The sequence below is a fragment of the Euleptes europaea genome, chromosome 5, assembly GCF_029931775.1.
Source record: "Euleptes europaea isolate rEulEur1 chromosome 5, rEulEur1.hap1, whole genome shotgun sequence".
NCBI lineage: Eukaryota > Metazoa > Chordata > Lepidosauria > Squamata > Sphaerodactylidae > Euleptes > Euleptes europaea.
The window spans coordinates 6,539,090-6,610,241 of record NC_079316.1 but is presented as its reverse complement, the minus strand read 5'-3'; the positions used below and the strand labels follow the sequence as shown (position 1 = coordinate 6,610,241).

The window sequence follows — 71,152 nt, the reverse complement described above, 5'->3', positions numbered from 1 at the left end:
GAGAAATGGTCTTTGGTGTCAGGATGCAGACTGTGAATCTATGGGAGCCAGAAATGACTTTTAAGGCATGGCCCCGAGAAAATGGAGAGCTATCTCCCATCGGAGGTGGCCCAAGCAGGAAAGGGAGAATTCATAACATATTAAGCCTCTGGAGATGTCAGTGAAAAATGGAGAAAGCAACGATGTGGTCATTCTTTCAGGACGCGGAGCGTGCCAAGTCGAACAAGGGAAAAAATGTTGTTTCATCTGCGGGCTAAAAGAAAGGTTGTGTTATGAAGTCACAGGATTGAAAGCCTCATTAGAACACAGGCTCAACAGTCTCCATCCATCTTGGGGTAACAAGACAGCCGCTAGTTCAGGCCTGATTCTTAGGCGGGCTGAGACAAGAAACCTCCCTTGGAGGACTTTGTAGTCATGCGGCATCTTGGCAACCTGGGTTGCCAGCTCCCGGTTGGAAAATGCCTGGATATTTTGCGGTTGGAGTCTGAGGAGAGCGGAGTTTAGGTAGAACAAGGCATAATGTGCTAGAGTTCACCCTCCAAAGCAACCGTTTTCTCCAGGGGAACGGATCTGAAGATCAGTTGTGGTTCCAGATCTCCAGGCCCCACCCGGAGGTTGGCATCCCTAGGCATCGGTGAAGATTTGCTATTTCCTCCTCACCATACAATGGTCTTCCTTGCATTCATCTAATACATAGCCCCCAGAAGGAAGTGCTTTTATTTTAGAGAGAGCCAGCGTGGTGTAGTGGTTAAGAGCGGTGGTTTGGAGCGGTGGACTCTAATCTGGAGAACCAGGTTTGATTCCCCACTCCTCCACAGGAGCAGCAGACGCTAATCTGGTGAACCAGGTTGGTTTCCCCACTCCTCCACATGAAACAAGCTGGGTGACCTTGAGCTAGTCACAGCTCTATTAGAGCTCTCTCAGTCCCGCCCCCACCTACCTCACAAGGTGTCTGTTGTGGGGAAGGGGAAATGATTGTAAGCCGGTTTGATTCTTCCTTAAGCGGTAGAGTAAATTGGCATATAAAAACCAACTCTTCTTTAATTCTTTAAGTACATTAGGAGTAGGAAACCAGTTAGGGAAGCAGATGGATTATTGGATGACAATGGGAGTAAAGGAACAACAAGGGAGGATAAAGCGATTGCTGAGAAACTAAATGCATTATTTTCATCTGTCTTTATTGTTGAAGATATAGGGCAGATCCCTTCTCCTGAACAGAGGTTTTGGGGCGGGGAGAGTGAGGAACTGGGTCAAATAGTGGTAACAAGGCAGGAAATCCTAGAACATCTCTAGACAAACTGCAAACTAACAAGTCACAGGGACTGATAAAAGGAAGTATTTATTCACACAACACAATTGTGGAACTCCCTGCCCCAGGATGTGGTGACGGCTGCCAACTTGAAGGCTTTAAGAGGGGAGTGGACATGTTCATGGAGGAGAGGGCTATTCATGGCTACTAGTTAAAATGGATACTAGTCATGCTGCATACCTATTCTCTCTAGTATCAGAGGAGCATGCCTGTTATATTAGGTGCTGGGGAACACAGGCAGGATGGTGCTGCTGCAGCCGTCTTACTTGTGGGCTTCCTAGAGGCACCTGGTTGGCCACTGTGTGAACAGCCTGCTGGACCTGCTGGACCTTGGTCTGATCCAGCATGGCTTTTCTTATGCTCTTATGTTCTTTGGCCTCAGCCAGCCTACCTCTGAACATAGGGTCACTAACCAGCAGGTGGCGCCTGGAGATCTCCATGAATTACAACTGATCTCCAGGCTACAGAGATCAATTATCTTTGAGAGAATGCACTGTGTAGCAATACATCTCCGCTGAGGTCCCTCCCTTCCTCAAACTCCACCTTCCCCAGGCGCCACCCCCAAACCTCCAGGGATTTTCCCACCTGGAAAAGGGATCTGAACAGGTAGAGTTGCCAACCTCCAGGTGGTGACTGGAGATCTCCTGCCATTGCAACTGATCTTCAGGCGACAGGGATCAGTTCCCCTGGAGGAAACGGCTGCTTTGGCAATTGGACTCAGTGGCATTGAAGTCCCTCCCCTCCCCAAACCCCGCCCTCCTCAGGCACCCCCCCCAAATCTCCAGGTATTTCCCAACCTGGAGCTGGCAACCCTATGAACAGGCATTCTACACTTTTGAAAAGGAAGAACCCAATTAACAGCAATCAGGATGGAGAGATACATGGACCGAACAATGGTAGTTATACCTTCAAGTCCAGCTGTCAGGAACCTGGGACAGAGGGGGGCTTTCTACCTTGCTTGGAAGTGTGCCGAAACATCTGACTAGCCTTTATTAGAAATGTGGTGCCTGAACTAAGAGACGCATTTGATCAGATCCACCAAGGTGTTCTTAACATATGACAGAGTGATCGTATCTTGTTCATATACAGATGACCCCAAATTTCATCATAAAAAGCCTATTTCTAGCTCCTCTTGCAGACAACGTGCCAGAGGATCTGAAATAATTCTCAGTCATTAGAAGAAAACACTCATTTCCCCCTCCCTTTTTATTTAGGTTTTTATTTATATGCTTTTAAAAATGACAACCAGAAAATGCCCAAATAATTACCTGACATTTGTACGAAACGTATACCAGCATTAATCTAATTTGGAGAAGACCAAAGTTACATGGTACCATATATAGGTGGCTGTTCATTGTGTCTGTAATGAGAACCATAAACGGATTCAAACCTGATGGAGATAACAATAATATCTTCTAGAAAGATTTTTTGGCAGATCCTTATAATAAATCAACGTTAATGTCCATGACCATTTAGATGCATACATTATAGTAATGCTTTCACTAATTAACTCCTCTTCTGCTTGTAAATTGCTCATCTCAGTCTAATTTTTTTCAATGGTACTCCATTCCTGAGGATAATAGACCTTTTTCTATCTAGAGTTCATGGGGGGGGGGGCAGTCCTGCAAGTTTGAACCAATAACCCGCTGTGCTTAGTTCTGATCGGCTGGCCTCTTCTGAAGTCACCAGGACCCTCCCCCAAACCCCAGATTCATTTTGCATTTTCAGGTATTTATTTTTGAAGGGGAGCCAGTGTGAACATAAGAAAGGCCCTGCTGGATCAGACTAAGGTCCATCGAGTCCAGCAGTCTGTTCCACACGGTGGCCAACCAGGTGCCTCCAGGAAGCCACAAACAAGACAACTGCAGCAGCACCTAATAGAATAGGCATGCTCCTCTGATCCTGGAGAGAGGTGGTGTGGTGGTTAGGAACAGCAGATTCTAATCTGGGAGAACCAGGTTCAATTCCCTGCCTCCACATGCCCCTCTGGGTGACCTTGGGCCCGTCACAGTTCTCTCCGAACTCTCTCAACCCAGGCGGAGGCAGGCAATGGCACACCACTTCCCATCGTCTCTTGCCCTGAAAACCCTATGGGGCTGCCCTAAACCAGCTGTGACTTGACATCACTTTACACGCACACATTTTCGGAGGGGGGGGGAATCATCTTGCGCTGTCAGTTAGACATTGCTGCATATCTTAGTTATCATAAAAATATAGCAGCAAATCATAAAACAGAATCGAATAGCCAGAAATTAAGATAACAGAAATAAAAACAAGCAGAAGAAAAGCTGATGACTAATTGAAATGTCAGAAATAAAGCTGGCATTGAAGGCTAGGTCTTTCACTTAAAAATATCCTTGGCAATCACAGGAGTAAAGAGATGTTAAAACAGGTAGTCACTAAAATACTCATGATACTAAAATACTTAGGGCTGTACAGATAAAATATTAAAGCCAAGTAAACAAATGCATATAATCAAAAATATTAGTAAAAATTTATTTCTTACTTGGCATCAAATACTTGAGGGACTCAATATCAGGCTAATGGATATTACAACTGATCTCCAGGTGATAGAGATCAGTTCCCCTGGAGAAAATGGCCCCTTTGGCAACTGGACTCATTGACATTGAAGTCCCTCCCCTCTCCAAACCTCGCCCTCCTCAGGTCTCACCCCCAAATTCTTCAGGTATTTCCAAACCCAGAGCTGGCAACCCTACTAATAGATGTGGGCTGGGAATTCCAGGACTGTGGAGACGGGATGGAAAAGGCTCCACGTGGTATGATCACCCATCTCTCCAAAACTATTTCCTGGGACTTCCTTGGTGGCCTCCCATTGTGAGAAACAATTCAGTAACTTAGGTCACACAGACACAATATAGTTGGGAAGAATTTCTTTGAAGGTTCACCTGGAGAAAATGGCCACTTGGGCAGTTGGGCTCTATGGCACTGAAGTCCCTCCCCTCCCCAAACCCCGCCCTCCTCAGGCTCTGCCCCAAAAACCTCCTGCCAGTGGCAAAGAGGGACCTGGCAACCCTAAGCCCTTGAGAAGACAAGAGTCACTTGAAAAGGCAATCATGCTAGGAAAAGTTGAAGGCAGCAGGAAAAGAGGAAGACCCAACAAGAGATGGATTGACTCTATAAAGCACTGGTTCCCAACCAGGGGTCCATGGACCCCCCAGGGGTCCGCGAGAACTAAATTAAGGTCCGCGAAACAAAGTTATAAACCCATAATAAATTAATATTTTCAATTAAAAGTTCTCTATTATAAAAATATATGTTCAAATATTATTCTAAGCTTAATGTTTAACTAACAGTTATTTTCAAATTCTCGGAATTTTTATTTTGAACCTTGGGGTCCCTGCACTGAACAAAAAAGTCCTATTGGTCCCTGGTCAAAAAAAGGTTGGGAACCACTGCTATAAAGGAAGCCACAGCCCTCAGTTTGCAAGACCTTAGCAAGGCTGTTAAAGATAGGACGTTTTGGAGGACATTGATTCATAGGGTCGCCATGAGTCGGAAGCGACTTGATGGCACTTAACACACACTCATAGGAAACCCATTCCTGCAGAAATTACCTTCCTGCCAGCCGGACGAGGGGGCATAAAACAATACATGACATTTGCCGGTATTGGGCATCATCTGTGAGGATGACACAGAGCCTGAACATGAGTCTGGCCCACCTTAATGAAAAACAATTTGTCATTCCCGACTCCTCGGGTTGTGAAGATGCCCAGCCGTCCTGGCTGGCTGTCATCTGGACGGACTGTCATACAGAGCTAATGAGGAAGGCCCAATTAGGGAGAGAAAAGGGTTAGCGGGTGATATATGGCCTTAATAAGGCAGGGTATTTATGAAAATGGGAGCCCCTGCCAGTATAGTTTAATAATATATACACTCGGGGCTTTACACTCATTCAGAATCTCCTACCTAAACCAACTGTGTTTTATGTCAAGACACTATAGCGCAAATTACGTTTCCCCCCCCCCCCCGCATCATGGTAAAACTATCTATAAAATACAACCTATTCATATTCATTGACTCGGAAACCATTTAGTATTCATTTCTGGCGCTGGAGGAAATGTTTAGATGGGGGCGTTTTATTGTTCTGAGTCTCGCTGTCACATTATGCAAGCCGTCTCTGCCTCCAGGCCTTATTATGGACGGGATATTGACAGAGGAAGATGAGGTTCGTCTAGCGTTAGACTCCTTTGCCAGGACTGGGACTCATCGGTCAGAGAGGGAGGGTGTCAGAAGACAGCATATTCAAGGACAGCTGAATAACAGGAGTTAGGGATTTGACGGGTAGCTGAGCAGACTTCTGGGGAAGAAGACAGATGAAATCGCTTTCGCGTTTGGTATGGATAGAGCGTTGGACTAAGATCTGGGAGACCCCGGTTCGAATCCCCACTCTTCCGTGGAAGCTTGCTGGGTGACCAGACACACTCTCAGCCTAACCTACTTCACAGGTAGGGTTGACAGCCTCCAGGTGGTAGCTGGATAGGGTTGCCAGGTCCCTCTTCGCCACCGGCAGGAGGTTTTTGGGACGCAGCCTGAGGTGGTCTGGGTTTGGGGAGGGGAGGGACTTCAAAACTATAGAGTCCAATTGCCAAAGCGGCCATTTTCTCCTGGTGAACTGATCTCTATTGGCTGGAGATCAGTTGTAATAGCAGGAGACCTCCAGCTAGTACCTGGAGGTTGGCAACCCTATAGCTGGAGATCTCCCACTATTACAACTGATCTCCAGGTGACAGAGATCAGTTCACCTGGAGAAAATGGCCGCTTTGGAAGGTGGACTCTATGGCATCCCTCATTGAAGTCCCTCCCCTCTCCAAACCTCACCCTCCTCAGGCTCCTCCCCAAAATCTCCAGGAATTTCCCAAACCAGAGCTGGCAACCCTACATAGAGTCCATCCTCCAAAGCTGTCATTTCCTCCAGGGGAACTTACTGGTGATCAGTTGTAATTTCAGGATATCTCCACACCCCAACTGGAGGTTGGCAACCGTATAGCAGGGGCTGTAGTTTCTCTGCTGCTGTCCTATTTTTATTCTTCAACATGTATGCAAATGAATATTTTTGTGAAACTCCTTCAGGCGGCACCCTGTGGGCAGGTGGCATACAAATAGGGTTGCCAACCTCCAGGTAGTAGTTTGAGATCTCCTGCTATTACAACTGATCTCCAGGCGATAGGGATCGGTTCCCCTGGAGAAAATGGCCGCTTTGGCAATCGGACTCTATGGCATTGAAGTCCCTCTCCAAACCCCACCCTCCTCAAGCTCCACCCCAAAAACCTCCCGCCGGTGGCAAAGAGGGACCTGGCAACCCTACATACAAAACTCTTAATAAATATTGTCAAAGGCTTTTTAATAAATGTTAAAAAATAAATGTAGCAAAAGATCTAAGCTATACTAGGCTCTTTGAGAAATAAAAGCAACAAGTCCCTGCCTGCCGGCTTCCCAATCAAAACTCGTGAGATCAAATGAACATGAGGAAAGTTGGCCCTACTTAATAAAATAGCCCGAGGCAAGTTTAGTAAGAAGATTAGTGTTCGGTGAACAGAGGCCGGGAGAAGAACATAAAGAGAAAACAACAAAGACATCCATAGCAAGACCTTGAAAGATACCTGAAGGTTAGAAGAAGAAGCTTAAACTTAATACGAAACAATAAAGGAAGCCAGCAAAGAGACATGCAAAAGAGGTATAAGTTGACTGAACTGCAAGGAGAGAGAAATTCAGCACAGACCAGTGATAACGGGATAGACAAAAAGACTGATAAGCAACAAAAATTACAATAGCCAGCTCAAGAGTCTGAATAGTTTTAATAGAGCCAGATATTAAAAAGATGAATTTAAGAAACGTTATTAACAGAAAAAATGACAGGCCTTAACTAAAGCAATAACGTGAGTTCAGAAAGAAATAGTAGGATCAAAGACAAACGCCCATGCTCATAATTTTTCTGAGAAAGCTGCCGTAGCCAGCTGAGAAAGTTAAAGGTTTGGAGGCAGCAGAATGAATTCTGTCTGTTGCTCATGGCGTTTGAGATAATGATTTGACATTCGGGTCGCCAACCTCCAGGTGGCGGCTGGAGAGCGTCTGGAATTGCAACTGATCTCCAGGTGACAGAGATCATTTCATCCGGAGCAAATGGCTGCTTTGGAAGCTGGACTCTAGGGCATTATGCCCTGCTGAGGTCCCTCCGTTTCCCACCCACCCCTCCACAGGCTTCACCCCCAAAACCTCCAAGTATTTTCCATCCCAGAACTGGTAACCCTATTTGACATCAATGCAGAAATATCGGCAAGAGGTCCAGAGGAGGGCAACAAAGATGGCGAGGGGGTCTGGAGGCCAAGTCCTATGAGGAAAGGTTGAAGGAGCTGGGGATGTTTAGCCTGGAGAGGAGAAGGCTGAGAGGGGATATGAGAACCATCTTCAAGTACTTGAAGGGCTGTCATATATTACAGAGGAGGGTGCCAAGTTGTTTTCTGTTGCCCCAGAAGGTCGGACCAGAACCAACGGGTTGAAATTAAATCAAAAGAGTTAATGTCTAGACATTAGAAAGAATTTTCTGACAGAGCGGTTGCTCAGTGGAACAGGCTTCCTTGGGAGATGGTGAGCTCTCCTTCCTGGTTTTTAAGCAGAGGCTAGATGGCCATCTGTCAGTAATGCTAATTCTATGACTTTAGGCAGATCATAAGACGGAGGGCATTTTGGCCATCTTCTGGGCATGGAGTAAGAGTCACTGGGGTGGGGCTGGGGAGGTAGTTGTGAATGTCCTGCATTGTGCAGAGGGTTGGACTAGAGGACCCTGGTGGTCCCTTGCAACTCTATGATTCTATTATTCTAGTTGTGAAAAATAGTTAGAACAGAGGGAGAGAAAAAAGGGAGAGAGAGGCACAACTGGGTATCAACATAGTGTTGCCAAACTCCAGGTGGTAGCTGGAGATCTCCCGCTATTACAACTAATCTCCACTTGTAATTGTGGGAGATCTCCAGCTAGTACCTGGAGGTTGGCAACCCTAAGTTGGCAACCTAACTAAACTGGTGTGCCTTAAGCTAACCCTCCCTTCGCCACCTAAGTGTTTTAACCATACAGAAAAAGTTCACAAGAACTTTATGGTGGAGGTAGGAAGTACACTAGTAAAAGACATCTCACTCTCTTTTAAAACCAAAAAATGGATTTAATTTCGCACATTCCTGTTTAATAATACTCTAGTGTCACAGTTGTGGTGTGGTCACAGGCCTTCATTACATTTGCAGTGTGCTTTTGATGGAGTTTCTTGGAGAAAACCAGCAACTTTGGGGGAGCGTAATTCAAGTGTGACTTTTTACAAGGGGCAGCCTGATGGTTTTCTTTTGAGAGACAAGCCCAGAGTTGTGATGTGCGTGGAAAGAGACTCGCTCGATGCTTTGACGGCTTCTCCCAACATCTGGATTTTTTCAGTCTTCCCAGACAGCTTAGTAAAGACACCCCCGAGCCAAGATTCAGTCCCACTGTGGTCTGTTAACTCTCAAGGCTACATTAGAAGCCAAATGGCCCAAACTCATCTTGGGGGGGGGGGGTGTTCAGTAAATCTTCACTCTTTAAGGTGGCTTTTGTAGTGCCCAAATGTATAAGGGCTAGTATAAAACTATACTATATGCACACATATATACACATAGATATGTTTGGGCATCCACAACTATAAGATGCCAACAGCTTACACTTGCTTCCCTGGTACAGCCTCTCACACTAATAAGAGTGACGTGCTTGATTTAGAGCAGGGGTGGGGAACCTTTTTTCCGCCAAGGGCCATTTGGATATTTATAACATCATTCGCGGGCCATACAAAATTATCAACTTAAAAATTAGCCGGCCAAGCCCCAAGCAGGCAGCTGCCCCAGATGCCCCCCCCCGGGTTTGGGCAAGCAGGCAGGCATCCAACCGGTGGTGCACTTGCCCACCTGGTGGCACAGGATGGTTTGTTGCACCAGCTGGGTGTAGACGTCCAGCTGCACGCCGGAGTTGCTCCTGCTCTGCATGTTCGGGGCCGGATCAGCTGGCTCCTGCTACTTCTGCCTGCAGGGATGAAATGAGGACACACTGGCTAAGAACTTGCCCCCCCCCCCCGCATGCATTCTGGCCCTGCCTCCTTTAACCCCTCCATTGTCGCCACTTCTGCCCCCAGCCCTCTTGTAGTCCATGGCCCAGGTGGGAAAGGGTTAACACAGTTTCTTGGGTGGTCCTAGCAGCTCCATAGTTAAGGACTCTTATGCAAGGGGGTGGGGGAAAGGTTCCCTTTCTCAGCAAAACAAACTCACATCTGCCTTGAATAGAGGCTATTCCTGTCAGCGGGAGGGGGCGGATCACCAGTCTTAGATCCTTCTGAGCTAGAGATCTGCCAGGACCCACGAAGGGCCAGACCAAATTATTTTGCGGGCCTTAAACGGCCCCCGGGCCTGATGTTCCCCACCCCTGATTTAGAGCACCTGCAGGATCCATTATCTATCCTTAGGGATTTAGTTTCGGTTCCTGCTTAGAGATCAGGCACTTTCCTCGTTACGCCTTCGGGCTACACTAATAGGCTATGCTAATTAACGACTAGTAGAGACCTAATGTGTATTGGTTCTTTTGTAATACGAAATGTTTCCTTGTAAGGCAATGTACCTTCCCCCGATCCTAAGGTATAAAGCAGGGATGGGGAACCTCAGGCCCGGGGGCCGTATGCGGCCCCCGAGGACATTTTTTGTGGCCCTCGGGAGCTCTGGGGCCCTGCTGCAGAGGCAGGGTGCAGGGCGGCCCTCCCTGAGGGTGTTCCTGGGTCCACGGCTTACAGGGGCGCTGCGGCGCCCTTTAGACCTCCTCTCGTCCACTGTCGGCTCTTGGTCGGCGAGAGGAGAGGGGAGGGACGTGCAGGAATGCTGCAGCACATTGTAAGCCCCTCTCGCTGCCTGTCAGCTGTTGAGCAGCGAGACGAAGGGGGGAAAGAGGCCAGCAGCTCCCGGCGGCAGAGCATGCATGTGGGAGCTGATTGGGCTTTGGGGGGGGGGACTTTTGTGGACTCTGTGGGGGGGGGAGGGCATGGAGACTGGGGCCTGATCGCACGGGGCTCTGTGCGCCGCCGGGTGTGTGTGTGTGGGCAGGGTAGGTGGGGAGACTGGGGCCCAGTGGTGCAGGGATGGCGTGTGCGGGTGTGTGTATGTGGGGGGGGGAGGCTTTTCTCTCTTTTCTTCCTCTTTTTCTGTCACTCTTTCTCCTTTCTCTCCCTCTCTTTCTCCCTCTTTCTTTGTCTCCCTCTGTTTTTTTCTTTCTTTCCCTCCATCCTTTTCTATCTTTCTCTCTCTTTCTCCCTCCCTCTTTTTTCCTTCCTCCCTTGCCAATTGACTGTGGGCTGCGCCCCCCTGGCGCCTCGTTTGATCGGGCCCACCGCTGGCTGCCCTCCCACCTGGAGGGGGGGAGCGGGGGCGCCCTGCAGGCCTTCTCTGTGTGGCCTCCCCTGGGGTTGCCAACCTCCAGGTGGTGGCTGGAAACCTGGCAACCCTAGCCTCTCTCCCCCCCCACCGGGAGATTTACACCTGGTATGGCCCCTGAATGATGTTATAAATGGGCAAATGGCCCTTGGCAGGAAAAAGGTTCCCCACCCCTGGTATAAAGGATCAATCCTTTGCTTTGTTCTCTTGTGGGTTACCCTGCGTTTTGACTTGTGGTCAGCCCACCCAGCTCTGCTTATTTAGCTAAATAAAAGATCTGTTACTCTTAACTTAACCTCCTCCTTGTTATCTTTTATTGAACGCTATAAGATAACGGGGTACTTCACTTTAAAAGATGAGTGAGAGGACCTTGCGATACCTGAGATTTACATATACCGGTGTCCCAAACCTGGCGCCCATGGGCACCCCTCAAAACCTTTCATGGTGCTCACCAAGTGATCTTAGAAAGTGGGTGGGGCCATGTGGGGCTCTTGCCCCACATGGTTTCTGATGGGCTCTGCAGATTAAATTAACATATTGATTCAGCTGCAGCTGCCACCACAGCGTTGGTTTTATTCTCTTTCACTCCTCTTTCCCACTGTATATATTTTTTTAAATTACCCTCTTCTCTCCTGCACTTGAGCTTTCTATGTGTGGTTGGCTCCCCTCCTCTGACGGCCATATTGTAGTTGTGCCTACCACTCTGAAAGTCAGCGTGGTGTAGTGGTTAAGAGCGGTGGTTTGGAGCGGTGGACTCTAATCTGGAGAACCGGGTTTGATTCTCCATTCTTCCACGTGAGCGGTGAACGCTAATCTGGTGAACTGGATTTGTTTCCCCACTCCTCCACATGAAGCCACCTGGGTGACCTTGGGCTAGTCACAGTTCTCTTAGAGCTCTCTCAGCCCCACCTACCTCACAGGGAGTCTGTTGTGGGGAGGGGAAGGGAAGGTGATTGTAAGCCAGTTGGATTCTTCCTTAAGTGGTAGAGAAAGTCGGCATATAAAAACCAACTCTTCTTCTTCTGTGTCAGAATTCCAGTGGTGTCCACAGGCTCAAAAAGGTTGAGGACCCCTGACGTATACCTTTGCATTGTTGGTGGATGTGGAGTCACCCTGATCCAGCAAGGAGGATCCATGCATGGAAGGGGCCTTCCGTACTTACCCATTCAGATATGCATGTGGAACCCCCGAGAACTAACCAGATATCTATTTGACTTTGTGTGTGTCCCAACCAGGGCCACCAGCTTTAAAAACATGAAAAGTTCTGGTCAACTATCTGTTACCCTTTTATCTCACCCTTTCTCCAAGTAGGGTTTTTTTTCGTGTGTGTGTGTGGGGGTGAGGGTTACATGGTACTCCCCTCACAGCAACCCTGTGAGGAAGGTCAGACGGGGAGACAATGGCTGTCACCCAGTTTGAATCATGGCTGAACAGGGATTTGAATCCAGGTGCCTCCAGTCCGATTCTGGCTCTGTAATGGACTATATTGTAAATGCCAATGAAGGTTGTGTTTTCTGGACTATATCTTGATGGTGGAAAGTGCTGCCAAGTCACAGCAACACTGTAGGGTTTTCAAGGCAAGATATGTTCCAAGGTGGTTTGGCATTACCTGCCTCTGTACCCTGGATTCCCTTGGTGGTCTCCCATCCAAGTACCATGAGGCTGACCCTGCTTAGCTTCTGAGATCTGATGAGATCAGGCTAGCCTGGGCAATGTAGACCACTGTCAAGTCACAGCCAACGTATGGCAACCCTGTAGGGTTTTCAAGGAAGAGACATTCAGGGGTGAGCTTGTCTTTGCCTGCCTCTGCACAGAGACCCTGAAGTTCATTGATGGTCTGCGACCCAAGTACCAACCAGGGCCAACCCTACTTAGCTTCCAAGATCTGACAAGATCAGGCTACTCTGGCCGTCAGCCTCTGAATCCCAGTGCCAGGAGGCAACATCAGGGGAAGGCCTTGGCTTCTATGCCCGCTTGCTGTACCTCCAGAGGAACTGGTTCGCCACTGGGTGAGACAGGAAGGTGGACTAGATGGACCGACCACTGGTCTGATCCAGCAGGGCCCTTTCTGACGTTCTTATGAAGGCCTCGGCCTCTATGCCCTGTTGATGGACCGCAAGAGGAACTGTTTGGCTGCTGTGTAAGATGGGATGCTGGACGAGGTGGACCACTGGTCTGATCCAGCAGAACTCGTCTTACGTCGGTTCTTGTAGGTTATCCGGGCTGTGTAACAGTGATCTTGGTATTTTCTTTCCTGACATTTCGCCAGCAGCTGTGGCAGTCATCTTTAGAGGAGTAACACTGAAGGTCAGTGTCTCTCAGTGTCAAGTGTGTAGGAAGAGTAATATATAGTCAGAAAGGGGTTGGGTTGAGCTGAATCATTGTCCTGCAAAAATTGATTCAGCTCAACCCAACCCCTTTCTGACTATATATTACTCTTCCTACACACTGGACACTGACACTGTCCTTCAGTGTTACTCCTCTGAAGATGCCTGCCACAGCTGCTGGCGAAACGTCAGGAAAGAAAATACCAACACCACGGTCACACAGCCCGGATAACCTACAAGAACCAATGAACTCTGACCGTGAAAGCCTTCGACAATATCTTCTTACGTCCTTATGAATTCCATCAGGTCCCCAACAGCCTTAAATTTTCATCATGCCCTCATAAATATTTAGCCCATCATTTCACCGGCCAGGCAACAACAACAAAAAAGAGCTGTGGCCGAGAGATCCCCAACCTGAATAATGTATCTTCTTTTTGTTTTAATGGCTTGGAATGCGATGCCTGTGTGAGGATCTCCTCAGAGAGCGACCAAATGCGTTTCATGTTATTATACAGCAAAGCCAGCAGCAATATCGTTCATTAAGGAGCAAACGGGATTTTTTTTTGGTCTTCTGCCATTAAGAATTATGAAAAGTGTGTTGTTCTCAAAGGAATATAGTTTGTTCTGTCAGAATACAAGAGGGGAGGGGAGGGAATCTTTGGACCAGATGCGCAAGCAGAGCAGATTTCAGAAAAGCCGGATCAGAAATGGCTGAGTGACAGACGCCGGACACTTCTGGGGAAAGGCGGGTCTTTTATCCCAAGCCAAGGTTTTGTCACTGGAAATATATCTGAAAGTTGCCATTCTGGTGGGTGAAATGATTTCAAAAATTCAAGTACATTGCTGAGGTGTCCCTTTCGTGGTCTGGACAAAATTCATTATACACCTTTGGAAGGAGGTTTAGATTTTTTACTTTTTAGTTGATTTGTGGCAGATGGGCACATTGCGTAATTATTTCTTATTTATGCACTTACGTACTTCATTCACTTCCTTTCTCCTCTCGTCCATTTTATTCACACAACAACCCTGTGAGGTAGGCTAGGCTGAGAGCATGTCACCCAGCAAGGTTCATTGGCAGAGGGGGATTTGGAACTTGAGTCTCCTAGTCAAACAACTAAGCCAGGTCATCAATAGCCAGTGAGGGCTGAACAGGGAAGGTTTACCTTAGGAGCCTGCAGTGTGGTGTAGGGGTTAGAGTGTCAGAGTCGGATCTGGGAGACCCGGATTCGAATCCAAGAACTGACAAGTGCACACACCACTTTTGAAAATGATGCTCCTGTGCCATTTTGGGTCACAATGTATGGTGGCCACAATGGCTAAGCAGCCACGGCCCCTGTGGCAGAAGAGTTTCAGCATTGTCCCAAACTTGAGGAAGAAGACATTTGTTGGCCAAAGACCAAGAGCGACCACGGGTGGGCATAATAACAACCAGCCTCGGGACACCTTGAATTTATTGCGGCATAAGTATTTTAAACCAGCGCCCACGTTGTCCGAGTTACATTCAGTTGGCCGAGAGATTTATACCCGAAACTGCAAACAGTGGAAAGATGAGGAAGGGGACATTATTAGAATGAGAAATAAGTCCCCTGCCCCACAGGATTAGGCGTGTTACCTCAATGTGTCATTGGAGAGCACAGATGCAAACAAGATAAAGTTGGCAGCCTGCCCTGTCTCCTTGAATAGGAGAAGGTGTGATGATTGTTTCCAGGAAGCAGGAAAAGGGCATTTGTCATGCGAATTAGCATTCTGGCCGGTGGGGGGGGGGGCTACATTTGCATGGTAAAGCAGTTCAGGCAAGAACAACAATCTTTGCAAGTTCTTACCTGCCTAGGATTAGTAGATGTTCCCCCTGCACTGCTGTGAGAGAGGTGTACCATCAATTGACTGTTCGTGCACTCCTCGCCAGAACCGCCAGTTATCTCAAATGTTCTCATTTTAACAATGGAGACGGAATGAAAACACCAGACCGCCTGCTGTTTTAGACACACTTCTGATTCCATTTGAGCCTCTCTTCCTTGGGAAGCAGAGGGCAGGTGGAAGCAAAAAACAAACCCCTCCAAATTGTATTTGCTTAAAGTTTACAAGGATTGGGTAAGGTTAATTTGGCGATTAGGGAAGGTCAGGGTTTCAAAATGATCGCCAGTCTCGCATAGTTAGATAGTGGAACTCCCTGCCCCAGGACGTGGTGATGGCTGCCAACTTGGAAGAGAGGAGTGGACATGTTCATGGAGGAGAGGGCTATCCATGGCTACTAGTCCAAATGGATACTGGTCATGATGCATACCTATTCTCTCCAGGTTCAGAGGAGCATGCCTACTATATTAGGTGCACTGGAACACAGGCAGGATAATGCTGCTGCAGTCGTCTTGTTTGTGGGCTACTAGAGTCACCTGGTTGGCCACTGTGTGAACAGACTGCTTGACTTGTGGACCTTGGTCTGATCCTGCATGGCTTTCCTTATGTTCTTATGGAGGATGGGGCTGCCAACTTGGAAGGCTTTAAGAGGGGAGTGGACATGTTCATGGAGGAGAGGGCTATCCATGGCTACTAGTCAAAATGGCTACTAGTCATGATGCAGACCTATTCTCTCCAGGATCAGATGAGGATGCCTATAATATTAGGAGCTGTGGAACACAGACAGGACAATGTCGCTGCAGTTGTTTTGGGGGCTTCCTAGAGGCACCTGGTTGGTTGCTGTGTGAACAGACTGCTGGACTTGATGGGCCTGGGTCTGATCCAGCAGGGCCTTTCTTATGTTTGGCCCCTAGTCAGACCAGGCTTAGAAAGTGCCTCCATAGCCAGCTCGCTGGCTCCCCCTACTGTATGGTCCCTTTGGTTCCAGCTAGTCCTACTAAGGTTATCATTTGTCCGGTTCCTAAATTGTATAGAAAACATCAACTTCTGGAAAAATACCCAGGACTGACTCCAGACATTTTGTTGCCCTGAGCAAAGAATTTATTTACTAACTGAATTTATCCCCTGCCTTTCTCCTCCAAAGGGATCCAAAGCAGCTTCCGACATTCGCCTCCCCTCCATTTTATCCTCACCACATCCCTGCAAAGTAGGTTGGGCTGAAAGGGAGAGACTGGCTCAAGGTCACCCAGCAACATTCCACTGGGGATTTGAACCTGGGTCTCTTTTATCCTCATAACAACCCTGTGAGGGATGTTAGGCTGAATGTGTGACTAGCCCAAGCTCACCCAGTGAGTTCCCATGGCAGAGCGTGCATTCGAACCCAGGACTCTTGGATCCTAGTTTGGCATTCTAACTACTTCACCACACTGGTGGCTCCTGAGATAAACCCTTACTAATGGCTGGGAGAGAGCTGAGCCCTTGCAGCGTCCTCCTCAAGCAGTTGTTGGGGTTGCTTCGCTGGAAAACCAGCCCCGCCCAGATCCGGAAGGAGGATTTGCTGGTCACAGAATGCCCAAGGAAGAATATGCAAAGTTCGAACATCTGGTTCATCCATCATTTCAAGGTGGTTCTCAGGCAGGCAGGCAGGCATTATTATTATTATTATCATAGACTAATTTTAGAAGAAGAAGAAAAAAAGTTGGTTTTTATATGCCAACTTTCTCTATCACTTAAGGAAGAATCAAACCGGCTTACAATCACCTTCCCTTCCCCACAACAGACACCCTGTGAGGTAGGTGGGGCTGAGAGAGCTGTGACTAGCCCAAGGTCACCCAGCTGGCTTCATGTGGAGGAGCGGGGAAACAAATCCAGTTCACCAGATTAGCCTCCGCCGCTCATGTGGAGGAGTGGGGAATCAAACCTGGTTCTCCAGATTAGAGTCGACCGCTCCAAACCACCGCTCTTAACCACTACACCAAGCTGGTTCATGTTCTAGTGACCTCAAGAACACATGAAACTGCCTTATACTGACTCAGACTATTAGTCTATCAAGGGCAGTATTGTCTGTAGCCAACCAAGGTCCCCAAACGTTTGGGGACTTTTCACACCACCCGCTGACAGATTTTTTAACTAGAGATGCCGAGGATTGAATCTGGGACCTTCTGCGTCCAAAGCAGGTGCCCTGCCCCTGGACCACGGCCCCTCCCCAAACTTGTTTTGTGGGCCACCTGTTGTTCTCACTCTGCGAATAAGCCAACTGTGTTGGTAACAGTTTGTGAACCAAACTGGGCAGAAACTCACTATAGGTTCTGTGACTTTTATATTGGCACAGATCTTAAGGAAGATGCATCTCAGCTGTGGCTTCAGATCCATGTGGTTCGCTTTAGCAGGGCTCAGCAGAACATCAAAGAATAAATCCACGCTTTGAAGAGAATGAAAACAGACAACTAAGGCAGCGAGTGGGATAAGAGGCTTGCAAAATTATCAATGAAATGACAGCTATTTTCCCCCCTTCTTCTCATAATGCTGGGTCACCCCAGAACAAGCTTCAGCAGAGGTGAAGGTCGCTGGAAGTTGAGAACAGGCAAAAGGAAGAACTTTCACAAAACACAGCTTGTGGAACTCACTGCCACAGCATGCAGCAATAACTGGCTGGCTGACATGTTTCTTTTTTAAAGGATTTGATTCATTCATGAAGGAAGGATCTATCCAGTGTGTTGTAGTGGTTAAGAGTGGTGGTTTGGAGTTGTGGACTCTGATCTGGAGAACCGGGTTTGATTCCCCACTCCTCCACATGAGCAGGGGACGCTAATCTGGTGAACCAGGTTGGTTTCTCTGCTCCTCCACATGAAGCCAGCTGGGTGACCTTGGGCTAGTCACACTCTCCAAGCCCCACCTACCTCTCAGGGTGTCTGTTGTGGGGAGGGGAAGGGAAGGTGATTGTGAGCTGGCTTGATTCTCGTGGTTGAGAAAGTCAGCATATAAAAACAAACTCTTCTTCTTCTAAGGCTGATATCCCAGACAGAGGCAGTCCATGTTCCTCCATGAACCTCCATGTTCAGAGGCAGTCTACCTCTAAGTAGCAGGTGTCTAAGAATTGTACCCCAGTCCCTTGCTAGCATTTTGGTTCAACCTGGATTTAACATCACAGTGCTACTCTGCGACAACTGGAATGTATTCCTTTGATTTGCAGGGCTGAGAAAGTCTAATCTTTGGGAGATAAGCCAGCTGTCGCCAGTTGATGGCTATACTCCCTAATAACACAGAAAAAAAGAAGAAGTTGGAGAAACCACTGATAGAAGACAGGGGGAAAATTGTGCAAAGCACCAGAGGTTACAAGGCGTTTATCTAATAACTTGTAGCTACTCCAAAATTTTACAAAATTATCCTTAAGGATAATTACTTCATTTCTGATGATAGCTATGGTTACAGCCCGAAGAAGGATATCGAAACGGGATACTAGCCGGCAGACCTGTCGCTGTTCTGGGTCTGTGTTATATTATTAACACTTTTGCTTTTTGCATTTGTTCAGTATTTGCATACTGTAATACATGTTTTGCAATTTATTTGAACCGTTGTTGTTACTACTATTTTGTAAAATTTTGGAGTAGCTACAAGTTATTAAACGCCTTATAACCTTGGGAGTTTTGCATATTTTTTTCCTGTATACTCCCTAATATCCAAGGCTATTCTCCCAATTAACTGCATACCACATCAATTAGTGCCTTTTTCAGTATCACCTGCGGACTGGCATGAATCATGGAACTGCAGCCAGAAATTCACACTAGCCCGTTACCCTGTGACCTTTTGGGTCAGATAGCAGGAATCAATTACATCAATACTTTAATGTTTATCTCTGAAATTCGATTGAATTAAGAACTCATTACACTCTGAATTTCATAGATAGAAATGGTTTGCCTAAGCAAACTGTGGTGTCCTGACCTGCATACCAGCAGTATGTCCCATCACATTGGTTCCCTGATTGTTCCATAGGGCGTCATGCTGGGACTCTGAAACTTTGAGACTCTGATACTATGCTGGAAAGAAGTTCATCTTTGGAGAAACCGTTTGGAAACTGGTAACCTAATTGGAGCTGTGGACTCTGGTCTAGAGAACGGGGTTTGATTCCCCACTCCTCCACATGAGCAGCGGAGGCTAATCTGGTGAACTGGATTTGTTTCCCCATTCCACATGAAGCCAGCTGGGTGACCTTGGGCTAGTCACAGCTCTCTCAGCCCCACCTACCTCACAGGGTGTCTGTTGTGGGGAGGGGAAAGGAAGGTGATTGTAAACGGGTTTGATTCTGCCTTTAATGGCAGAGAAAGTTGGCATATAAAAAAACCAACAAAAAAACCAACTAATTGCCTTGCATTGTGATTTTGCTTTGCCTGCATTTTGCTTAAATTTGAACCAATGCCTTAACTGTGCAGTTAGAGTTTGTATTATAGCTTTGTTATTTTCTTTGTTTCGCTGCTCTTGTATTTTGTCTTATAAACCTGTACGACTTTTAAATAAACGTCCTTAACTTTTGCTTTTGTGGCTTATTTGACTCTTGGAAGGCTTCATTCTAAACTTATTTTTGCTATAACTACATTGTGGGTCCTACTCTGCAAGTTTGGTGTTGTTAATTAAACCTTACAAAGGGCTGGAGGCTTGCTCTTTGGCTTCTAACAGACTTTGGGTCCTGAAAAGAGCTGGTGGCAGTCTACCCTCCTGGGTTGTGAGGTTTTCAGAAGAATAAGAGGAGGAGGAGGAGGTTGGTTTTTATATGCTGACTTTCTCTACCACTTAATGAAGAATCAAATCAGCTTACAATCATCTTCCCTTCCCCTCCTCACAACAGACACCCTGTGAGGTAGGTGGGGCTGAGAGAGCTCAATGCACGCTGTGACTAGCCCAAGGTCACCCAGCTGGCTTCATGTGTAGGAGTGGGAAAACCAACCCGGTTCACCAGATTAGCCTCAGCCACTCATGTGGAGGAATGGGGAAACAAACCCAGTTCTCCAGATTGGAGTCCACCGCTCTTAACCACTACACCACGCTGGCCACCCAGACTTGTGAATTGTGTGAACACTACTGCCCTAACATGACAACTCACAGAGCGACTTCCTCTGCAGCTTCTCCGCAGCAGGTGCCTCATGACCTGCTTGTGGCCACTTGGGAAACAGAATAGATTTTTTTCCTTGTTATTTTCTAATGGTGTTCTCAAGAATGAGAGCTGCATCTCCTTGCAAATGCAAGTCTTTCTTCTTTCAAGCATCCCTTTAACAGTATCCAATCTTTGCCGCATCTTTTGTTGCAAAAAACAAACCCACCTACCCGATAAAACTTTTCGCTGCAGACATACCTATCCCCAGATGAAAAAACAAGCCCTTCAAATGACAGGTATAAATGCTTCATTTGAAGGTGATGAGAACAGATGGGAATGCTTCATCAGAAGCTAACCGGATCCTTCTCCAACGGATGCAAAAGAACCCTTGCAGCATACGAAAGTGTGTGCAATGGATGGGACGGGATGCACATGATTCGAATTCAGCTCTTGTACTCCCAAGGAGCCGCAGCGGGAATATCTATCAACCTGCGGCGTGCAGATTTCTCCTTGACGTGCTGGGACTGGGAAGAGGGGCCCTGAATCACAGCTTTTTGAGGTTCATTTCATGCTTCATGCTGCCCTGGTAAATTGTGAAAAGCATATGGAATAAAGATGATGAAAAACAGCCCCAAGGTAGCTTGCAAAAGATGTGGCTGATGGCGGCACTTTGTGAATCAGCCGAGCTATAAGTCCCTAGCCCCTCTGAATGGGGTAGGGACAGCTGGTTCCTTAACCATTCATCTCCCTCCTCTCAGCTATTTGGGGCGGGGGGGGGGATGCCATCAAGTTGCAGCCCTCTTCACCACTGGTGGGAGGTTTTTGGGGTGGAGCCTGAGGAGGGCAGGGTTTGGGGAGGGGAGGGACTTCAATGCCATAGATTCCAATTGCCAAAGTGTCCAGTTTCTCCAGATGAACTGATCTCGGTCAGCTGGCGATCAGTTGTAATAGCAGGTGAGCTCCAGATAGTACCTGGAGGTTGGCAACCCTAACTCTGTGGCAAGGGTGTCAAACACAAGGCCTGTGGGCTGGATCCGGCCCCTTGAGAGCCCTTATCCAGCCCGCGAGCCAGCTGAGGCAGCCACCCCTCCCCACTCTCGATCTGGCCCGAGTGAGGTCTGGCCCGGCCCGACCAAGTGGCATTAATGTCATCTCTGGCCCTCGTAACAATTGAGTTTGACACTCCTGCACTGAAGTCCCTCTCCTCCCCAAACCCCGCCCTCCTCAGACTCTGCCCCCAAAATCTGCTGGTATTTCCCAAATCAGAGCTGGTGACCCTACTGGAGATTTTTTGGGGGGGGAGCCTGAGGAGGGCAGGGTTTGGAGATGGGAGGGACTTCAATCCCATAGAGTCCAATTGCCAAAGTGACCATTTTCTCCAGGGGAACTGATCTCTATTGGCTGGAGATCAGTTGTAATAGTGGGAGATCTCCAGCCACCACCTGGAGGTTGGCAACTCTAAGTGCACCTTCATTCTTTTTGAAAGGCAGGTCAAATGTTTTTTGAATTTGCCCTCACCTTGGTGGCCCAAGCAAGCCTGATCTTGTCAGAAACTAAGGGGGTTACCGCACTTGTATTCCCAGCGATGCATTAAGAGTTTGAAAATGTTATAAAAAACATTGCTTTAAAAGGGGTTTTGGATACCACGGCTTATAAATGGTTGGAAGACGTCTTCGCAGCTAAAGGGGCCAAACAAAGTGTGAACAGTATTTTTTATAAAGTTTTCAAACTCTTAATACATTGCTGGGAATACAAGTGCAGTAACCCCTTAAGAAGGTTCAGCTCGGGTTAGAAGAAGGAGTTGGTTTTTATATGCCGACTTTCTCTACTGCTTAAGGCAGAATCAAACCGGCTTACAATCACCTTTCCTCCCCTCCCTACAACAGACACCCTGTGAGGTAGGTGAGGCTGAGAGAGTGTGACTAGCCCAAGGCCCTCCAGCTGGCTTCATGTGGAGGAGTGGGGAAACCAACCCGGTTCAGCAAATTAGCCTCCGCCGCTCACGTGGAGGAGTGGGGAATCCAACCTGGTCCTCCAGATCAGACTCCACTGCTCCAAACCACTGCTCTTAACTACTACACCACGCTGGTTAGTATTTGGAAGGGAGTCTTGAGCCTGGACTTTTGTTCCAGTGTTGTCATTTAGCTTGCTTGGGCCTTTCAGAACGGGAGGCAAATCTTTGAAATGTAAATGACAGGCATCAATAATAAACAAACCTGTCGTCTCTGAACTGGCTCTGAAGAGCTCTTGAACAGAACGCCAGGTGAGCGTCTCTGCGCTGGTGCCAACACTCATGTTTTATCACGTACCATGGCACTCGAAGAGCAATAAAAGGGGTTTGGCAGGAACATTAATCTTTTGTCTCCTCTGGGGCCAGAAACAGCTTTGGAAGATTTTAAAGTGCTCCCAAGTAAACAGCAACACTTGTGGATGCAAGCGGACACAGCATGAGAAAATGACATTCAGTGCTCTAGGAAAAAACGACCGTTTGGACTTTTATGCATGGCTGTTTCACGGGCGGTCACCCCTCCAACGACTTCGGGTCGTTGGGTTGATTATGCATGCCGTTTCCGACCGTCATTCCCCCATGTTTTGCCTGTGTTTTCAGATACCTGTTTTAACTCAAATTTGAACACGCGGGCAAAACATGGAGAAGCGCAGGGGGAGAGCGTTTCCTCTGACGGTTGGAAATGGTGTGCATACTCAAAACAAAGACCCGGAGTCATCGAAGGGGTGACGGTGAGTGAAACAGCCATGCATAAGACCTCTGTCTCCAGGCCAGGAGTGACCAATCGGCAGCTGCTCAACAAAGTGGACTGAAATGGGAGGGGCCGTGGTTCAATGGTGGAGGATTTGCTTGGGATGCGAAAGGTCCCGGGTTCAATCCTCAGCTCCTCCAGTGCAGTAGGGATGTGAAAGACCCTAGCCTGAGACCCTGGAGAACAGCTGCCAATCTGAGTAGACAAGCCTGACCCTGATGGACCGAGGGTGTGAGGCAGCTTCAAATGCTCATCTGAGGGACAGCTAGGGTTGCCAACCTCCAGGTACTAGCTGGAGATCTCCTGCTATTACAACTGATCTCCAGCTGATAGAGAAGAAGAGTTGGGTTTTTTATATGCCGACTTTCTCTACCACTTAAGGGAGAATCAAACTGACTTAAGGGAGAATCAAACCTTCCCTTCTCCCCCCTCCACAACAGACAACCTGTGAGGTAGGTGGGGCTGAGAGAGCTCCAAGAGAACTGTAACTAGCCCAAGGTCACCCAGCTGGCTTCATGTGGAGGAGCGGGGAAACAAATCCAGTTCACCAGTTTAGCCTCCACCGCTCATGTGGAGGAGTGGGGAATCAAACCCGGTTCTCCAGACTCTACCGCTCCAAACCACCGCTCTTAACCACTACATCATGTTGGCTCTCAAACTGTCAGACCCTCAAACTGTTGAGCATCTAGAACCCTGGACAGAGCGGTGGTTTGGAGCGGTGGAGTCTGATCTGGAGTCTGTATTCCCACCGATGTATTAAGAGTTTGAAACTGTTATAAAAAATACTGTTCACACTTTGACCCCTTTAGCTGTGAAGACGTCTTCCAGCCATTTTTTAGCCGTGGCATCCAAAAACCCTTTTAAAGCGATGTTTTTTATAACATTTCCAAACTCTTGATTCATTGCTGGGAATACCTAGTGCGGTAACAGCCTCACTTGTCATACTTATAATTTCCAAGGCTCCTGAAAGGGCTGGGTACAGCATAAGGATGAAATTGAACAGGACCTGCTATAGGCACTAAAAATTAGGAGGGAGCTTGTCGGTAGAAAGCTCCTGTATTTTCCATTGTGTGCTTTTTGTTCTCTTTTTGTTAATTAAGACTGAAAGCCAGCAGCCACGACTTGGCCATCCGTATCGACTTCGTGCAGCTCCTTGCTTGTTATGCATTAATATGATTTGATACCCAGCCATTCCATAGAAAGATATGACTGAATAGAAAGACAGATTGAATAGACCTGGGATTCCTGTCACTTTCCCAATGCGGATTTCTCCACACCCACTACCCCTCTGCATATCACACCTGATCCAATCACCCCGGCTAATGTCATTTACCTGCTATTGACATTTATATGCTATTGTCATTGGGCAATAGCCACACCTAAAATTCTTCGCCACACCTAAAAAAGGATATTGCAGAGCTGGAGAAGGTGCAGAAAAGAGAGACCAAAATGATCAGGGGGCTCGAGCAACTGCCCTGTGAGGAGCATTTAAAACGCTTAGGGCTGTTTAGCTTGGAAAGAAGGCGGTTGAGGGGAGACATGATAAGAGGTCTATAAAATTATGCACGGTATGGGGAGAGTGGACAGGGAGAAGCTTTTCTCCATCTCTCATAATATCAGAACGTCGGGTCATCTGCTGAAGCTTGAGGGTGAGAGATTCAAAACAGAAAAAATAAAGTATTTCTTCACACAATGTGTAGTTAAATTCTGGAACTCCCTGCCCCAGGATGTGGTGATGGCTGCCAACTTGGAAGTCTTTAAGAGGGGAGTGGACATAGGGTTGCCAACCTCCAGGTGGTAACTGGAAATCTCCTGCTATTACAACTGATCCCCAGCCGATAGAGATCAGTTCACCTGCAGAAAATGGCCTTTTTGGCAGCTGGGCTCTATGGCAATGAAATCCCTCCCCTCTCCAAGCCCTGCCCTCCTCAGGCTCCGCCCCAGAAAGCTCCTGCCGGTGGTGAGGAGGGACCTGGCAACCCTAAGTGGACATGTTCATGGAAGATCCAGCATGGCTTTTCTTGTGCTCTCTACTTAGGGATAGATGGACTCACATTCTAGCTCATACACTGACAGAAATTTTGTTCGTCTTTAAGGTGCTACTGGACTCTTGGTCTTTTCTACTGCTACAGGCAGGGGGTTACCGCACTTGTATTCCCAGCAATGTATTCAGAGTTTGAAAATGTTATAAAAAATACTGTTCGCACTTTCTATGTATTCCCACCGATGTATTAAGAGTTTGAAAACGTTATTAAAAAATACTGTTTGCACTCTGTTTGGCCCCTTTAGCTGTGAAGACGTCTTCCAACCATTTATAAGCCATGGTATCCAAAAAACCCTTTTAAGCGATGTTTTTTATAACATTTTCACTCTTAATACATTGCTGGGAATACAAAGTGCGGTAACCCCCATAGACTAACACGTCTACCCATCGTGACCTATCAGTCACTCCATAGTGGCTCAAACCACCAGATGCTGGAGCAGACAGTGGCTCTTGTACTGATCCCCCCCCAATTAAGAAAGCCCAAATACAGTTTTCTCTAGCAAATTCTTCCTCAACTGCTAACAGGTGTGTGCCTTTTGCCTCTCCCATGACAGAGTCGAAAGGGAGATTGTAAATTCCTCAGGACAGAGGATTTGTTCTGTAAAAAAAAAATCATTTTTGAAATTCTGCAAAGGACAGTATGTACCTCGATCACGCTAGGATTAGTAATCTGCATTCCACCTTCTCTTTCAGCTAGACCCTGGCTCTAAAGAACATGAAGTAGCTCTCTTTTGCCACCTGGTGGAACTCTTTCCAACCCAGAGAGCCGGCACATCTGCAAAATGAAATGCAGAAATGTTCACGTCGCCTGGCTGAATCAGCCAAGGGTCCATCGAGTCCGGTGTTCCATCTTCAGTGTGGGACCCAGCGTGGTGTAGCGGTTCTGAACGGTGGTTTGGAGTGGGGGACTATAATCTGGAGAACCAGGTTTGATTCCCCACTCCTCCACATGAGCTAATCTGGTGAATTGGGTTGGTTTCCCCACTCCAACATATGAAGCCAGCTGGGTGACCTTGGGCTAGTCACAGCTCTCTTAGCGCTCTCTCAGCCCCACCTACCTCACAGGGTGTCTGTTGTGGGGAAGGGAAGGTGATTGTAAGCCAGTTTGATTCTGCCTTAAGTGGTAGAGAAAGTTGGCATATAAAAAGCAACTCTTCTTCTTCAAAAGCAACTGGCTATGTAAACTGCAGAAGTGACACTGACATGAAATGTTAAGGATGCTTTCATGACAGTCAAGGTGTAGTCATGTGCAGATACCCCCAATGTCATGGAGAATCCATCTGCATGTTTGTAGCACTTCTAGGACAGCTATATGGGCTTTTCCCAATCCCCAAGGGTAAAACTGGGAACCACTACCAACAAATTCTTTTCAGACGTAGTGATATTCACAATTCCAAACTCTTTGCCGGGGCAAACTAATGTGCTGCAAGAAACAGATTTAATTAAAGGCCCAGAGTAGCCACCCACACAGGAGGCTGCCCATTGCATCTCTGCATTATGCCATGCCATACTCAAAACATACTCTGCTTTGTCCTCCTTCTAATCAGACTCTGGTGATGTGAAAGACCCCTGCCTGAGACCCTGGAGAGCTGCTGCTGGTCTGAGTAGACAATACTGACTTTGATGGACCAAGGGTCTGATTCAGTATAAGGCAGCTTCATGTGTTCTGTCCATGTGGGCACTTGGAGATTTTGTGGCTACCCTGAGTCTCCACCCAGCAAGGACCCTCTCTTCCTTGCTCCTGTGTAACTTACTTCTCTCTGGGTGCTTCCACTGCCACTAACTAGTCTTCAAATGTACCTCCTGCTAAAGACGGTTACCTCAGCACTCTGGAAAGTGTCCAGAGGAGGGCAACAAAGATGGCGAGGGGGTCTGGAGACCAAGTCCTATGAGGAAAGGTTGAAGGAGCTGGGTATGTTTAGCCTGGAGAGGAGAGACTGAGAAGTGATATGATAACCATCTTCAGGTACTTGAAGGGCTGTCATATACAGGATGGTGCTGAGTTGTTTTCTGTTGCCCCAGAAGGTCAGAACCAATGGGTTGAAATAAAATCAAAAGAATTAGGAAGAACTTTCTAACAGTTAGAGCGGTTCCTCAGTGGAACAGGCTTCCTTGGGAGGTGGTGAGTTCTCCTTCCCTGGAGGTTTTTAAACAGAGGCTAGATGGCCGTCTGTCAGCAGTGCTGATTCTACGACCTTAGGCAGATCATGAGAGGGAGGACACCTTGGCCATCTTCTGGGCATGAAGTGTGGGTCACTGGGGGTGTGTGGGGGAGGTAGTTGTGAGTTTCCTGCATTGTGCAGGGAGTTGGACTAGATTACCCTGGTGGTCCCTTCCAACTCTACGATTCTATGATTCTTTATTTATATACAATCTGTATTTCTCATTGGGACTCAAGTGAGGCAGAGTGCACAATGTAAGTCAATGCCGCATTTCCACTTAAAGGCTCTGCCTTGTTTACAAGACTCCTGCGTCACTCACACTAGCTAATGTGGGGACCCAAGTGCTTAGGGGGTGCAGGGATCAACTACTGCCCCTCCCCTTATTTTTCCTTGATAAGCCTGACTGAATGTGGGTATAGAAATCAGACTGGCAGCATTCAAAATATTTGTTCTGTGTCGTCAAGTCACAGCCAACTTATGGCGACCCCTAGTGGGGTTTTCAAGGCAAGAAGAAGAAGAGTTGATTTTTATATGCCGACTTTCTCTACCACTTAAGGGAGAATCAAACCGGCTTACAATCACCTTCCCTTCCCCTCCCCACAACAGACTCCCTGTGAGGTAGGTGGGGCTGAGAGAGAGTGACTAGCCCAAGTTCATCCAGCTGGCTTCATGTGTAGGAGTGGGGAAACAAATCCAGTTCACCAGATTAGCCTCTGCCACTCATGTGGAGGAGTGGGGAATCAAACCCGGTTCTCCAGATTAGAGTCCACTGCTCCAAGCCACTGCTCTTAACCACTACACCACACTGGCTCACCAAGAGATGTCACAACCCTGATATTCATAGAATCATAGAGTTGGAAGGGACCACCAGGGCCATCTAGTCCAACCCCCTGCGCAATGCAGGAAATTCATTCCTCCCCCACCCCACATCCCATCACCCCTACTCCATGCCCAGAAGATGGCAACAAAACCCTCCAGGATGCCTGGTCAATCTGTCCTGGAGGAAAATTGCTTCCTGACCCCAAAGTGGCAATCGACATTACCCTATGCATGTAAGAAAGGGCCACGAGAGCCAAACACTGACGCAGCCTCCCATCCAAATACTTGCCAGGGCCAACCCTGCTTGTGTGTGTGTGTTAAGTGCCATCAAGTCGCTTCCGACTCAGGGTGACCCTATGAATGAAAGTCCTCCAAAATGTCCTATCTTTGACAGCCTTGCTCAGATCTTGCAAATTGAAGGCTGTGGCTTCCTTTACTGAGTCAATCCATCTCTTGTTGGGTCTTCCTCTTTTCCTTCTGCCCTCAACTTTTCCTAGCATGACTGTCTTTTCCAGTGACTCTTGTCGTCTCATGACATGACCAAAATACGATAGCCTCAGTTTAGTCATTTTATCTTCTAGTGTCAGTTTAGGCTTGATTTGATCTATAACCCACTGATTTGTTGTTGGTTTTTTTTTTTTTTGGCAGTCCACGGTATCCGTAACACTCTCCTCCAACACCACATTTCAAAAGAATCTATTTTCTTGCTATCAGCTTTCTTCACTGTCCAGCTTTCACACCCATACATAGTAATAGGGAATACGATGGCCTGAATTAATCTAGTCTTGGTGGCCAGTGACACATCCTTACACTTCAGAATCTTTTCTAGCTCCTTTATGGCTGCCCTTCCCAGTCTCAATCTCCTTCTGATTTCTTGGCTGCAGTCTCCCTTTTGGTTGATGGGGGAGCTGTTAGCAAATGGGTTGCCAATCTCCTGGACTGGTCATGGCAACCCAAACAGATGCGTACCACCACTGTTCCATACGCGTGCCAAGCCCCAAACGCTATGGGGAAGGCTCCCGCGTCTGCCAGTAAGATTGACACGAAGGCTCCCATGCATCCCGCGAAGACGGCAGCTGAGAAACCAAGGCCAGGTCTACCCCTCCAGCGAACCAGAGGGAATACATTTTCCTGTGTGCCTTCAGAAAAGCAGGAGCCATCTTGAAAGGAGCTGTCTCACGCGTAGTCTGCACCAACACCCCCCCTCCCCAGCCTCATCAGCATGATTGATAGCCCATCAGAAGACATCCTGATACCAACGATGAGTCGTTCCTCCAGCTATGCAAAGTGATGAGCCCCGGACATAGCGATGGCGCGCGAGAAACTCCTGACTCTCCCAGAATTGCGCAAATCAATCGAAATAGGATAGTTTACTCAAATTGCCCTCACCTCACCCCGGCAGCTGATCGTTAGTGTTTTTGTCACCTTTTGTCACAAGGGAACCACGAAGGGGTAATCCAATCACCCAGCCCCCAGAGAACAGTATATCTGGGATCCCCGCAGTCCATAACCTTACCTTAGGTCTTCCCCTTTCATACTGACTGTCACTCTGTCAGAGAGGGCAGCCATGCTCGAACACGCAGGGGACCCCCCCTGCTCCCTTTTTATTTCTCTTAGCCTAAGGAACTCAGGACAACTACGCTCCAAGACAGGTGAAATATTCCCCATCATCGTAAGTCTGCCACATTGGCAAAAGTCTCTTCCTACCTTTTGCTCCTAGACTCTTTGTATGTTTGTATTGCCACATTGAATGCTCGGATTACATAAACTCTCTTAATTTGGAATCCCTTGCCTCTGTCATTATTCTAAGGTCACAGATTCCAGCTCTGGTATATATTGGTTGTATCCCGCTATATAAATATTATAGTTACCGTATGCGCGCTAATTCCCCAATCAAAGCGCATTTCGGCTAACAGAGCCAAGGAACAGAAAGTCTTAAACAATTTCAGTTTCCTCATTGTCAACCTTAAAGTTGTGTAATTCTTCTGTAGTCATTACTTTTGTTTTCTTGATGTTCAGCTGTAGTCCTGCTTTGGCACTTTCTTTTAACTTTCAGCAGTAATCGTTTCAAATCTTCACTATTTTCTGCCAATAATGTAGTGTCATCGGCATATCTAACATTACTAATGTTCCTCCCTCCAATTTTCACTCCACCTTCATTTAAATGTAATCCAGCTTTCCTAATTATATGTTCTGCATATAGATTGAAGAGATAGGGAGATAAAATACATCCTTGTCTGACACCTTTGCCAATTGGAAACCATTTCGTTTCTCCATATTCTGTTTTAACTGTGACCTCTTGTCCAGAGTACAGGTTGCACATCAAAACGATCAGATGTAGTGGCACACCCATTTCCCTAAAAACCAACCATAGCTTTTCATGATCCATACAGTCCAAAGCTTTGCTGTAATCTATGAAACACAAGCTGATTTTCTTCTGAAATTCTCTCGTATGCTCCTTTAACCAGTGTATATTTGCAATATGATCTCTAGTGCCTCTTCCTTTTCTGAAACCAGCTTGAACATCAGGCATTTCTCGTTCCATATATGGTAACAGCCTTTGATGTAAGATTTTGAGCATCATTTTACTTGAGTGAGAAATTAATGCGATGGTCCGATAGTTGCTGCAATTTGGCCATCACTGCATATTCAGCTAATTTCTCCAGCCAGTTATCTGTTGACGGGGTTGCTTCTAACTTCCAATGAGATGCAATTATCACTCTTGCCACTGTAATCATATAGCTAAGCACCCTGCTTAGCTTCTGAGTGACAATACTGCAGTCCTCGACCTAACAGTGGACATACCCTAAAGACAGTTAGAATAAAGCCAGGCTGTTTATTCTTGGAGCTGCGAATTCAGGAACAATCCATTACCTTGGTTTCCTTGTGTGGGGTTTCTCGCTTTTGTTCAGCAATGCACGGCCATGGCTGCCATTACAATGGAGCTCAGGCAAGATGGCTGAGAGAGCTTCTTCCTCATGGTCAGGGGGTTTATAATCCCCCAAAGGAAGAATTGTTCTGTCTCTGTTGGCCTCCCAGCCTTTGTGGCTGGTGTGTGTGTGTTAAGTGCTGTCAAGCCAACTTATAGCAACCCTATGAATTAATCATCTCCAGAACGTCAAGACGAAGAAGGCTGTCCAATTTTAATTATTATATTGAGCCTAATAGCAGCCTAAATAGCCCAGAATAGCCTGAGCTAGTGCATCAACAGAGGCATAACATCCAGATCACGAGATGTCACCATTCTGCTGTACACTGCATTGAATACATGAATCGGCCTGATACTGAATCAGACCCTTGGTCCATCAAAGTCAGTATTGTCTACTCAGAACCGGCAGCGGCTCTCCAGGGTCTCAGGCAGGGGTCTTTCACATCACCTACCTGCCTAGTCCCTTTAACTGGAGATGCCAAGGATTGAACCTGGGACCTTCTGCACGCCAAGCAGATGCTCTACCACTGAGCCACGGCCCTTCCTTTCAGGCCACACCTGGAGTATTGTGTGCAGTTCTGTGGGCCTCACTTCAAAAAGGATGTGGACAGAATGGAGCGGGTGCAGAGGAGAGTGATGAGGATGATCAGGGGCCTGGAAACCAAGCCCTATGAGGAAAGGCTTAGGGAGTTGAGAATGTTTAGTCTGGATAAGAGGTTGAGGGGGGACATGATTGCCCTCTTCAAGTATTTGAAAGGTTGTCACTTAGAGGAGGGATGGGAGCTGTTCCTGTTGGCAGCAGAGGATAGGACTCGAAATAATGGGTTTAAATTGTGAGAGGAAAGGTACTGGCTGGATATCAGGAAAATGTTTTTTACAGTAACAGTTGTTCAACAGTGGAATCAGCTACCTAGGGAGGAGTTGAGCTCCCCCTCACTGGCAGTCTTTAAGCAGAGGCTGGACAAACACTTGTCAGGGATGCTCTAGGCTGATCCTGCATTAAGCAGGGGGTTGGACTCAATGGCCTGTACGGCTGCTTCCAACTCTATGATTCTATGAGTTCATCAGATCTCAGAAGCTAAGCAGGGTTGGCCCTAGTTAGTACTTTGATGGGAAGACCACCAAAGAAGTCCATGGTGAGCCCTCATGGGGTTTCCAAGGCAAGAAATGTTCACAGGTGGTTTTGCCATTGCCTGCCTCTGCATCAGGACCCTGGACTTCCTTGCTCCCATCCAAATACTAACCAGGGCCACTCCTGCTTAACATCACAGATCTGATCAAATTGGGCTATCCAGGTCAGGGCAAATGAGTCATATTCACCCTTCTTTTCCCTTGTATACCTCTTAGCCAGTAAAAGGCACTTAGCACTCTCCGAGCATGTAGAGTGCAGATCGGATCATTGTAAAGTTTTATATGAATTCTGGGGCATAAGGGGGCTTGGACTGGGGGCGGGGATTTGGCTCAGGGCCCTTCCTGGGTGGAAGACAGATCTGCGCCAGTGCAACCTCTTCATACCCATCTTCCATCTGATTCTCTTCGGAGCAGACCAAGGACAGTAATTCATTGCTGACGCTCTGGTTTTGAGGTTCCTTAGCTTGAGGGGGGCTAGAGAACCACCTTCCCTTTTAATTCCCTTAACTGCTCCTCCTTGATTGCCAAGAACAGGCTGCCTGGATGATTAACCAACTAAACACACCACCGGAGTTTTAAAAGAATTTATGAGAAAAATGCATTCAAAGTAGTAAAAAAAAAGGCGTGAGAAGTAGTTGCTTGCGTAACAGAATGGCAGTTCAAAACCATGGGAAAGGGCCAAAGGATTGGGGTTTGCTCAAAAGCCAGTGCCATGTAATGGAGAATTACATGCAGAGTCATAGAGCATAGGATTGCCAACTCTGGCTTAGTAAATTCCTAGAGATTTGGGGAAGGATGAGATTTGATGGAGGGGGATTCAGCAGTCCCTAGAAAAGACCCTTGAAAGCAGCCCTTTCCTTCAGGGGAACAGATATCTGTGATCTGGAGATCAGCTGTAATTCCAGGAAACTCCAGGCCCCACCTGGAGGTTGGCAACCCTAACAGAACAGCTGGCTCACTCGCACTGGAACAGGTGGGTGTGGCAGCTGCAGTTCTGGAATTTAAACGACTCTCTCTCTCTCTTTCTTTCTCTCTCAGCAAAACAAAAACCCTGAGATGTGGCCAAAAGTAAACTAACTCCGGGCAAACAGTTCCAAAGGAAGCTGGGCAAGAAAGAAAAAGTAAAAAAAAAGAATGCAACAGAATATTCCCTAATGCAACTTAAACTGAGCTGGTCCATAGTTCAGCCTTTCTTCTTGCCGACTGCTTTAATGAAACTGCCTTTAAGGTGGCAAAATTCTGTGCCCCTGATAGACATTTAACCTAAGCCTTGAAACACCACTTCCCCAACCAGAAGGTATTGTGTTGTTGATTCCTGATGTTGATCTGAGCCCTGCCATTTAGCCAGAGCCTCGGGGGTACAGGGGGAGCTCGATGATAATGAAGAGGCCACACAGAACACTTTAAATTTCCAAGATGCTGTAAACCAGTGGTTCCCAACCTTTTTTTGACCAGGGACCACTAGGACTTTTTTGTTCAGTGCAAGGACCCCAAGGTTCAAAATAAAAACTCTGAGAATTTGAAAATAAACTTTAATCATAACTGTTAGTTAAACATTAAGCTTAGAATAATATTTGAATATATATATTTATAATAGAGAACTTTTAATTGAAAATATTAATTTATTATGGGTTTATAACTTTGTTTCGCGGACCTTAATTTAGTTCTCGCGGACCCCTGGGGGTCCACGGACCCCTGGTTGGGAACCAGTGCTGTAAACGCATAAAAGTTATTACAATGCACTAAAAATTAACAACACTATTTACCGAGTACACGTTTTTTTTTAGTTGTATACATCAACTTCCCTTTCAGTGCACAGGGGGAAATCTCAAATCAGCACTAGCTATTTCACTGAAAAAAAATCCATCTTTATTTTATTTTTTAACTAAGAAAATGTAGATGAAAATGTTTATAACGTGCTGCAGAAAATGCAAATTTTAAAAATACAAGAACAATAATTTTTTAGCAGAGTTCTGCCTTTTTCCCCACACAAGTTCTTCTATCTAAGCCCTGATCCTCCAACTGTACTCTGCCAGCGTCAAAATGCTCAAACCCACTTTGAAGAACACGCAACTCTACATAATTTTACTTGCAGGAACAAGAAGGAAATGCCACCTCGCCTGTTAAGAAAGTAACACGCTTGCCTAGAGCCAGTGTGGTGTAGTGGTTAGGAGCGGTGGACTCTAATCTGAAGAACCGGGTTGGCTTCCCCACTCCACATGAAGCCATCTGAGTGACCTTGAGCTAGTCATAGTTTTCTCCGAACTCTATCTCACAAGGTGTCTGTTGTGAGGAGGGGAAGGGAAGGAGACTGTAAGCTGGCTTGGTTCCCCTTTAAAAAGATAGAGAAAATCAGCATATAAACACCAACTATTCTTCTGAGAAAAAGGGCTATTACATTTTAAAGCATGTTCAACTAAACCATGCGGGATTTCCAAGGGGCAGGCAGGGGATTTCCGCTTGCTCTTCTTCAAGCTTTGTTTAAAAGCTGCAACACAGGGTCTTATTTCCAAAGAGCCAAGCTGGTTCCATAGGAGGGCCTGGTGATTGATTACAGGTGCCTAGGTACTCCACATTTCCCCCAGCAATCCAAGAGTCTCCGCCAGCACAGGAAATGGAATTAGACACTGAAAGATGTCAATTCTGCCTCTTCTCTCAAGCTCAATTCGTGAAGGCCAGACCAGACATACAATGCGAATGTCCAGTGATTTTTAAAACATAATTGTTAGGCACAGGGGGGACGGGGGACTGGCACTCTGAATACAGAACTGCCACCATTTGATTTGGTCCCAATCCTTCTCAGCGTGGTGTAGTGGTTAAGAGCGGTGGACTCTGATCCGGAGAATCAGGTTTGTTTCTCCACTCCTACACATGAAGCCAGCTGGGTGACCTTGGACTAGTCAGAGCTCTGATAGAGCTCTCTCAACCTCACCTATCTCACAGGGTGCTTGTTGTGGAGAGGGGAAGGTGATTGTAAGCCGGTCTGAGTCTTCCTTAAGTGGTAGAGAAAGTCAGCATATAAAAACCAACTCTTCTTCTTCTTCACAAGAGGATTCATAGACTCATAGAGCTGGAAGGTACCCCAAGGGTCATCTAGTCCACCCCCTTGCACAACGCAGGAAATTCATAGCTACCTCTCCCCCCCGCACACACACACCCTCCCAGTGACCCCTGCTCTAGATTTATTCCGAAATACTTGACAGCTTGGTTGCTTCCAAACTGGGTTCCCCACTCCGACACTGGGAAGCCCCCAATTTAAACACTCCACCCGCCACCCAAGGAGTGTATGTGGGCTAAGTGCCACTTTCAAAATGGTGGTGTACTAATGTCTGGATTCCCCCCCCCCTTTGGCCCTTTCAAGGGCATTTTTATTTTCCCAATTGAGCTGTGCAACATAACTTAGCTAGAAAAGAGCTGTCGGGCCACAGGGACAGCATGATCTCCGTTGGGTCTTTGCTTGTGCGTAGACGTTATGAGGAAAAAGGGAAAGGGGGCATCTGCAGCTGAAGCAGTTGCCGGAACTGGCATAAAGAAGCTCCGATATGGGGAACTGCCGGTGCTGAAGTTAGGGTGCTTGTTGTTGCTATTGTATGGCAGCCTTTGTTTTGAAAACTTGACGCCTTTCTGACACGGTGGAAAGAAACAGGCAGACAAAGCAATACACAGGTTTCTGCTCTGAAGAATTTTCAACATATCTGAAGAACTTTCACCCTGACCTGGGTGGCCCAGGCTATCCCGATCTCATCAGATCTCAGAAGCTGAGCACGATCAGCCCTAGTTAGTATGTGCATGGAAGACCATCAAGGAAATCTAGGGTTGTTATGCAGAGTCAGGCAAAGGCAAACCACCTATGTATGTGTTTTGCCCTGACTTGGATGGCCCATCAGATCTCAAAAGCTAAGCAGGGTTGTCCCTGGTTAGTATTCGGATGGGAGGCCACCAAGGAATTCCAGGGCTGCTATGCAGAGGCAGGCACTGGCAAACCACCTCTGTTAGTCTCTTGCCTTGAAAACCCCATAAGGGGGTCACCTTAAGTCAGCTGCGACTTGACAACACTTTACACACACGAAGAACTGTCACTGAGTTCAGAAAGGGACCAGGGGAAAATGGATGGTTTAAGTGTACTGGCAAAATTAGGTACCCAAAGGTCAAGAAAAAATCAACACCCAAGGCCAAAGATGTCAATACAAAATATGTATATGTTTATTACAGGCTAAAATCAATTCTATAAGGCCCTGCAATAGCCTACCAAACCAACACGTTCATGTAAACATACAACACAAATAGACATAAAATCACAAAATTAAGACTTTATGGATTTTAGCCTGTAATAAATTTTGTATTGATATAACTTTTATATTGTATAACCGTTGGCCTTGGATGTTCTTTTTTTTTTTTAACCTTTGGGTACTTAATTCTGTTGTTTAAGTGTACTGGCTCCAAGAACAAGGAGGGGAAAACAGAACATCAGGCCGAGCATGTGCTTCCTCTACATGATTCTCCAAGGAGCTCATGGTGAAACATGTGGCAATCCCTCCCCCCCATTCTATTCACACAACAACCCTGTGAGGTAGGTTAGGATGAGAGAACCTGCAACAAGTCCAAGGTGACCCAGACATCTTCATGTCGCGGAGGGAGGTGGCACCAAGGCCACCCAGATCCTAGCTGAACAACTGTAGCCACTAGGGCGCACGAGTGTTCAATTTGATTCTTCCCAACCTGCTCCCCTGCCCCATATTAGAAGGGACAAAAAAGGGATACCTAATTCTCACACAAACAATACTAAAGCACAGGCCATCCTGCAGACTGTCTTCCCTCAATCAAGTGATGCAATCTCAGCCACAATATGCTACAAACAACTGCTAAAAAGCAGCCCAAAATGTCACTTTCAAACCTTCAGTGGGGGGGGGGGGTTGATGTTACAAAAAGGACCCGTGGCTCAGTAGTTATGTACCTCTTTGTCTAAGGAGGTTCCCAGGTTCAGTCTCCAGATAAAAAGATTCAAGTAGTACATGGATGTAAGATCCCCGTGAGCTGCTACCAATCACAGTACAGACTCTGCATAAGGCAGCCTAATGAGGTATCTCCTTTCAGGATCACCAGGCTTAGGCTCATTTATTTATATGTAACCCGTCTTTCTACCCCACGGGCACGCAAAGCGGCTTAAATCATTATTCTTTTCACCATTTTATCCACACAACAACCCTGCGAGGTAGGTTTGGCTGAAAAACTGTAAGTGGCTCAAGGTCACCCAAAGAGCTTCTATGGCACGAGTGGGGATTCGACCCCGGATCTTCCAGGCACTACTCCCGACAATCTTAACCGCCACATCACCCTGTGTCCGCTTTCCAGCTCCCCAACTCAATTTTTAGACGTGCACACAATGCTTAACCCAGGCGTTGTCTGCTACCTTCAGACTCCCAGCTCCTGCATCACCTCCAGGCTGGAATCCTGTGAACGCTTACCTTAAAGTAAGCCCCACTGAACACAGCAAGATTGACTGGAGAGTAAGGACTGGGTAACTGCGCTGCAGGATCTGCCCCATTTCTAAACATCCTCTTTAGCCCACGACAATCCAACCCCAGATTAAGACACCCCCCCCCCATCGCCACTCCAGCACCGCTGAAACAAACAAATCCCACAAAATGGGCAGCACCACGCGGTTGCAGCGCAAGCACTCAGACACGTGCTTCGCTTCCTTCGAGCCACTTCCGTCCGTTAGAGGGGACCAATCGCAGAGAGCACGCCACCCAGCCCCGTCTCCCTATTGGTTGCAGTCTTTCCTTCCCGCCTCTCACTAGGATGCGCTTTCTAATTGGGCCGAGCAGGACCAGCCGCCATTGGTTAAGCTCCGTCACCTTCGAAGGGAGGGGGGAGCCCAGCGAGGGGCCGTCCATCATGGAGAGTAGGCGGGACGGGCGAGACTCGCGCCCGCGGATTGGCTGAGGCGGCAGCGTAGGGGGGCTGGGAGACGGAGCGCAGCGAGTCCTCGACCTCACTCTTTCCGATTCAGGCCGAGAGGCGAGTGTGGTGCTCGGATCGTGCGGTGGTGTTCTCGTCTCGCTCGACATCCGGACTACACCCGCCGCCATTATGGTGAAGCTCGCCAAGGTGAGACCCGCAGCGTAGCTGAGGGAGAAGGAGAGCGGCCGCCGAAGAGGGGAGGCCATTTTCTTAGGAGGTGGTCGAGAAGCTTCTGAGGCGACGGCCTCGAGCGGCCTGGTGCGCGCGCGGCGATTTCTAGGCCTTTCGCGTCGTTCTGTGAGGGGGGGGAAGGATAAGGAATTGCGGTTTCAAGCCCCCCCCCCGGTCCCTTGTACCATTCTCCCCTTTTCTTATTGGATGATGAGGCGCGCGTCTCCATGGAACGTTTGGCCGTTTCAAGGCTCCCCCCTTTTTCCCCCGCCGCCGCGCGCGCCGTTTTCCTTTCAAAGGGTCGACGGGGAAGGAGAGGGAGGGAGTGCGCGCGCGCGTGGAGGAGTTTCTAGGCGCCCCTCGCTCTCGCGCGCAGGCGGCCGCGCGCCCCGGCGGCCTACTGGCGTGGAGGGGACGGAGCGCGCGCGTTTTCCCGCTCTTCCCCCCACCCTTTTTTCTTCCGCCACGTGATGCGGCCCTTGGCGTTTTGCAGCACGTGGAAGGGGAGGAAATTCGGGCGCGCGCGCGCTCCTTCCCACCCCACCGGCGGGGGCTCCACGCGCCCAGGCCTTGCAGATCCGGAGGGCGCGACGGGGACCGGCGGCGGGACGGGGAGGGGAGTGGCTTGAGTGAGGGGCCTCCCACGTGGGGCTCTCGCGGGCCTTCCCGTTCGCCTGCGCGGCCTTCCCCACGTGGTGCGCCCGACGATTTCGTGCCCCGAGGGGACGGGCCTTGCGCGGGCAGCTGGTGACGGCTTGGCTGCCCTGGGGAGCCCTTCCCTCGCCGCTTCGTTAGGATTTATTTTCCTTCCTAGCAGCTCGGGGGAGGGAAAGCGCACGTGGTGCTTCTCCCCCCCCCTTCATTTTCTCGACCAGGTGGATCAGACTTGGGTGTTTCCAAATAAATACAACAGCAGCGCTGCAGTGAGGGAAAGAACTGTTTTATTTTGCAATTTTACCCTACAGTATAGAGAACACATGAACCTGCCTTACACTGAATCAGACCCTTGGTCCATCCAAGTCAGTATTGCCTACTCAGACCAGCAGTGGCCTCGGGCAGAGGTCTTTCCCATCACCTACTTGCCTGGTCCCTTTAACTGGAGATGCTGGGGATTGAACCTGGGACCTTCTGCATGCTAACAGATGCTCTACCACTGAGCCACAGCCCCATCCCATAAAGTGCACAGTATAGGGTAGTATAGTGGGGTAAAACGTGTAATTTGTTCCTTTGCATCATTGCCTTTTGTTTCGCTCCCTCGTTGGTGGGTCCCTCTTCTCCTGCTGTCTCCAAATCATCCAGTGAGCTTCGTGGTCAGTGGTGAGTCAAACCTAGGTCTGCCAATCCTGATCCGGTGCTATAACCACTCCTGAACCCTAGCAGCTTCCTTGGGTATCAAATCTGCCTGGCACTACTGTTTAAGGCCCTGGAGTGTGACACTGTCAGCAAATGTGGTTACTTGCTGTGGTTTCAGTCATTTGCTCTGAAATCTGGGAAAGTGCTGAATTTTAGATGGGTTGAGGCCACCTTATAAGGCAGGTATTATGGTTAGTTATTTTTACAAGTTTTGGTGGTTCTGAGAAGCATGCTTTTTCCTATTTATTATTAATGCTTGTTACCTGAACTTACTGTGTTTTTGGATTAGCTTTTGGAATGGTTTTTGGCCATACACAACAAATTTTAACCTGAATTTGGTTAGTTGAACAGCTAGAATTGAGTCCAGTAGCACCTTAGAGATCAACAAGATTTTTTTGGCTTTCAAGAGCTTGTCTCGTTGGTCTCTGAGGTGCCACTGATCTCACATGTAGCTGTTCTACTGCAATAAGTGCTAACTGCAACTTTAGCGGAGGTGAAAAAGAGAAGCGAATGTTCAACTAACCAGAGTCTCAGAGAGCAATTAAGACATCTAGGGAAACGTACTTTCTTTTAACCTCTGTTTAAATTTGCTTTCCGATAAATTATAGGGAGGAAGGCGTGGACAACATGTGCTTGATGTTGTTCCTACTTTAAGCTTGATAATTTCTTTTCCAGCCTTGTGCAGGCAGCTGCTGGCATAGGCTCTAAAGAGCCAGTGTGGTGGAGTGGCCGGAGTATTGGACTAGGCTTGTGGGGGGGTGTCATATCATCATCTGGTCATGCTGTGGCTTTGGGCCAGTCATTCTTGCGCAGCCCAACCCACTTCGCAGGGTTGCTGTGAGGATAAAATGAGGAAGGAGTAACCCTAACGCATAACACTTAACTCCTTGGAGGAAGGGTGGAATATTTCCTGTTAAAATGTTGTTACCTGTCGGAAAAGCTGAATCCCCATTCATACTTTTGTCTCTTTCAGAATGTTAAAAACCAGCCTAAACAGAAAAAAATGGCTCCTCCTCCTCCCAAGGACATAGAAGACAGCGAAGAAGAGGATTCTTCAGAGGAGGAAGAAGAGAGCAGTGAGGAGGAGGTGAGAGTTTAGCACATGGCCACTCATAATTCAGCACATGGCTGCTCACACCCTTTGGTGCCTTTTTCTGTTTTGCAAGTTATTTAACTCTGCTGTTATGTGAATTTCATATAAACAGGAAAGCTGCCAGCATTTATCCATTATGGAACACTTTCTGTACAACATGTTTGCTGATATACTTTCAGCTGTGCTTGCAGAGGAGCCCTCCAAAAAAGGGGGATTTCTGATGGACACAACAAAGTTCATAGGCCATCCGGAAAGCCACATCATGAAAACAGGTTGCATTTTGAATGACACCTATCCAGTTACCTTCAGCAACCCCTTCAGAAGAAGAGTTTGTTTTTGTATGCCTTTTAAAGAGTTTCAAACCAACTTACAATCGCCTTCCCTTCCTCCCCCCATAGCAGACACCTTGTGAGGTAGGCGAGACTGAGAGAGCGTGCAGAGAACTATGACTAGCCCAAGGTCACCCAGCTGGCTTCATGTGTAGGAGTGGGGAAACCAACCTGGTTCTCCAGATTACAGTCCACCACACTTAAGCACTACACCACGCTGGCTCTCACAATTATATATTGGTTCTCATCTTTTAAAATACTTTGTGCATTACTTAATAAAAATGGAACATAACTTTAAAAAGGGTATTGAACCACCAATTTATATCCCATCTAAAATTTATAAAGCAGAACCTTAATCATGTGTTTATTTTGTATTTAAAACATTGGAATGCTCCATGTGATGTCCCCATAAAAATTAAAGTATTTGAAAAATTAAAAACAACATTTAAAATTATAAAATAAATGAGAAATCCAAATGATACCAAAATCAGGGAGGGGGCCAATAATGGTGGTTTGAGGTTTGCCAAATGAAACAAAATCTTCACCCACTGATCGAACGCACTGGTAGGTAGTCTCTCTCTGGGAGTGAGTTCCAAAGTTATCTTGAAACCTACTGTTCTAGAACATAAAAGCCAGTATGGTGGTGTGGTTAAAGGTGTTGGACTAGGATCTTGGAAACCCAGGTTTGAATCCCCACTTCTGCCCTGAAAGCTTGCATGGTGACCTTCGGTCAGTCGTACTCTCTTGGCTTAACCCACCTCACAGGGTTGTTGTGAGGATGAAGTGGAAGAGAGGAAAATGATGTAAGCCAGTTTGAGTCCCCATTGGGGACAATACACCAGGACCATTTCTCTACAAATTGAGCACATCAAACACATTCTTAAGTCTTCACAAGTCGATTTTGCATTAAAACAATTTTGTTAATTTTCTGGTGCCCTTCCCCCACAGATGGTGGTGTTGAGTTTTTCCAGTCAATGCTATACATTGTTTAGCTGTTGTAATCGAGCTAAAACAATTTCCAAGTCTGGTTCAGTCCTAGATAACATGATACTGATTCTGTAATTGTATACTAAGCAATTGAGTTTGAGGACAAAATACGCATAAAATCATCTTTATTCAGAAGACATCATGAGTCCAGAGAATTGTCATAAAGTTTTGGCAAGCCATCTTGTGTGGGATACTACATCTTTCAAAAAGTTCACCTTCAAATCCGTAGCAATCACATTTTAGTCAGATCAGTATATTTCTTCACACAAAGGTGATAGTTATAATTGGAGATATTGATAGATCAAACATTTGTTTCAACCCATTAATTCTGTTGTCTCCCTACCTAATAAATTCTTATTTTACTACGTTTTCATCCCACAGTTTCTCCAAGTTGCTCAGGGCAGTGTGCATTGGTTTCCCTTCCTATGTCTTACTCTTACGACCCTGCGAGGGTTAGGTTGGGAGAGCGCTTGGCCCAAAGTGAAAGCAGCAAGCTCTCATAGCAGAGTGGGGATTCAAACCTGGGTCTACTAAGTCCAAACACTTTAATCCCTCCCCATCTAAGGTGGTTAATTAAAATTCCTTCAAAATTAATGTGTTACTCATTCATATGAACGCATGAAGCTGCCTTCTACTGAGTCAGACCCTTGGTCCATCAAAGTCAGTACTGTACTCGGTCCAGAAGTGGCTCTCCAGGGTCTGAGGTTGAGGTCTTTCAACTACTTGCTTTGTCCCTTTAACTGGAGATGCCAGGGATTGAACCTGGGACCTTCTACATGCCAATCAGATGCTCTACCACTCAGCCACAGCCCCTCTCCAATTCAGTACACATGAAAATAACTTAGTTTTAAAAAGAGTAGAATATCTTTATCTGAGATGGTTTTATGGGTTATGCTAGGAAATCTAGGTGGTTTATCTGACCATTGTTGAATCCATTTATGCCACACTTATGGTTGAAAATTTATCAACGAAAACAGTAAGAAATAAAAACAACAGGATTCTGGGTTAAGCATTTATTTTTATTGTACATATTTCACATCTCCAAAAATTTAAAAAGCTGTTACGTTTTGTAGATTTCTAAATAAAAATTGAAATGGTTGCCCTTGATTTGATTATCTCAGGGGTGGTTCAAGATGCACCTTATACCTGTAAAATAAATACAGCGAAGACGTAGATGTGAAGTTTGGTTAATTCCCACAGTGATACAGTGGTACAATCTTGCTCAGGGTAACCCATTGGTATTCCTGACTGCTAGGATTTATCAGTACCCAAAGCCACACTGGCTCTCCAGGCATATGGTTGCTAGTTTCAGTTTGGGAGATTTGGGGGTGCGGACTGGGGTTTGGGAAGGGGAGGGACCTCAAGTGTGGTATAATGTTGTTGAGTCCACCCTCTAAATCAGCCATGTTCCGCAGGGGATTTGATATCTGTTGTCTGGAGATTGGCTGAAATTCTGGGAGATGTTCAGGCCTCGCCTGGTATTTAGCAACATTGTCTAAACGTGCATGGAAATCACCATAAGGCTGTCCATCAAAGGAAATAAGTCAGTTTTCTCAGGGTATAATTCAGTCAAGAGCCATAGAAATGATAAAATATAGTGGAACCAGACAGCAGTGGTGTTCCTATCTTGAGCATTCCTGGTGTGGGTGGCCCACCTCTACAGTGAATAGTAAAATAAGTTCGGTGGCTGAACGATCAACTTTTAGTTTTGGCAAAAACTGAAGTATTCAAGGAAATGCAAAATACAGCACGGGCAAAATTCCCACCCACTGTTTACATAGTCTCTTGACTCATTTTAAAAGGTTTGGCTGTGGGCTAAGCCTGATATTCCTAGCTTTTGGTGGGTTACCTTAATTCTGTCCTCCTGCCTCTTATCTTGGAATGCTGGGTAGCATTGCCAATGGTGCGCTGTGCTGTTTGTGTTCCCCCCAGGTGATCCTTCCGAAGAAAGCAGTCACTCCAGCAAAAGCCACTAACAAAAAGGCAGCTACACCAGCCAAGAAGGCAGTTGCTACCCCGGCAAAGAAGGCAGTCGCAACTCCGGCAAAGAAGGGAGGTGTCACTCCAGCGAAAAAGACGCCAGTCCCTGCCAAAGGAGCAAAAAACGGGAAGAACGCAAAGAAACAAGAAAGCGATGAGGAGGAAGATGATGAGGAGGAAGAGGACGATAGCGAGGAGGAGGAAGGTGAATCAGGTGTCAAGTACTTTCTGAGTACACTAGCTTGCCTATTCAATTCAAGAAGAAGGGCAGGGCAAAGTTTTTTTAGAGTTACTGGCTTTTTCAGCAAAAAAAAAATTCAAAGCAGAATTTTGAGTGCAGAACGTGCTGAGGGCGTGGTTGCCAGAGGGAGCCAAGCCACATCAGGGCAAAGCTCCACCTAGGGCAGGTGTGCCCAACCTTCTTCAGCCTGCCGGGCCCTTTTAGAGTTCTGTTAGAGTGGTGGGCACAACCACAAAATGGCTGCCGTAGGAGGTGGAGCCAACCACAAAATGTCGTGGACGGGAATGCCTTTTAAAATGAACGCATGCAGTAATGCAGCATCAGCTGTTGCTGGGGAACTTCTGTTAAAAAAGCCCCCACCTGGCCCTGCCCACTTTATAAAAATACTTTGTAGGTGCCAGGAAATGTGTCAGTCGGCACCTTGGAGCTCAGGGGGGGATCACTTATCTAGTGCATAATGTTGTTTCAGATGCCCTGGGAGTCCTGGAGGTAGAGAAGCCAAAGCTTGCTTCTGTTGCGCCCCCCCCCCCAAAAAGTTTCCATTTTAAGAATTAGACACTTGTGCTAGTGGTCTTCATCTTGTCATAATTAGTACTACAAGTTAATACATGTAGTCTAAGGTAGTATATATTTTTGTACAATGTGTGTCCGCTGCACATCAACTTGATGGTGTACCTTGGGGAGGAGGGAGGAAAATTTCCATGATTTTCATAAGCTTCCTGTGTTCTGTCCTGCCCTTAGTCATCCTAGTTCTAAACTGAAAACCTAGAATTATAGAGTTGGAAGGGACCACCAGGGTCATCTAGTCCAACCCCCTGCACAATACAGGAAATTTACAATGACCTCCCCCACACACACACACACCCAGTGACTCCCTACTCCATGCCCAGAAGATGGCCAAGATGCCCTCCCTCTCATCATATGCCCAAGGTCATAGAATCAGCATTGCTGACAGATGACCATCTAGCCTCTTAAAAACCTCCAGGTGAGCTTACCACCTCCAGAAGAAGCCTGTTCCACTGAGGAACCGTTCTAACTGTTACAACAGTCTTGTCTAGACGGAAACTTTTGATTTAATTACAACCCGTTGGTTCTGGTCTGACCTGGAGCAACAGAAAACAACTCAGCACCATCCTTTCTCTGACAGCCATTCAGGTACTTGAAGATGATTATCATATCACGTCTCAGTCTCCTCTTCAGGCTAAAGACTGAGAGATGATATGATAACCATCTTCAAGTACTGAAACTTCAGCCTTCCCTTTTAGAAAAAGTGTTTCAATCCCCTCTTTTGATTTTATTGCCTTTATCTGGCCTTAATAGCCCTGAAGCTGCGTGTGCGGGTCAACTACAGCTTTAGGAGACCCCCATGCGGTAAGCGTACGGTGGCTGAGTGCAGCTTCCTCCATTTTTAAGATCAGCCACTGGGTAAAGTCAGATTGTGGCGTTTTTGCCCTAGATGCAATGCCTGTACCGTTTCAGGGCCTCCACCTATAAATTGCCTTTAAAGCTGTCAATCCGGGAGATGCAATTCAGTCCCCCTCCTTGTAGGGAAGGGCTGGATGGGCATATGTTACTTGCAACCACTCCAGAGTTGGTTCTCTGTATTCCTTACTGATGGACGATAAATCATTTGGCGCAGATGAGTCCGAGACGGAGCCTCCTGTGCCTGTGAAGAAGCCGGCAGCTGCCCTGGCTGCAGCCAAGAAACCCGCAGCAGCCAAAGAGGAGTCTGAAGATGAGGAAGACGATGAGGAGGAGGAAGACGACGAGGAAGAAGACGGTGAGTCGGTTTTTTCAGGGCAGCTAGATTGGAGTCAGTGGCACCTTAGAAAAGGAAGCTTTGACTCCCAAAGTCTCTCCACTCCTGATATATATATACCCACACCCCCGAGAGCCTTGTACTCAACAGTGAATACTTATTGGTAGACCCTGGTCCCCGGACTATCCGGCTGTCCTCTGCCAGGGCTTTCTTGGCTCTGGCCCCAGCATGGTGGAACTCTCTGTCAAATGAGACCCGGGCCCTGCGGGACTTAGCTCAGTTCTGCAGGGCCTATAAGATGGAGATGTTCCACCAGGCATATGGCTGAGGCGGCCACAGTAGAGCAGCTGGCCTCCCTTATTCCCCTGCCCTTGTCTCCGCTCCCTGGAAGACTGCCATTAGATTAGGTCTCTGGTCTTCTGTTACGACTCTGATGGGTTCTCCTCATCTTAGGAACATTTTTACTGCAGCAAGTTATATCAGTTGGCTTTCTTAAATTGTATGTATTTTAATTCTGTGTTTTAATCTTATGTTTTAATTATTGCATAAATATGTTGTTGGATGCCGCCCAGAGCCCAACTTGGGCTGGGAAGGGGGCAGGGTATAAATTGAATAAAATAATTTTTTAAAAAAAATACTCCAAAGCTCTTGTTGGTCTCTAAGATGCTGCTGACTTGAATCCAGCTGTTCTGCACAGCTGCCTTCTGAAACTTATCTTCATGGAAGGTTTCATCAGCAGTTTTGCATGCAGGATATTGGCTAGTCAGCTGAGTACCCTGTGGGGAGTGAAGTGGGTCAAGAGAGCGCCAAGTTAGAAAAGTGGGGTCTTTTGTGAAAATGGCTAGCCCTCGCCAGCAGTCTCTGCCCTCGCTTCAGGTAGCCAGTAAGATGAGAGGGTGTGGGGGGGGGGGGAGCATGTGCCCCATGGAAGTTCAAGGGGTGCCATGAGAAGGAGCTCGGTCACCTTGGCTTTGAGGGCCAGCGCAGATGATGAGCATCGGGACTTAATGCTGAGGTTTGCTGTGATGTCTCAGATGTGTACTGATGCGTTGAGCCCAAGATGCTCCCTCGCGCAGGGGTGTCAAACATCAAGAGCTGGAGCCGGCCCCTTGAGAGCTCTTATCTGGCCCGCAAGCCAACCGAGGCAGCCACCCCCCACACACACACACACCCTCAATCTGGGTTGGCGAGGCATGGCTCGGGTTGGTAGGGTATGGCCCTACCAAGTGACATGTCATATCTGGCTCTCATAAGAACATAAGGCCCTACTGGATCAGATCAAGGCCCATCAAGTCCAGCACTCTGTTCACACAGTGGCCAACCAGGTGTCTCTAGGAAGCCACAAACAAGTTGACTGCAGCAACACCACCATCCTGCCTGTGTTCCACAGCACCTAATATAATAGGCATGCTCCTCTGATACTAGAGAGAATAGATATGCAGCATGACTAGTATCCATTTTAACTAAAAGCCATGAATACCCCTTTCCTCCATGAATATGTCCACTCCCCTCTGCAAGCCTCCTTAGTTGGCAGCTATCACCACATCCCGGGGCAGGAAGTTCCACAATTTAACTATGCATTGTGTGAAGAAGAAAAAGGAAAAAAAGGATGAATTTGCAACAGATTAATTTGACACCCCTGCCCTAGCATCTGTAAATCCTGTGGCCTTACTGAATTTGGGGCAGCGAAGTGTAGTGGTTTAGAGTGGTGGGCTCTGATCTGGAGAACCAGGTTTGATTCCCCACTCCTGCACATAAAGCCAGCTGGGTGACCTTGGGCTAGTCACAGCTGTCAGCCCCACCTACCTCACAGGGTGTCTGTTGTGGGAGGGGCAGGGAAGGTGATTGTAAGCCAGTTCGATTCTCCCTTAAGTGGTAGAGAAAATCAGCATATAAAAACCAACTCCTCTTCTTATCTGTGGTTAGGGTGTCAGGATAGGATCTGGGAGAACCAGGTTCAAATCCCCCACTCTGCCATGGAAGCTTGCTGGGTGACCTCTGGCCACTCTCACAAACTCAACCTAACCTACCTCAGGGTTGTTGTCGCGAGGAAAGATGGAGGAGAGCAGAGCTATGTAAGCCACCTGGGGGCAGGGTCCCCCATTGGGGAGAAAGATGGGAGAATATAAATGAAGTAAATACATACCAATGCGTTGTTGAGGTCTCCAGAAAGTCCAGGCAACCCTGGGCAGACTTGCTTAGCATTCAAAACTATGTAGTTTAAATATTGCTGCTACTTCCACTTTTTGTTAAGTCTGATGCTGTTGATTTTGGCAGAAGGAGACAGCATTTCCGTACTCGTGGGGTTCATGTTATTGTTTCAAACATTTATTAGCCATGTCTCTTCCTTACGGAGTCCGGGGTGGCGTACAACCTTATGGTCTTTTGAGTAAGCCTGATGTGTTCAGCTGCAATGAGCACACCCTTGTCTTTAAGTACCATTGCATGCTTGCTGGCTCCTCTTCTCAAAGGAGCGAGACAAATTGTGGCAGCGGCGGCATGCTGGTGTGCAGCTGTGGGTTGTTACCTCAATTGGCTGCTTCCTGGTTTCAGACTCTGAAGAAGAGCCCATGGAGATCACCCCAGCGAAAGGCAAGAAAGCTGTCCTAGTAAAGGCCGCCCCAGTCAAAGCTGCCGCCGGAGAGTCTGAGGACGAGGAAGATGAAGACGACGAGGATGACGACGACGATGAAGAGGATGAAGAGGAGGATGAAGAGGATGAAGGTGAATGCGATATCACGTGTAGAGCTTTCTCTTGGAGAGTTTCCTCCTGCTTTTCCCTTTTTATCCCACAACTGGAAATGATGATTTCTCGCTGAGCTGATGTGATAAAAATCACATATGAATATACAAAGATAGTCAAGTCCTGATCCAGCTGACTCTTGCGGCAGGTGCTCTCTGGTCTCTCCCTTCTGGGATTTTTCTGACAGCTGTATGCTTTTTCCCCCCCTTCTCGTCCCTTTCTCCCTGCCCATGACAGAAGCTGTACAGGAAGCCCCTGGAAAGCGGAAGAAGGAAATGGCCAAACAAAAAGGCATTCCAGAGGCCAAGAAAAAGAAAACTGAAGGTGAGCTGCTAGTTTCTTTGTTTTTTTCCAATAAAGCCTCCAGTACTGGATGCAAAACCCCAAATGGGGTCTGACCAGTGCAGTATGCAATGGTATTATTGCATCTCATGTCCTTGACCAGGGGTGTCAAAACATACAGCCCATGGGCCGTATCCGGCCCCTTGAACGCTCTAATCCGGCCTGTGAGCCAGCCAAGGCAGCCACCCCACCCCCCAGTCCCAATCTGGGCTAGCGAGCCTGCTGAGGGCTCAATACCCACCCCTCTCTCCCAATCTGGGCTGGCAAGGCATGGCCCGACCAAGCGACATTTATGTCATACCCGGCCCTTGTAACAAATGTGTTTGACACCCCTGTCCTAGACGCTATGGTCCATACAAGCACTCTGCATACATACTTCATTTTTGGGTGTCCTGCCACTCAGAGCCAAGCTACAAAAGTGGTTTTGCCACACCACTCCAAAGAGGGTTGAGGGGTTTTCTTCCACTTGGGAGGATGGCTAAGGGACAAGTTTGCAGCTGTCTTAAATATTGTCAAACTGCCAGTACAAGTTCTTACTATGATTTATATGCTGGAGATCTGCTTCTCTGGAAGCTAATATATTAGAAGGCACTGCGGCTTGGCACAGCCTACGCTTTGGTCTTGAAGGCTGCTAGTCTTAACGGCTTTTCAATACACTTTATAGAAACTGCCTTCTCCCTCTTCATGGGCAATCTGAACTCCAACAAGGACTTCGAAGAGCTGAAGGCCGCCATCCGGGACTTCTTTGCCAAAAAGGACCTTCAAGTCCAAGAAATCAGAATCGGCAACTCAAAGTAAGGATTTTGCTTGCTCGGCTGTGGCTTAACTTCAGGAACATAGATCGCGATGGGTGGCCATGTTAGTTTGTCTGCAGCAGTAGAAAAGGGCAAGAGTCCTGTAGCAGCTTAAAGATTTAAGGGTATGGCAGGGTATGAGCGTTCGTGTGAGTATGAGCTTTTGTGAGTCACAGCTCACTTCTTCAGATACAGCTTGAATGTGAGTCCATCTGTCCTTAAGTAGAGAAGAATAAATTAGGACACCCAATGGCAATAGCATGTAAATATCAAAAGCAAGTAAATGACATTAACGGGTGATTGGGGATGATATGCAGAGGGGTAGAAGGCGTGGAGAAATCAACATTGGTAATGAGACGAATCCCAGGTCCCTGTTCAATCCAGGAGAATGCATTGTCTCGGGCCTCATTATTAGTGATTAGACTGGTGAATTACAACTAATCAGGTATTAAGACTGCTGAATTACAACTAATAATGAAGTTCAAGACAGTGGAGGTGTTTTGCATTGGGTTAGATCCTCTTCAGGCATTTTACTTATGCCAGAGACTGCCCCCCCCAAAAAAAATCAGTGGGGTTATAGGTCCAAGTCAAACCTGGACTGACCCTACAAGCTAAAATGACTCAACTGAGGCTGTCGTACTTTGGTCACATTATAAGAAGACAAGAGTAACTGGAAAAGACAATAATGCCATGAAAAGTTGGGGGTGGCAGGAAAAGAGGAAGACCCAACAAGAGATGGACCGACTCCGTAAAGGAAGCCATGTCTTCAATTTGCAAGACCTGAGCAAGGCTGTTAAAGATAGGACTTTTGGAGGACATTGCTTCATACGGGTCACCATGAGTCGGAAGCAACTTGACGGCACTTAAACACAACACACGTACACGCACACTTATGCCAGAAATAGTATGGATTTTTAACACAGATGCTGATGGCGAAAGGAGCTTGGTTACATCAGGCGCTGCCTAAAGCTGCTGTGTAGTTCATTTTAGTTTTGGAAGACCTCTGTTGCACATCCAGAATACAACTGCTTTTCTTTGCAGAGGCACAAGGTAGAGTTAGCTGCTTTCAGGTCGGACCCTTTTTCATTTTCGTGCACGTCAAATCTGCTTCAGAGCATAGTCAAGATATTTTTATTGGTACATCTGATTGAGTACTGGAAATGAATTCTCATTTCTGCACTGCAGGAAGTTCGGTTATGTGGACTTCTCCTCAGAAGAGGAGCTGGATAAAGCGCTTAAGTTTAATGGGAAGAAATTAATGGGCTTGGAAATGAAACTGGAAAAGGCAATGAGCAAGGAGAGCCTGAAGGAGAACAAGAAAGGTAAGTGAATCCGTCTTGGGCTGGCTCTTCTAGCCATGCCCCTTGTGCTGCACCATCCAACTAGCTTATCACTCCTGTTGATGCATATAGAATCATAGAGTTGGAAGGGACCACCAGGGTCATCTAATCCAACCCCCTGCACAATGCAGGACATTCACAACTCCCTCCCCCCCCCCCCCGCACACACACACCCAGTGACCCCTACTCCATGCCCAGAAGATGGCCAAGATGCCCTCCCTCTCATCATCTGCTTAAAGTCATAGAATCAGCATTGCTGACAGATGTCCCATCTAACCTCTTCTTAAAAACCTCCAGAGAAGGAGAGCTTACCACTCAGAGGGTTGCAATCTGTCTGAAAGCAGACCTTGGTGCAGTCTTTTCTAATGGAGCCAGTGGTTTCCCTAGAGCTGTTTGCCAAAGCTGGTAGTATAAAAGTACCTTATTGTGAGTATAAGGCGGTGACATGTGAGCATCTTGTGAGGCAGTACACCTCTGCATGTCAGCTGCCAAGAGAGAAGCAATGGGAAAGGATATTGACCTCATGCCCTGAAGACAGGCTTCCCAGAGCCACCTGCTTAGCTGCCCTTAGAAGAAAACAGGATGCCAGATGAGATTGGAAATTAACGTGATCTAGTTATTTTCCTCTTTGTGACACCTGTGTTTTCTTGCACTAAGGAGGAGGGCATCTTGAAGCATCGGGATGCCCTTACCCTCAGAGCAGAAGGAACCTTCACGGTAAGATTTGTTCTCATATGAGAACTTCACAGGCACATTTTTAATGTGTAACTGTACTGGCAACCACTCAGTAAACAGTTACAAACTCTCCCTAGAAACTCAAATGACAAAACTGAGGCTATTGTACTTTGGTCACATCATGAGAAGACAAAGAATCACTGGAAAGGATAGTCATGCTAGGAAAAGTTGAAGGCAGCAGGAAAAGAAGACAAGCCAGCAGGAAATGGATTGACTCTAAAGGCAGCCACAGCCTTCAGTTTGCAAGACCTGAGCAAGGCAGTTAAGAACGGGAGTAGAAGGTGTTTTCATGTGTATGTGTCGTCTTTTTAGAGAGAGATGCAAGAACCATCTTTGTGAAGAATCTCGCTTATAGCGTAACCCAAGAGGACCTGCAGATAGTGTTCGAGAATGCCTTGGAAATCAGACTGGTGTCCAAGGATGGGAACAGCAAAGGGTATGTAGTCAAGGTGGTCTTCGCCAATTTAAATTCCTGGGAATTTATGCCATGTGTCATTTTCTCTTGTGTCCGTTCTCCCCCCACCCCAATTTCCTGAATGTGCTAGCAGGACTGCTTTTAATACCAATGAACCATTGACCTAAAGGAAAATGTTTGCCCGTTTTTAGGATTGCCTACATTGAGTTTAAATCTGAAGCAGATGCAGAGAAAGCACTGGAGGAGAAACAAGGAATGGAACTTGAGGGTCGCTCCATCATCCTTGACTACACAGGAGAGAAAAGCAAGCAGGATGTCAGGAAAACTACTAAGGGGGCACCGTCAGGTAAAGACGTACAGTCAAGTTGTGGACTGGGGAATTCATCACAGAAAAGCTGCCATCACTGGGTAGCCTAGCAAGTCAAGGGGTGGCTGGGTCTCGCCTCAGCAAGAGAGGAAACAGGGTTCTTCTGGAGGTGGATCTTGGGGTGGTAGTGGATAGCTCAATGAAGATGTCAACCCAGTGTGCAGCTGCCGTAAAAAAGGCAAATTCCATGCTGGCCATAATTAGGCGAGGAATAGAGAATAAAACTGCTGCTATCATACTGCCCTTGTACAAATCTATGGTGAGACCACACTTGGAATACTGTGTACTGTTCTGGTCACCACACCGAAAAAAAGGATATTGCAGAACTTGAGAAGGTGCCGAAAAGAGCAACCAAAATGATCGTGACTAGAGCAGTTGTCCTATGAGGAGCAGTTAAAATGCTTAGGGCTGTTTAGCTTGGAAAGAAGGTAGTTAAGGGGAGACATGATAGAGGTCTATAAAATTATGTGTGGTGTGGACAGGGAAAAGCTTTTCTCCCTTGTAATACTAGAATGTGGGGTCATCTGAAGCTGGAGGGTGAGAGATTCAAAACAGATACAAGAAAGTATTTCGTTACACAATGCATAGTTAAATTGTGGGACTCCCTGCTTCAGGATGTGGTAGTGATGGCTGCCAACTTGGGAGGCTTTAAGAGAGAGCTACCCATGGCTACTAGTCAAAATGGATACTAATCATGATGCACACCTATCCTCTCCAGGATCAGATGAGGATGCCTATTAGGTGCTGTGGAAAACAGGCAGGACAATACTGCTGCAGTTGCCTTGTTTGTGGGCTTCCTAGAGGCACCTGGCTGGCCACTTTGTGAACAGGCTACTGGACTTGATGGACCTTGGTCTGATCCAGCATGGCCTTTCGTATGCCTCTTCCCTCCCCCTGCATGAGGCGTTGAGAGTTGAAGGACTGTGTCCTGCTTGCCCAGAGCCACACAAACCTGTGCTCGCATCTGTTACAAAGTAAATATTTAAACCCAAGTCATGGGAGGGTAAGCTAAGTTGGAGAAATCCTCCTTTCATCGGTGCTGAGAGAGTTTTGCACTGTTCAGAACGTGAATTAGGGATCTATCCTCTGTGCAGGTGGAGAGTCCAAAACCCTGGTTGTGAACAACCTGTCATACGACGCAACAGAGGAAGCTCTTCAGGAGGTGTTTGAGAAGGCGGCGGCCATCAGGATTCCACAGAACAACCAGGGAAGGCCCAAAGGGTAAGTAGGGACAGATTTGTGGCTGCTTTATGGGAAGCGAAGGATACAGGCTGGAGTGAAAGCTTCCCCCCCCTTCCCTCTTCAAAATGCTGTCAGCTCTCACCTCATTATAGGGATATAGGTTCCAAGCTTGACCCAAGTTTCTCTCTGCCCAGGTATGCTTTTGTAGATTTCCCCACCGCTGAAGATGCCAAGGAAGCCATGAATTCCTACAACAACACAGAGATCGAAGGCCGAACCATCAGACTGGAGTTCAGCACACCTGGAGGCCAAAGCAGGAACTTCAATGCCAGAGGAGGATTTGGTCGTAAGCAGACTTTTATTTATGTTATTATTTTTCAAATTTATAGCCCACCCTTATTCCCAGCAAGCCAGGCTGAGGGCGGGTAACAACATTAAAATACATAAAGCCATCAAACATCAATAAAGTATCGTCAACATCATTAAAAGATCATAATGTAATCATAAGCAGGTTGCCCGAAATGTAATCCATAAGCAGGGGCTGCCATGTGACAGGATTTCAGCAGTCAACCCCCCCCCCACAGGCGTTAAGAGTGGGGGGGAGGGATGGGGAGGCCAGTAAAGATGGATCCACTTGCGGCTGCCCTGAGTTATAGGCCTGGTGGAATAGTTCCGTTTTACAGGCCCTGCTGAACTCCTTAAGGTCCCTTAGGGCCCTGATGTCACCTGGAAGGCTATTCCACCAGGCTGGGGCCAGGGCCGAAAAAGCCCTGGCCCCTTGTTGAGGACAGCTGCACCTTCTTCAGGCCGGGGACCATCAGTAGGTTACTTTGGTGTCCTAGTTGGGGAAAGGTGGTCCCAGTTCTTAGCATACTTATTACAGTTCTGGAACAAGATACTGTTGATTCTGCATACTTTCTTGGTGCCTCAGTTCTGTTTGTGCATGTAAAACGTGCAGATGTGGAGTCCGCACCCAAGTCGATTTAAAAGTTGATCTGCTGTTTTTCCCCCTCTTCCCTTTAGAACAAAGCAAAACACTCTTTGTCAAAGGCCTGTCTGAGGACACAACGGAAGAAACCCTGCGGGAGTCTTTTGATGGTTCCGTTGGTGCAAGAATAGTCACAGACAGAGACACGGGCTCCTCCAAAGGGTATGTGTAGAGCCAAATACTATTTTGATGCACATAGAAAAATGGAAGCCCATATGACAGAGGCGCTTTCAGTTTAAAACCCAGAGTGTTTTACCCTTCTCAGTGAGCTCCTTCCTGCTGTACATCCAGTGGCAGGCAACGGATTCGCCCGAGAAGAAGAGCCAAGACCAGGGTGATGACCATGAGTGCCTCTGTCTGCGTCAGAGGAGCACAGCAGTCACTCCCTGGCACAGCTTTGCCAGTTGTTCAGAGCGTGGAGTAAACATAGTTGAGTTGACTCTGAGGCCCCTCCCCCAAGTGCAGCTCATGAGGTGCCTTTTCTCCAAGCAGCCGTTCAGCATCCCCCCCCCCAAGCAGCCAGAGGCCATTTATGCGTGGCTGTTTCCTTGCAGTCACCCCGCCGACTCCTTCGGAGCTTTGCTTTGATTATGCTTTCCTTTGCCGACTGTCACCTCACTTCCCCCTCCCACGTGTTTTTTTCCACGTTTTCTGGGTTCTGGCTAAACACAAATCCGCTGAAGATGCAGGGAGAGCAAGGCAACCTCTGACGGTTAGAAAATGCAAGCACAATCCAAGCAAAGCTCCAAAGTAGTTGGCGGGGTGACCACGAGGAAACAGCCATGCATATAAATGGCCAGAGATGCCCAAGGCTGTAAACTGGGCTTCATAAAAACATTTGAATACACACTAGCCTGAGAAATTGCTGCATTTTTCATGGCTCAGTTTTGTTTCCTTTTGAACACCCCCCCCCCAAAAAAAAAGAAACCTGTTTGAATCATAGAGTTGGAAGGGACCACCAGGGTCATTTAGTCCAACCCCCTGCACAATGCAGGAAATCCACAACTACCTTCCCCCCACACACACCCAGTGACCCCTACTCCATGCCCAGAAGATGGCCAAGATGCCCTCCCGATCATCATCTGCCTAAGGTCATAGAATCAGCATTGCTGACAGATGACCATCTAACCTCTGCTGAAAAAACCGCCATGGAAGAAGAGCTTACCACCTCCTGAGGAATCCTGTTCCACTGAGGAACCGCTCTAACTATTAGGAAACTCTTGATTTAATTTCAACCCATTAGTTCTGGCCCGACTTTCTGGGGCAACAGAAAGCAACTCGGCACCATCCTCCATATGACAGCCCTTCAAGTACTTGAAGATGGTTATCAGATCACCTCTCAGTCTTCTCCTCTTCAGGCTAAACATACCCAGCTCCTTCAGCCTTTCCTCATAGGACTTGGTCTCCAGACCCTTCATCATCTTTGTTGCCCTCCTTTGGACACGTTCCAGCTTGTCTACATCCTTCTTAAATTGCGGTGCCCATAACAGAACACAATAGTCTAGGTAAGGTCTAACCAGAGCAGAGTTTGCTTTGGTGCTAATCGTTTTAAAAGCCCTCCTAAACATCTGCATTGTGACTTTCCCCATGACATTAACTAGTGGTGCCTTGTCTTTCTGGAGGTGCTCAGCGTTTGAGTGCAGATCAGCTTGTCTCAGATGGCGCTGTAACTATGGAGCACCCTCCCTTAAGAGTTCTGTGTACAGCTCAACATGCAGAAGGCTTGAAATGCTGGCTTCCGACGGGTGGGGGGGGTTGCATTCTGTGGCTGCCATTCAGGTGTTACCAGAGGGTGTGTTGTCTTGACATGGACAGCCCAGGCTAGCCCACTCATTCAAGCTTGAAAACTAACCAGGACCAGCCCTGCTTAGTATTTGGGTGGGAGACCATGGTTGTGACATAGACAGGCAGTGGCAAACCACCTCTGAACATCTTTTGCCTTGAAGACCCTTTGGGGTTGCCATAAGTTGGCTCTGACTTTACAGCACTTCACTCAACACACACAATTCCTGAAAGTTAGAGCAGTTCCATGGTGGAGGAGGCTTCTTCGGGAGCCTTGGATCTTTTGAAACAGGTGAGATTGCCATCTGACAGCAATGCTGATGCTGTGAACATGGGCATATCATGAGGGAGGGCAGGAAGGGTTGCGTTAAGAGTTTGACTCTCGCAGCCCTTTCTCATATGCCCAGGGATAATGCCAATCGCCACTTTGAGGAGAAGAAGAGTTGGTTTTTATATGCCGACTTCCTATACCACTTAAGGGAGACTCAAACCTGCTTACAATCACCTTCCCCTCCCCATAACAGACACCCTGTGAGGTAGGTGGGGCGGAGAGAGTGTGACTTGCCCAAGGTCACCCAGCTGGCTTCGTGTGTAGGAATGGGGAAACAAATCCAGTTCACCAGATGAGCCTCTGCCGCTCATGTGGAAGAGTGGGGAACCAAACCCGGTTCTCCAGATCAGGCTCCGCTTCTCCAAACCACCATTCTTAACCACTATACCACGCTGGCTCTAACTTCCTAACTTTGGTGTTAGGAAGCAATTTTCCTCCAAGCCAGATTGGCCAGGGATCCTGGAGGGGGTTTTTGTTGCCATCTTCTGGGCCTGGAGTAGGGGTCACTGGGGGTGTGGGGGGAAGGTAGTTGTGAATGTCATGCATTGTGCAGTGGGGTTGAACTAGATGACCCTGGAGGTCCCTTCCAGTTCTACGATATGTTAGGGCTGTGCCTTGTACCTGCAGGTCCTTTGGCAGGAAAGTGGGCTAGCAAATCAACAAGCAGGCCCTGGCTCCAAGTAACTTCAGAGCTTAGGCAGATTTCTTTCCAGCTCGAAAGGCCTCATGCTTCCTACGGTGGGCACCAATCTACACATGCAGAGAGATGAGAGCTGGGCCGTAGGTAGAGGGGTGTGTGTCTTGCACTTTGTTGTAGCTGCTCCATGTCCCAAGAACAAAAGAAAAGTCATTCTGAGTCAGACCAAGGCCCATCAAGTCCAGCAGCTTGTTCACACAGTGGCCAACCAGGTGCCTCTAGGAAGCCCACAGACAAGACAACTGCAGCAGCACCGTGCTTCCTGTGTTCCACAGCTCCTAATATAATAGCCATACTCTGCTGATCCTGAAGAGAATAGGTGTGCATCATGACTAGTACCCATTTTGACTAGTAGCCATGGATAGCCCTCTCCTCCATGAACATGTCCACTCCCATCTTAAAGCCTTCCAAGTTGGCAGGACTCCCCAACAGGGTGCCCCCTTTCTGGTGCCTGCTGAGTGTTGTTAGGCAGTGGGTGGGGTTTTGCCCAGCAAGGTTTCTGGTTGGCTGTGCAGATAATTTTAAATCTCCTCTAGTCAATCAAATTTCGCTTTGGCAGTAGCAGCCACCACAGTACAAGAATCTGCACTGTGTTACTGAAGTCAAGGCGTGGCAATATTCTCGTGGCTGGCTCCGCCTCCTGTGGCAGCCATTTTGTTGCTGTGCCCACCACACTGTCATAATCGCAAATGTGCCCACAGGCTGAAAATGTTTGGGGACCCCGCCCTAAAGTGTCTAGTCTGGCTTCTTGGGTCAGAAGACCAAAGGCTCATCAACTGCTGTCCGCCCGGTACAAACAGCATCTCTTTGCCACAGCCGTTTCCCTGCCTGGCGTGGCGCTCTGAAGTGGCATGGTCGCAGAGGGCTGCTTCTGACCGTGGTGGGCACTGCAAGGGCAGGCTGCATCTGCCACCTTGAAACTAAGGCCGTTCCCTTTTTCCAGGTTCGGCTTTGTGGACTTCAGCTCCCCCGAAGATGCCAAAGCAGCAAAAGAGGCCATGGAGGATGGGGAGATAGATGGCAACAAAGTGACCCTTGACTTCGCCAAGCCCAAGGGTGACGGTCAACGCGGCGGCTTTGGCTTTGGCCGAGGAGGAGGAGGCAGAGGTGGGCGAGGCGGCAGAGGGGGCTTCGGAGGCAGGGGTGGCCGAGGCTTTGGAGGTGAGTGTGCGGATGCCAGCAGCTGCCGGCTCCATTTTTTTGCACTTAATTGGAGCTCCCCGAGCTGTGGATTTGCGTCTTTAATTTTCCAAAATCTCTTTCAGGCCGAGGAGGCGGCTTCCGGGGAGGCAGAGGTGGCGGCGGCGATCACAAGCCACAAGGCAAAAAGATAAAATTTGACGATTGAGTGGCTCGTAGCGTCTGAAAGGACTCTGGGGGTTTTAATTCTGTCACCACACAATGGCAGAGCCTTTTGAGGACATTCCAAGATGAGTTTGCAGTCCCTTAAGAGCTACTTGGAAGGGGGAAAAATACCTTTCAATGAAGAAACAGCCATTCGACTGCCTGGCCACACATATGAACTTTTTAATAAAAGCAACAAGAGATGTTGGGAGTTGACCCGTGTCAGTGCGTTGTCCCGAATTTATAACGTTTTACCCCTATGTAAAAAAAATAACTTCCTTATACATTTCTGTAGTTCCTCTTTTTGTTTATTCCTTGCTGTAAAAATGCAAAAATGTTTTATCACTTTGTCTCGGCACACTGTCTTGGACAGATTAAAGGGCCTAAACGGATCTGTGTGTGTCCTTGCAGAATACCTTAAAGCTGCACGTTGCCGGTCTTCCCAAACGGGACCAGGAGGCTGGGAAAGAGGACGAAGGAGAGATTTGGCGGTGCACCTTATTTTGTGGTTCCCCCCCCATCCCACCCCGCACTATTAGAAATGTTTCAGAGGCATTAACTGTCTCATGTAATCTGGTTCCTGATAGATTTTTGGTTTGGTGCATCCTAGCAATGAAATGCCTCGCTAGAGGCAGCCCAAATGTCTTCCTTAAGTCTTGTATGTCTGAGCTCCTCGGAGCAGAGAGCAGGGAAGGGTTGGCGTTACCTGAAGCTGTACTTTTGTCATGTTTCTGCTGTGTGAGAGGCTGAGTAATTTTCAATAAACTTCTAGGTACTCTTAAATTTTTTAAAAGGCACACAATTTTAATGTTTCTTCGTCTTGAAATGTTGACAGTTAACGGCTGGCTTGTTTCAGAGTGAGGGGGAATGGTTGACTTCTCTGGCATGATGGCATGCTGTGTTTCAGTTATTATATTTCTAAACAACATTGGAAAAGATTGTTTTTATTGGTTCTTGTAGGTTATCCTGGCTGTGTAACCGTGGTCGACAATATTGTTTTTTTAATCTGACAAGCCATAATTCTGGACAATTTGCAAAACTTGCTTGCTCTGCTGCTGTCATTTGAGAATGTGCACCTTGGATAGAATGTGCAACATAACAGCACTGAGAATTCAGTTTGCTTTTAAAAGCAAAAAAAACAACCCAACTTTACAAACCTGCACATAAAAACAGGTGCTGTTTTAAGGGAGGACGAATTGTAGTATAGGGCTTCACTACCCTATATCATATTCTGTCCCAGAGTTTGTGTTGACACTCAGAAGGGTCTCCAGTTTGCTTTCGAGTGGGGAATCAAACCTGGTTCTCCAGAGGGGCCGTAGAGCATCTTCTTGGCAAGCAGAAGGTCCCAGGTTCAATCCCCGGCATCTCCAGTTAAAGGGACTAGGCAGGTAGGTAATGTGAAAGAGCCCTGCCTGAGACCCTGGAGAGCTGCTGCCGGTCTGAGTAGATAGGGTCTGATTCAGTATAACGCAGCTTCATGTGTTCATGTGAATGCAAGCTGAACTTAAGGGGGCAGTGTGATAAGACATATGGGGCAGGTGTTGGGTCAGCAAGTCCTGAGACCAAAATCTGGAAGAACTGAGTTGGCTTAGTCTGGAGCAGAGCAGGTGCAGAGTGCCACATGGTTGTGCTTTTCAAATGCCTAAAGTGCTGTTGATTGGAAGAGGGCAAATATTTTTCTTCTGCAAGGATAACAAAACTTGAACATTAGCAGAAACTTCAAAAGGGTGTTTGCCAACAGAACTGTTGACTTCAGGAGAGGCAAGGGTTAGCTCAGCAGAGGTCCCCACGTGGAGATTGCCAGACTCATGCTCTAGCTTTGGATTTTCTGCATTGAGCAGGAGGAGGTCTATAAGGCCCTTTCCAACTTGAGGTGTCTGAAAGCCAGTGTAGATTAGAGGCTGAGAGACCAAATTCCCTCTCTTGGCATTAAGCCTGCTGGGTGGCTCTGGACTTATCTCTGCTCTTAGTCTTTCTTGCCTCACAAGGTTGTGAAGCTAAAACGGAAGAATAGTAGATGCTGCCAGGTCAGTGTTTGAGGAGCAACAGCTCTGCAGAGGTCTTTCAAGTTCATGTGCCTGATTGTGTCACCTGGAGATTGTACCTGGGACCACAGCCCCTCCCCAAATTATCAGATTGTCCCCTTTAACTTCTTTTTTCCCCCTTCCCTCTCCTAACCGGGCTCTAAACAGTGGGAATGTCATGGAACCAACAGTCTCGGCTTTAGTATGGTTCAGCATTAACCAGCCCAAGGGGCAGAGAAAAATTGAGACCTCTACCTGTTCTCACAGGTAACTAAGATCAAATTAATTCATGCCATCGTATTCCCTATTACTATGTATGGGTGTGAAAGCTGGACAATGAAGAAAGCTGATAGGAAGAAAGTGGATTCCTTTGAAATAGGGTGTTTGAGGAGAGTGTTACGGATACCGTGGACTGCCAAAAAAACAAACATCAGTGGGTTATAGATCAAATCAAGCCGGAAGCGACCCTAGAAGCTAAAATGACTCAGCTGAGGCTATCGTATTTTGGTCACATTGTGAGAAAATGAGTCACTGGAAAAGACGATCATGCTAGGAAAAGTCGAAGGCAGCAAGAAAAGAGGAAGACCCAACAAGAGATGGATCAACTCTATAAAGGAAGCCATGGCCCTCAATTTGCAAGACCTGAGCGAGGCTGTCAAAGGTAGGACATTTTGGAGGACATTGATTCATGAGTCGGAAACGACTTGACAGCATTTACACACCTGTTCTCACAGATGATGAATCTACATTCGCCCCAAGAAAAGTAAAATAGAACGGCAGCTTGTGAGATTGTTAAATCAGACCCCAGTTGTCCCGGTGGTCATGAGAGTACTTGCATTCGGACCTAGAAATCCTGCAGGGTGAGCCAATGAGAGGGTGAGAAACGGCTTGTGAAATTCAGCCATTTTGGAAAGCTAGCGTTGTGTAGGTGTGCCTGAAGGCTGCTGAGCAAATGGTAGATGCTGTCGAGCCGTGCAAGCCTCTGAACACTAGGGAGCAGCAGTGCACAAAGGACCGCTGCAAAAGCGCTTGATGTGAACCTGACGCATGGCGAGGCGGTTTCGTGCTGGTGGCGCATGCGGGCTGCCCTGGTTCAAATGGAAGCGCAGAGTCCTCGGGAACGTGGTCTAGTGCAGGGGTTCTCAACCTTTTTCCGACCTTGTTTCCTTCCTGGGGGGTGGGGGCTGTCCTACCGGTAGAAAGGTAGCTATTTAAATGTTTTCTTTGTAAATAGCCAAGGAACAAAGAAGCATAAACAGCCACACGAAATGCACACGTGCAGTTCTGATTGGGGAAACTGAAATTTGCAAACAAATACCCCACAAAAAGGGAATGCAACACGCTAATAAACAACGGTGTTCACATACAAGGGAGAACGAAGCCTCTACTACTGTGTTCTATTTTCTTCACGTCTTTTTTCTTTTCTTGGTCACTTCTCTGTTTTCTTCACTTCTCACTTCCCTCGGTGGCCCCCTAGGCTCGTGCCGTGCCCCCCCCCCCATTTATGCAATTTTCACCTGCGGCCCCCTTGGAATATCCGGGGGGCCGTATGGCCCCAGGTTGAGAACCACCGGTCTAGCGGTTAAGGGCAGTAGTTTGGAGCGGTGGACTCTGATCCCGATCAGAGACCGCCGCTCTTCACCACCACACCACGCTGGCTGCTTTGGAGGTGGGGTGGACTACGGCATTATATCTCACTGACCTGAGGACCCTCTCCAAGCCCTCTCCACCCCAGTTTCCAGAAATTTCCCAAGCCAGAGTTGGCAAACCCTAAGGGGATGCCCATTCCACTGAAGTTCCAAAACGCTTCCTCTTGCCCTCAAACGTGCTCGACATCACAGCAGCTGTGTACGGCATTTCCTCGTTCGTGGCTCTCTGGCATGTTTGCCCTGGGGCTTCAAGCTGCCAGCTTAACAAAGATCGTCCGTTGGCCCTGGCGTACGAACTGCAGCGGGGAACCGGGGTTGCCTAACCAAACTGTGTAGTGGGTAGCCAATAACACGTCCCAGCAGGCTCAGCTTGGGCCCCGCTAGAATATTGGCCTCGTCCCCTAGCAACTGGGGAAAGTTGCATCGCAAGTTCCAGGGAAGGGCTCTTCAGGTTCAGTAATTCTGGTTATTCATGTATTTTATTTTATGAATTTGTATCCCGCCCTCCCCAGCATGCTGGCTCAGGGCAGGTAACATCATTGAAACATAACATACAATCTACTAAAACAATCAAAGCAGCACTAAAATCCTCAAACCCCATAATACCATAATAGATCCCATAGCAAAGATGGCGCGCCAATGACTAAACTGCGGGCACCGTACAGGTGGCGCCACTTCTACTCATGTTGGAAGTGGGGGGAGGCCAGTAATGATGGTATCTGCAGCTGTCCTCATAGAATCATAGAGTTGGAAGGGACCACCAGGGTCATCTAGTCCAACCCCTTGCACAATGCAGGAAACTCACAACAACCTCTCCCACACACCCCTAGTAACCCTGGGTTTGATTCCCCACTCCTCCACATGAGCAGTGGAGGCTAATCTGGTAAACTGGATTTGTTTCCCCACCCCTACATGTGAAGCCATCCGGGTGACCTTGGGCTAGTCACAGTTCTCTTAGAGCTCTCTCAGCCCCACCTACCTCACAGGGTCTGTTGTGGGGAGGGGAAGGGAAGGCGATTGTAAGCTGGTTTGAATTTCCCTTTAAGTGGTAGAGAAAGTCGGCATATAAAAACCAACTCTTCTTCTTCATCATCTGTTCACCCCCACATGGGGGTGCAATGGGAAAGGCCAGAGTTCGAAATCCCTGCCCTTTCCAATGGAGAAGGATCAGCCATGGACAGCCTTTGTAAGTCAGGAGATGATGTATTCATTTTCACAGGTTAATGGTCTAATTCTGAGTAAGCAGGCCCATTTCCCATTGCAAAATTGACTTCTTTCTTTAATAACCATAAATTTTTATTTATTTTTGAAAACGACACACCACCACGGAAGTCCTTAAAATGTCTTGCATATAAATTAACATCTCAAATATAAAACAATAATAAAAAGATAAGGAGATAATGACATTCTTGAGATTTGTGGGGCCCTCAGGGGTCTGTGAAGGCTGTAGGCTGAGTGGGAAACTCACAAAAATCCTAGCTCTTGAATGGAGAAGCCAATCTCAGATTTCTGGCCAGCTCTTTTGTTCAAGTATGCTGTCAAGACTGCTACAGACGTTGCAATGAATCAGTGTGCTCAGTATGTATATCAGAGGTGCTGGGACCGACCTTTCTCTTAATAACGTTTTATGGCCTTATGAGTAGGGTTGCCAACCTCCAGGTAATAGCTGGAGATCTACTGCTATTACAACTGATCTCCAGCCAATGGAGATCAGATCAACTGGAGAAAATGTCTGCTTTGGCAATTGGACTCTATGGCACTGAAGTCCCCCCCAAAAAAACCGCCCTCCTCAGGCTCTGCCCCAAAAACCTCCCAGTGGCAAAGAGGGTCCTGGCAACCCTACTTATGAGGTGTTAAGTATTCAGAACAAATCGAACTGCAGAGTATATTTTAGCTTTCCCATCCTATGAGGAGATCTGTCGTTTTCTTCTCTATCCTCACAATGCCTTGACCTGGATGGCCCAGGTTAGTCCGATCTGGTCAGATCTTGGAAGCTAAGCAGGGTCGGCTGTGGTTAGTGCTTAGATGGGAGACCAACAAGGAAGGCCAGGGTTGCTCCGCAGAGGCAGGCAATGGCAAACCACCATTGCTGGTTCTTGGAAGTGAAGCGGGGTTGGCTCGGCTTAGTACTTGGATGGGAGACCATCATGGAAGTCCAGAGGCAGGCAATGGCAAACCACCTCTGAACATCTCTTGCCTTGAGACTTGATGGCACAGCAGTATTCGGCCCTGACCTGGATAGCCCAATCTTGTCAGATCTCAGAAGCTAAGCAGGGTTGACCCTGGTTAGTACTTGGCTGAGAGATCACCAAGGAAGTCCAGAGACAGGAAGTGGCAAACCTCCTCTGAATGTCTCTTGCCTTGAAAATAGGGTTGCCAACCTCCAGGTTGAGAGAGACTTTCTGCTTGTAGACTATTGGTGGAATTGTCCATAATATATTGTTGACATCTACAAGCATTGTATTGGATTACATTATATAATTTATGTTATATCTTACCTACCTTTTTGTTTGAATTGTGTTCGAATTATCCTATACTGTATTTGTACTGACCCTATTGGTATAGAGGTGTGATTTGAATTATATAACCTCCAGGTACTAGCTGGAAATCTCCTGCTATTACAACTGATCTCCAGTCGATTGAGATCAGTTCACCTGGAGAAAATGGCCGCTTTGGCCATTGGACTCTATGGCATTGAAGTCCCACCCCTCTCCAAACCCTGCCCTCCTCAGACTCCGCCCCAAAAACCTCCCACCGGTGGCAGAGAGGGACCAGGCAACCCTACTTGAAATCTTTAAGAGGTTGTCATAAGTCGGCTACAACTGGATAGCAAAAAGAAAAATAAATAAATCCTTACAATCCTATGGGGTAGGGTAGGCTGAGAGAGAATACCTGATCAAAGTTCATCTGGATATCTTCATGGCCAGGTGGAGGTATGACCAGGGGTCTCCCTGGTCCTAGTTGGATGCTCTAACCCACTATGTCACAGTGACCTGTCTCTTAAATGGCTGTTTTTAATGTGGAACATGTCTGCTGTGTTGAGAAACCTGCCCTCTTGAAATCCCCAAGCCAAGGGGTACCCCTAACTGGTAGGGTTGCCAGCTCCGGGTTGGGAAATACCTGGAGATTTTGGGGGTGGAGCCTGGGGAGAGTGGGGCTTGGGGAAGGGAGGGGCCTCGACAGGGTATAAAGCCTTGGCGTCCACCTTCCAAAGTGGCCATTTTCTCCAGGTCAACTGATCTCTGTCACCTGGAGATCAGTTGTAATAGTGGGAGATCTCCAGCCGCCACCTGGTGATTGGCAACCCTACTAACTGGGATGGCCAAATAGTCACTTTCTGCCTTTGCTGGCTTCTCCAGGGACATTTTACCCTCACCCCCTTCACTTTGGTCATCTTTGGAGGACCTGCTTTTGGTCATCTTTGGAGGACCTGCTTTGGTTGCCCCCACCATCTGAGGTAAGATAAGTGGTGGCTCAAGAAAGGGCCTTCTCAGCCATGACACCAAAACTTTGGAATTTCCTCCAAATGGAAATTCATCTGGCTCTCTCTGTGTTTTCTGCCAGCAGGTGAAGGCTTTTTTGTCTTAGAATCATAGAATCATAGAGTTGGAAGGGACCACCAGGGTCATCTAGTCCAACCCCCTGCACAATGCAGGAAATTCACAACTACCTCCCTAGTGACCCGCACTACATGCCCAGAAGATGACCACAAAATCACACAAGGTCTTGTGGTGCATACAGTTATTGGCCCTCCTGCCTGGTTCAGGTGCTGTACGTTTATGTTTTTTATTGAACTATTTTATAATTTTAAATGTTGCTTTTAATTGTTCAAATGTTTTTAGAAGAATAAGAAGAAGAGTTGATTTTTATATGCCGACTTTCTCTACCGCTTAAGGGAGAACCAAACCGGCTTACAATCACCTTCCCCCCCAACAGACACCCTGTGAGGTAGGTGGGGCTGAAAGAGTGTGACTAGCCCAAGCTCACCCAGCTGGCTTCATGCAGAGGAGTGGGGAATCAAACCCGGTTCCCCAGATTAAAGTCCACTGCTCCAAACCACCACTCTTAACCACTACACCACGCTTTCCACCCAATCGGTACGCTGCCTCATGGATGCCAAATGGGTGGAAAGGCGACATAAAAACCTTTAAAATAAAATATTCCTTTTAGGCTTGTCTTTGTAATTTTCGATTGTTGGGCTTCTGATTCTCCAGTGTAACCCGGGGTTGTTCTGGTGTCAAATGGCTAGGCAGAGTGCGTCACGCTGCCTGCAGGGAGCCAAATCCAACACTGGTGTGTCCTTTAACTACCTGTCGGGTACTTTCCCAAGCAGCAGGTAACAGGCTGCCCCAGAACTGGCATGGCTGCATTCCCTGTGCCACCCTTCCACATCCATCTGCTTGCCCACGAAGAAGACTTCGGATCTTATCTGATTCGTTTCAACATAAAGTGCTATGCAAAGTTTGTTTGTTGGGACTGGTCAGGCTAAGTGTACTTCTCCCCATTATTTCTTTAGATTTATAGCTACAGGTGGCAGCTGTTGACCCAGAGATCCTGCCCATGTCCCATTATGAAAGGGGCGAGTAGGGCGGGATGTTGACACTGCACTATCAATTTAACCCGCCAGTTAAGAGCGTCATCCCAAGGGCTGCTCTCTGGGGTTCTGGCCTGCAGAGGTCAACTAGGTGGCAGCCAGAGACGGGGCTTTCTCGGTGGTGGCAGCCAAAGACAGTGGTGGCAGCCAGAGACAGGGCTTTCTCAGTGGTGGCACCTCACCCTTGCAATGTTCTCGCCTTAATACTCACGTATGACCTACCTTATTCTCCTTTTGGCGCCTGTTCAAAGCATTTCTTTTTAGCCAAGCAGTTAGCTAAAGGATTCCATCTCTTAACCATTTATACAGTCCACTGGCAGCCTGAAAATTGTTTTACAGCTCTCATTTTAAACTCTTTGGAGAGAGGGAAGGGGGGGGGGAGGTGGCAGAATTGGCGAGAGCTGTGTCAGGCAAGTGAAAGCAGATCTGGATTTTGTTTTTGTTTTTAAATAAAGTGGTGGGCTTTTCCAGGGGGCCGAGCTAAATTCCACCGAGCCAAGGAAAGCGAACGTTGAGCTCGCATCCTGGCCACTGCTGGCTCTCAGCTTGGCTCTCTGCTTGTCTTGGGCAGCACTAGGAGGGAGGTGCTTATAGCCTTACAGGCATTTCTACATTTGTTAGGTGAGCAATAGTTGTAGGTAAGGCTGCCAACGTCCAGGAGGAGAGGGCTTAGTGCTATCCATAGCTACTAGTCAAAATGGATACTAGATATGATGCATACCTATTCTCTACTGTCTCAGAGGAGCATGCCTATTCTGTTAGGTGCTGTGGGGCACAGGCAGGATAAATGCTGCTGCAGTCGTCTTGTTTGTGGCTTCCTGGAGGCACCTGGTTGGCCACTGTGTGAACAGACTGCTGGACTTGATGGGCCCTGGTCTGATCCAGCAAGGCTTTTCTTATGTTCTCATGTTCATGCCTATTCTCTCCAGTATCAGAGGAGCATACCTATTATATCAGGTGCTGTGAAACACAGGCAAGATGCTCTGCAGTCGTCTTTGTGGGCTTCCTAGAGGCACCTGGTTGGCCACTGTGTGAACAGACAGCTGGACTTGATGGGCCCTGGTCTGACCCAGCAAGGCTTTTCTCATGTTCTCATGTTCATGCCTATTCTCTCCAGTATCAGAGGAGCATACCTATTATATCAGGTGCTGTGAAACACAGGCAAGATGCTCTGCAGTCGTCTTTGCGGGCTTCCTAGAGGGACCTGTTTGGCCACTGTGTGAACAGACTGCTGGACTTGATGGGCCTTGGTCTGATCCAGCAAGGCTTTTCTTATGTTCTCATGTTCATGCCTATTCTCTCCAGTATCAGAGGAACATACCTATTATATCAGGTGCTGTGAAACACAGGCAAGATGCTCTGCAGTCGTCTTTGCGGGCTTCCTAGAGGGACCTGTTTGGCCACTGTGTGAACAGACTGCTGGACTTGATGGGCCTTAGTCTGATCCAGCTGGGCTTTTCTTATGTTCTTAAAAGAGTCTCGGTGAGTGATTGATCGCCAGTGTGTGTTGTAGTAGTTACACTGATCGGCCAAAACTGCCTTTTACTAACTTTGACAGGCGAGCCGGCTGGGACCTTTCCTGGTTACATTAAGATTGGATTACTGCAATGCATTCTACATGGGGCTGCCCTTGAGAAGTGTTTGGAAAGTTCAATTGGCGCATCGACACCGACTCCCAATCCATTTCCAGGCCCAGTTCAAGGTGATGTCCTTGGCCTTCAAAGCCCTATAGTGTTTGGGACCGACATACCCGAAGGACTGCCTACCCCCTTATGAACCTGCCTGACCACTATGGTCATCTTTGGAGGTCCTGCTTAGGGTGCCCCCCTCCTTCTAAAGTTAGGCAGGTGGAAACCCAGGAAAGGGCCTTTTTGGTTGTGGCACCAAAACTCTGGATCTCTCTCCCTGGGGAGGCTTTCCTGTCCCCTTCTGTAGCTATCTTCTGTTAGCAGGTGAAGACTTTTTTGTTTCAACTGGTGTTCCCTCTAGGGCTGCCAGTTCTTGGCTGGGAAATTCATGGAGGTTTGGTGTTGGAGCCTGGGGAAGGCAAGGGTTGAGGGTGGGGAGGGTTGTAATTCCATACAGCACCCCCGCCAAAGCAGCTATTGTCTACAGGGGAACTGATCTATCTATACTAGTCTGGAGATTCGAGGCCAGTAGCACTGGGCATCAGCATAACAGCCAGATTGCAAGATGTCATAGTTCCGCTGTATGCTGCGTTGGTCAGGCTGCACCTGGAGTATGGTGTGCAGTTCTGGAGGCCTCACTTCAAAAAAGATGTGGACAGAATGGAGCTGGTGCAGAGGAGAATGATGAGGATGATCAGGGGCCTGGAGACCAAGCCCTGCGAGGAAAGGCTGAGGGAGTTGGGTATGTTTAGTCTGGAGAAGAGGAGGTTGAGGGGGGACATGAGTGTTCGTTTTAAGTATTTGAAGGGCTGTCACTTAGAGGAGGGCAGGGAGCTGTTTCTGTTGGCAGCAGAGGATAGGACACGCAATAATGGGTTTAAATTGTGGGCGGAAAGGTACTGGCTGGATATTAGGGGGGGAAATTTACAGTAAGAGTTGTTCGACGTGGAATGAGCTACTTAGGGAAGTGGTGAGCTCCCCCTCACTGGAGGTCTTTAAGCAGAGGTTGGACAAGCACTTGTCAGGGATGCTAGAGGCTGATCCTGCATTGAGCAGGGGGTTGGACTAGATGGCCTCTATGGCCCCTTCCAACTCTATGATTCTATCTATGCCCAGGCCCCACCTGAGGTTAGCAGCCCTGGTCCCATCAGTGGTCCCTCCTTCCTGTTCTGTGTTTCAATTGATGATTTTATGTTTTTGTATGCATATCAACTTGGTTTTAATGATGTGTTTTGTTTTTGTTTTAATAGTTTTTGAAATGTGTTTCCATTATGTATGTTTTTAATTCATCAGCTGTATTGGTGGCCCTGATGAGGGCAGCAGGTGGGGCATAAATATAACGAAACAGGGAAGATCTTCAAGTACTTGAAGGGCTGTCATATAGAGGAGGGTGCCGAGTTGTTTTCTGTTGCCCCAGGTCGGACCAGAACAAGTGGGTTGAAATTAAATCAAGAGAGTTTTCATCTAGACATTATGAAGAATTTTCTAACAGTTAAAGCGGTTCCTCAGTGGAACAGGCTTCCTCGGGAGGTGGTGGGCTTTCTGTGAGGGTCTCTGTCTTTGTGTCTCTGCTTTCCATCACCTGCGGTGTTATCAGTGAACTCGTAAAAGCAGTTCACACCTTCTGGTCTCAGGCGCCAGGCCTGATGGCCCATGTATCTTCCCCCCCGCTGTTCTTCCTGCCAGTACTCCCTCTGGCCGGTGCGGCCTTGGAAGTGTGATAGCCGCACCAGACTTCCTGGGATCCGTCTGATGTTTTGTATTATGCTAAGCTTGTAACTTCCCATAACAATAAGTGTGAACCCCAGTGCCCCAGTGCCCTGGAGTCAATATATTCTGTAAACCCGCATAGCCCCTCACTTGCAACTTTCTACCTGTGCCTGTCTCATCTCCTGAAGGCTTCAATAAATCTATTGTTTCTGTATCAACGTCTGAGCAACTGATTTGGAGAAGCAAACTCAGAGAGGGGGATCTCTCACATTAAGTTGCAAGTCCTTGCCTCCCGGACTGCAGCTGTACCGCTTTGGACAGAATGTCAGCCGACGAGGACACCACCCCTAACCCCGATGCCCCCAAGGAACCGGACGAGCCGGAGAAGCCGGACCCGAAGGAGGAGGGAGCCAAGCCAAAGAAACCGAAGGGTCGCGCCCCCGACCAAGATCGGGACGAACGTCCCCGGGGGCTTACTTATTGGCTGGACTCCCCCAAGGGCTGGTCGCTCTCGCGGACTGCGGCGAAGGATCGCCGGTTGGCCTTCCCCAGCACGGGACTCGAAGGGGACCCGGCCCGCAAAGAGGCCCTCATGGAGGAAGAACGAAAGCAGTGGCAGGAAGACCGCCGGGCTATGCAGGAGCAGATGGAGACCATGCAACGCGTAATGGGTGAGATGGCCACGGCCCTAGATGCGCTGAAGTTGCAACCTCCAGCCGGTGCTCCCCCAGACGGGGCGCCGG

The 71,152-nt window shown here is 47.7% G+C and overlaps 1 protein-coding gene and 2 non-coding genes across 3 annotated transcripts; all 3 read left to right on the top strand.

Moving 5' to 3' along the window:
- Window positions 1-37,936: 37,936 nt before the first annotated feature.
- Window positions 37,937-58,911, top strand: NCL (nucleolin). The gene is made up of 15 exons (XM_056850354.1): window positions 37,937-37,978; window positions 40,329-40,442; window positions 43,697-43,949; window positions 45,625-45,765; window positions 48,298-48,468; window positions 48,728-48,811; window positions 49,494-49,623; window positions 50,809-50,945; window positions 52,011-52,134; window positions 52,305-52,459; window positions 53,575-53,701; window positions 53,857-54,008; window positions 54,686-54,812; window positions 58,404-58,540; window positions 58,726-58,911. The coding sequence occupies exons 1-15, from the start codon at window positions 37,961-37,963 to the stop codon at window positions 58,806-58,808; spliced, it is 1,953 nt and encodes a 650-aa protein (XP_056706332.1). The 5' UTR covers window positions 37,937-37,960; the 3' UTR covers window positions 58,809-58,911.
- LOC130478486 (small nucleolar RNA SNORD82) lies at window positions 46,725-46,794 on the top strand. The gene has a single exon (XR_008933348.1). It is a non-coding gene; the product is annotated as a small nucleolar RNA SNORD82 (small nucleolar RNA).
- On the top strand, window positions 48,541-48,619 carry LOC130478487 (small nucleolar RNA SNORD20). The gene has a single exon (XR_008933349.1). It is a non-coding gene; the product is annotated as a small nucleolar RNA SNORD20 (small nucleolar RNA).
- Window positions 58,912-71,152: the final 12,241 nt, after the last annotated feature.

Excerpts from the sequence above, each read along its gene's own strand:
- NCL (XM_056850354.1), top strand. Across the intron at positions 48,469-48,727 it reads GGAGGATGAAGAGGATGAAG|CTGTACAGGAAGCCCCTGGA; the intron begins GTGAATGCGATA and ends CCATGACAGAAG. Across the intron at positions 49,624-50,808 it reads ATCAGAATCGGCAACTCAAA|GAAGTTCGGTTATGTGGACT; the intron begins GTAAGGATTTTG and ends TCTGCACTGCAG.